The sequence below is a fragment of the Abramis brama genome, assembly GCF_963993115.1.
Source record: "Abramis brama genome assembly, chromosome: 1".
NCBI lineage: Eukaryota > Metazoa > Chordata > Actinopteri > Cypriniformes > Leuciscidae > Abramis > Abramis brama.
The window spans coordinates 44594955-44655902 of NC_139963.1; the positions used below are offsets into that span (position 1 = coordinate 44594955).

General features: G+C 39.5%; 3 protein-coding genes across 7 annotated transcripts in view; all 3 read left to right on the top strand.

The window, feature by feature from the left end:
• The window catches only part of LOC311088131 (extracellular superoxide dismutase [Cu-Zn]-like), a 1863-nt gene extending 683 nt beyond the window's left edge, over positions 1-1180 (top strand). The window contains exon 2 of the mRNA XM_084121799.1: positions 401-1180. Coding sequence (XP_083977925.1) covers positions 416-1069 — 654 coding nt within the window. The 5' untranslated portion in view covers positions 401-415 and the 3' untranslated portion in view covers positions 1070-1180. The remainder of the gene's footprint in view (positions 1-400) is intronic.
• A 12546-nt stretch (positions 1181-13726) lies between these two features.
• LOC311088075 (uncharacterized protein) lies at positions 13727-17368 on the top strand. Its single transcript, XM_084121732.1, has 2 exons — positions 13727-14027; positions 16005-17368. Exons 1-2 carry the CDS (start codon positions 13949-13951, stop codon positions 17000-17002), a joined length of 1077 nt encoding a protein of 358 aa, XP_083977858.1. The 5' UTR covers positions 13727-13948; the 3' UTR covers positions 17003-17368.
• Positions 17369-24130: 6762 nt separating this feature from the next.
• LOC311087980 (uncharacterized protein) lies at positions 24131-59227 on the top strand. Of its 5 annotated transcripts, none has more exons than XM_084121562.1 (5): positions 24159-24226; positions 24327-24478; positions 43955-44971; positions 48292-49134; positions 55924-59227. In XM_084121562.1, exons 2-5 carry the CDS (start codon positions 24400-24402, stop codon positions 56502-56504), a joined length of 2520 nt encoding a protein of 839 aa, XP_083977688.1. In that variant the 5' UTR covers positions 24159-24226; positions 24327-24399; the 3' UTR covers positions 56505-59227. The 5 variants fall into 5 exon arrangements, with proteins under 5 accessions (XP_083977690.1, XP_083977688.1, XP_083977689.1 ...); XM_084121563.1 differs by adding an exon at positions 36410-38120 and having other exon boundaries at positions 24163-24478; XM_084121561.1 differs by having other exon boundaries at positions 24163-24478.
• The last annotated feature ends 1721 nt before the right edge of the window (positions 59228-60948 follow it).

The following is a 60948-nucleotide window of genomic DNA, read 5'->3' on the forward strand; positions in this document are numbered from 1 at the left end:
TATTATAATAATAATAATAATAATAATAAAAATAAAAATAAAAATAAAAATAAAAATAAAAATAATACTTTCAAGATACTACAGGTACACATCCAATACCAATAAGCGCATTTCTTATTTTATTATTTTCACAAGGGTACATAGCAATTCAAAAATTATAGAGTTTTCTAGACAGCAACATGGTGTCGGCCCACATCTGGGTGTACCAGATGTGGGCCGGATCTGGTTGCTGTCTGGGTTCTTGTATGGTTTTCTGTTGCAGACTAATCTGATTGTGCTATTTTACCTAATGCAACTTCCATTCTCAAAGTTCCCTGCAACAAAGCTTTGACCTTTTATCAAAAATATTACATTCTTAAACCAAATGGCATGATTTCACTGAATCCACTCTTCATTGTAGGCTTTAAAGATCAACATGGAGAAAATCATCCTAATACTCCCTCTGATATTGCTGGTGCTGCATATACAAGGAGGAGAGTTCCACAAACTTCCAGTTTGTTTGCCTGAAGCTCCACAGCCAGAAGTCGTGGAGTTCGACAACACAATCTATGCCACTTGTGAAGTAACTCCCAACCCCAATATGCCACGTAACCAGCCAAAGATCTTTGGGCAAATCCTCTTCAAGCAGGTCTTCCCCGATGGAGATTTAGAAGTGAAAATCAACCTCCGTGGTTTGCCTGCCATTGATCGTCAAGAGCGTGCCATGCACATCCATCAGTATGGAGACCTCAGTCAAGGCTGCATCACTATTGGTCCTCATTATAATCCAAACGGCGTTGACCACCCTCATCATCCTGGAGACCTGGGCAACTTTGCTTCCGAGAAAGGAGTTATAAGGCAGTTCCTGACGCTTCCAGACGCCAAGCTCTTTGGGCCTTATTCCATTCTGGGACGTGCGGTGGTGGTTCATGAGAAGGAGGATGATCTGGGAATGGGTTCAGATGAGGAGAGTAAACTCAGTGGGAATGCTGGACCGATAATTGCTCTCGGTGTGATTGGTATTACTACTCCAAGCCTGTGGCAGAAGACTGAAGTGCCCCCCAAGAAAACATGTGGAGGAATGCACTGAGAGTCAAAGATGAGGGAGTCGGATATGGTGGAAGGGCAGATTCAAATAGGATAATCATGATTTTCCTTGTGTATTCTTTGTATGTGTCCTACATTAAAGTATATTTCATAACCTGAACATTCCCTTTTTTTTTTCTTGGTCTTTTCAGAGGCTTTTTGGCCATAGCTTCCAATAGTAAATGCACTCTTAAAAATAAATGTAGGGTGAATGCAGGCAAAGTGGGCCGTTTAGTTTGATTTACTGTGCTCAATGGGTTAACACTTTAAGAGCATGACAATGGTCTTTAATTAAAGATACACTATTTCTTTAAATGATACAATGGTTTTGGTTGATGCAATATGACACTGGAGGGTGTGGCTACATCTCAAGGGAGGACACCCTTATTGTTGAAGGTAGACATAACCTCTGACGTAAGATTTTTATTTTCTAAATTATAAGGTTTCTCGCTAAGGGACTGTTCGTTTTTTTTATTCAAGGGGCCACCGGAGGAGTTTTGAGATCTGTTGTCAAAAAAGACATGACCCTCTCTTCGCCAGCAATAAATTTTTCTATGACCCTCCAGAATGATTGTGAAAAAAGGCATGACCCTCCCTGATAATTTATTGATTAGCCTACTGTAGGGTTTGCGCTTGGCAAAGATGTTCAGATAGCCTTTTTTTTTTTTTTTTTTTTTTTAAACCATAAACTCTTGCTTTCTCATCTTACTAGGGCTGTAACGATAGACAACCTACGATTCGGTTCGTATCATGTTTTTGGTACTGATGCGGTGTGACTCGTTCAACATGTGGGTGGTGGCGCTGCCAACAAAGCATCTAAAAGCTGTCACAAAGAACCGGCAAAAGTAATGATTATTAATATGTCAAATATAGCAAGGAGACATTTTAATTGTGTATTAAAAAGTGTTTTCTGTGTCGACTGCAAAGATGAAGTTGACGATGCGTCGCGAACGCGCCAGAGAGAAATGCACATTTCATAAGCAGAAAGCAGTCTGTTTACCTTCGTTTTGAATTGTTCTGTTTAAAAGACATTTCAAGCTTTCTATATATTTCTCAGGTCTGTGAAGTAGCATACCTTACGCTGAGTTTCGGTTCATTTATGAGACAAGAGTCCAGTTCACTCGCCCGCACCTCCGTGTCATGATTAGGCTATCTATTTTCTACTATATTTACTTCTTATGTATTAAATCCAGAGGAAACATTGATTAAAATTAAGATACAATTAATAAAAAAACGAAATTCACTTTAAAGAAAGGTTGTGTGCTTTCTGTTTGAGGTCTCTGTGAAATTTTTAAAGTCGTTTTCAGAGCAGTCATGTCCGTAATGGAGAACGGTCATGCCCATAACATTGTTTTTTTTTTTTCTTCTTTTTTTTCACATAAATGCGAACACGAAAAATAAAATAAAAATAATATTTTATGTTCTGTGGAGGTCGATCTTTATTCATCCGGTGGGTATATATCTGTTGGTTTGCACAGTGTAATTTATAGAATTACTAAAAAATATTTTGCCACCTAAAAGTTAAAGATTTTTTCACGTCACATCATATTAAATATAAAACGCATGTGTAGACTGATATTTTTCTAATGTTTTACCTCCTTTCAGACGTTTCAAAATATTGGTATTGAATGCATTTTCTGAGAATTTATATTTCAAATTTTGACTGCAAATGTCACGTCCATAACACTGGAATCGCCCAATTTTAACGAATTTATCCTCAACTAGTTTTTGTGTAGGTCTACGTATTTTATTATGTTAACTTAAATAATACTAATAGTAATTTAAATATGTGGTAGCACTACATCTTACACATCGTGGAAACAAAATAAGAATGGAAACTAAAAAATGGTAGTATCGCGCTACAGCGCACATTCTATCAGCACGTGCTGATAGATTATTATCAATCGTGCTTGTGCACGATAGATAATTATTTGCTCGTGCTTTAAAGCTTTGCCGGGTAAACATTTCTTTGGCATTCTGTTCTGACATGATGCACTTTTTCTAAGCGCGAACTGAAGTGCGCGCGCACTGTCAAACAGCGCCAAACTGGATTTTTGTTGGGTCAGACCCATCTGATATCGAAGGGGGGCTGATAACGCGAGATCAACATTGAGCTAAATGGAAAAAAATAGCACCAAACAAGCCACTTTGAAATGTTGCTGTTTTCATGAATATAAAAGTTGGGTGACCCTCCCCCTAGACTAAAAAAAGTTGGATGACCCTCCCCTCAACAAAGAATAAAAAGACATGACCCTCCCCTATTTTCCTCCGGTGGCCCCTTCCATAAATACCGAACGGTCCCTAAACTGCCATATGTAGCTCTCTAACAGAGTTCATTGTAAAGTATTATCTATTGTGAAGGGTCATTTTATTATGGGTTGTTGTAGTGCTGGGCCAGAATTTATTTTCAAGTACCGTGTCTATTAATGGGTAATGCTACAGTAACGTCTTCAGCTAGTCAGCTTGAGATCCTTGCCATCTAAACTGGTTATATCTCTTAAAGGTGCCTTGTGTAATGTCCGCCAAAAAATAAATAAAAAAATTCATACTCCACATTCCATACCAGATGGGGGCAGTATACCTCCAGAAAGTGAGTTGGTCTACTCTTGAGTAACAACCGAGAAACGGCATAGTCTCTATGCTCCGCCCCTACCTTCACAGTGATTTTGAAATATTCAATTCAATACAATTCAATTCAAATTTATTTGCATAGCGCTTTTCACGATACATATTGTTTCAAAGCAGCTTTACAGAAAGTGCATTTCAGAAATGTACATAGAAAAATACAGTTAGTTAATCATGTATTAATTTAGGGCATAAACATATCGCCAGCATTGAGTCGTCTCTTCACAGGCTTCGAGTCGTCTCTGCACGGGTGTTGGGGCATCTGTAGTTTCCATGGGAGGCTGGATACAAACTGGAGCTGACGATCTGTATTTACCTTGGGACTAGCGTCCTGAGATAACAACAGAAAAGCAGATGGGAAATAATTAGCGTAGCTGCTGTTCATAATATTAATGCATTCAATCTGATTCAACTGTAGTAGGCTATAAAAGGTAAAATATGACATCTTCAAGCTACTCCCCTTCACCTTTACCAGTGAATATGTTCATATTCGTTTTGTTCATATTGCATTTTTATTGTTAGTTTGAATTACATTAATTTGACAGACAGCATTCGCTGATGTTGACCAAGCTAGCGCCAACATAACCAGAGCTGCCAACTCTCACGCATTCACCGTGAGACACACGCAATTGACAATTTTCAATCAATTTTCTCACGCACAGAAAAATCGCGAAGCAAAGAGGACACGGATACCGACAGAATAGACAGAGCAGGTTAGTTATGATATAAAACAATCTCAGCTCTCAGATTCTGTCAATTTTATTACGTTTTGGCGCTTGTAAATGTTACATGACAGATCACTAGCGCACGTGAACCGATCATCTCTACTAATAGTAAAAAAACACGAACACTGTTGAAAGATACAGTAGGCTACGACTTACCAAAATGTATTCCTCATACATAATATTGACCAATCAGCGTTTTTTATCAGCGTGAAGAGGTCAATAACATAGCTGGAGAACAATTATGTCAGATTTACCTCAGGAAAGCCATTTAATAAACATAATATAGGTCACGTAGTTGGCAAGAAAAAAAGAGCTATAGAGATTGTGCTATATATGTGTACTATATTACAATACTATATTTATGTACAGTATATATACGTTTATCGAACAGCCTTCGATACATTTCTATGTTATAACTTCCCGAAAAAACTACACAAACATATAAAACAAACTTCTAACGAAATACTAACAGCATCTTACTTACCAATCCAAAAGAAATGTTGCAAGTTCGGAGTCGAACCACATTTCTTTCATGTCCATTAGTTGTCTCCAGCGATGGAAAGCAGTGACAATATTTACTCTGGTTCTGTTCCTTTTTTTATCAGATTTTATTTGAATGTAGTAGTGGGCTGTAGGCTACTGTCCACACGATTGACATCAGGTTCAAGTACGCCCACAAGCCGTGCGAGTTATTCGTGTTTTGCATGTTTGGCTGGTGGTTATGTTGCCCGCATACCGCCTCCCATGGCCAAAACTGGTATTACGACACCTGTCGGCCGTGGCTAGTAATGCTAATGCTAATTCAGGTTGATATCTCTGCAGCACTATAACTTGTCATTTTTTTAATGACATCATCCCCCTTATTTCTTCTCATTCTTTTGATGCGTGTAGCTCATTTTTTGGATATTTTTACCTCAATTCTGACACATGGCACCTTTAAGCCTAGAAGTGAATAGTAAGTTAACCATATTCATCCGCACAGTCACGCAGAGCCAAAGCACAACCAAAACAATGTTCTTATGCAAAATGCATGCAGTTTTGTTTTTTACATTTGTTTTTTTAGTAAAGTTACATGGTGAAGGTAAATGCTAATTGAATGATTCCATGTCAAATTTTCTTCCATTGTCTTGTAACCTTGTTTTCAAACTTGTTATTTAAATATAAAATAATCATATATATTTATATATATATATATAGGATGTATTTTGTCTTTCAGATATGGAGCAAAACCCTTTTTTGTATATATGTGTATATATATATATATATATATATATATATATACACCATACCGTACCATCTTCTTCCGCTTACCCGGGGCCGGGTCGCGGGGGCAGCAGTCTAAGCAAAGATGCCCAGACTTCCCTCTCCCTAGACACTTCCTCTAGCTCTTCCAGGGGGACACCGAGGCGTTCCCAGGACAGCCGGGAGACATAGTCTCCTCCCAGTGGGACGCGCCCGGAACACCTTCCCGGGAAGGCGTCCAGGAGGCATCCGGAACAGATGACCGAGCCACCTCAGCTGACCCCTCTCGATGTGGAGGAGCAGCGGCTCTACTCTGAGCTCCTCCCGAGTGACCGAGCTTCTCACCCTATCTCTAAGGGATCGCCCAGCCACCCTGCGGAGAAAGCTCATTTCGGCCGCTTGTATCCGGGATCTTGTCCTTTCGGTCATGACCCAAAGCTCATGACCATAGGTGAGAGTAGGAACGTAGATTGACCGGTAAATCGAGAGCTTTGCCTTGCGGCTCAGCTCTTTCTTCACCATGACAGTCCAGTACATTGACTGTATTACTGCACAAGCTGCACCAATCCGTCTGTCAATCTCCAGTTCCATCCTTCCCTCACTCGTGAACAAAACCCCAAGATACTTAAACTCCTCCACTTGAGGCAGGAACTCTCCACCAACCTGAAGTGGGCAAGCCACCCTTTTCCGACTGAGGACTATGGCCTCGGATTTGGAGGTGCTGATTCTCATCCCAGCCGCTTCACACTCGGCTGCAAACTGTCCCAGTGCATGCTGAAGTTCCTGGCCTGAAGGGGCCAACACGACAACATCATCCGCAAAGAGCAGAGACGAAATCGTGTTGTTTCCAAACGTGAAACCCTCCGGCCCCTGGCTGCACCTTGAAATTCTGTCCATAAAAATTATGAACAGAACCGGCGACAAAGGGCAGCCCTGCTGGAGTCCAACATGCACCGGGAAGAAGTCTGACTTACTGCCGGCAATGCGAACCAAGCTCCTGCTTCGGTCGTACAGGGACCAGACAGCCCTCAGCAAAGGACCCCGGACCCCATACTCCCGGAGCACCCTCCACAGGCTGCCACGAGGGACACAGTCGCATGCCTTCTCCAAATCCACAAAGCACATGTGGACTGGTTGGGCAAACTCCCATGAACCCTCCAGCACCCTGTAGAAGGTATAGAGCTGGTCCAGTGTTCCACGGCCTGGACGAAAACCGCACTGTTCCTCCTGAATCCGAGGTTCTACTATTGGCGGTATTCTCCTCTCCAGTACCCTGGCATAGACATTCCCAGGGAGGCTGAGAAGTGTGAACCCCCTGTAGTTGGAACACACCCTCCGGTCCCCCTTCTTAAAAAGAGTGACCACCACCTTGGTCTGCCATCCCAGAGGCACTGTCCCCAGCCGCCACGCGATGCTGCAGAGGCGTGTCAGCCAAGACAGCCCCACAACATCCAGAGACTTGAGGTACTCAGGGCGGATCTCATCCACCCTCGGTGCCTTGCCACCGAGGAGTTTCTTGACTACCTCAGTCACTTCAGCTTGGGTGATAGACGAGTCTACCTCTGAGCCCTCAGCCTTTGCTTCCTCAATGGAAGACATGACGGCGGGATTGAGGAGATCCTCAAAGTATTCCTTCCACCGTCCAACGACATCCCCAGTTGAGGTCAACAGCTGCCCACCTCTACTTGGTAGGGCACTGCTTCCCTCTCCTGAGGCGACGGACGGTTTGCCAGAACTCTTCAAGGCCAGCCTTCTCCATGGCCTCACCAAACTCCTCCCAGGCCCGAGTTTTTGCCTCCACAACCACCCGGACTGCAGTTCACTTGGCCTGCCGGTACCCGTCAGCTGCCTCCACAAGCCAACCAGGCCCGATAGGACTCCTTCTTCAGCTTGACGGCATCCTTTACTTCCGGTGTCCACCACCGGGTTCGGGGATTGCCGCCTCGACAGGCACCGGAGATCTTACGGCCACAGCTCCAAGTGGCCGCTTCGACAATGGAGGTGGAGAACATGGTCCACTCTGACTCAATATCTCCAGCCTCCCTCGGGATCCGGTCGAAGCTCCGCCGGAGGTGGGAGTTGAAGATCTCTCTGACAGGAGACTCGGCCAAACGTTCCTAGCAGACCCTTACAGTATGCTTGGGTCTGCCAAGTCTGTCCAGCTTCCTCCCCCACCATCGGATCCAACTCACCACCAGGTGGTGATCAGTTGACAGCTCCGCCCCTCTCTTTAACCGAGTGTCCAAGACATACGGCCGCAGGTCAGATGAAACGACCACAAAGTCGGACACCCTTATGCTTGAACATGGTGTTCGTTATGGACAAACTGTAACTAGCACAGAAATCCAATAACTGAACACACCTCGGGTTCAGATCAGGGGGGCCGTTCCTCCCAATCACGCCCCTCCAGGTGTCACTGTTGTTGCCCACGTGGGCGTTGAAGTCCCCCAGTAGAATGACCGGGTACTCTGCACTGCCGTTTGGCCTGTAGGACACACAATCCCCGATCCCCGATCCGTAGGCGCAGGAAAACAACCCTCTCGTTCACCGGGGTGAACTCCAACACATGGCGGCTGAGCTGGGGGGCTATTAGCAAACCCACACCAGCCCGCCGCCTCAGAGTGGTGAAGAGTCCATCCTCTCTCAAGGAGTGTGGTTCTAGAGCCCAAGCTGTGCGTAGAGGTGATCCCGACTATCTCTAGTCGGAACCTCTCAACCACACGCACAATCTCAGGCTCCTTCCCCGCCAGCGAGGTGACGTTCCACGTCCCTAGAGCTAGTTTCCGTGTCCAGGGATCGGGTTGTCGAGGCCTCTGCCTTCGTCTGCCGCCCGATCCTCTCATATATATATATATATATATATATATATATATATACAGTATATCTAATTGTTATCTTATGCAATAGTACGTGTTGATTAATACACATCTTGTTTAGATTTCTAGATATTCATCAATGATTTCATGTGAATTCACCATTGCGTAAAGTTATCATGAATTCTCGAGAAATCATGTTGAAAAGTTCATCTTAGAACGATGGGAACTCAAAGTTTGTCCAATATGAAACCAGACGAGAGACAGCAATTGTTTCTCAAACACACATATATTTTCAACGATATAAAAAAGGCACCTTCCTCATCAGTTATTCTGAAAAGTCGTTGTCGTCTGTGAGCGAATGACTTTTCTGATCTTCTCTTCTTGTTGTTGCTCCTGAACTTCTGTAAAATAACAAAAAGAAAACACAGAATCTCAGAAAGAGACAACAGTATTTTCAGGTAAGTTTGGGGTTGAAGTACAAGGTCAATATTTGGCCAGGCTCTAACTATAAACAGGAGAGTATTCTCAAAACATCAAGATAATACGTCTCTCTCTCAAGGAGAGGACACTATGATATAACGCATTACACTGCCTTCTGTGCGTGAGAGAGCGTTGTCGAGAGACAACAGGAATCTATTGAAAGCATATGTTGAGTAAGGGAAATAAGATAAAAGTGGGAAAGGAAAGGGGAGAAGAAGATAATTAAGTGCCTTACAGGTGTCCTTGCATGGTGGAGTCGCACAGGTACTGCTATTCTGCGTCCCATTCTCTCATCCTCACACACACCTCTCTCTCTTTCTGTGGGTCTATGGAATTGTCAGTCAGCAGACCATAAAGCTGACTTTATTCCAGCCTTTGCATCTCAATCTACTCTTTATATCTTGGGCTTGACTGAGACCTGGATTTATCCAGAAGACTCAGCAACCCCTGCTGCTCTCTCTAACAACTTCTCTTTCTCTCACACCCCTCGCCAGTCTGGGAGGGGTGGGTGTACAGGTCTTCTCATTTCTTAAGATTGTAAATACTCAACTCTGTCTTCTCTATGCAATAATAACTCATTTGAATATCATGGTGTTACACTTACAACTCCCAGTATGATCCATATTGTAGTAATATATCGCCCCAAGGGCAACTGGGAAGCTTTGTAGAGGAGCTGGATGTGCTGCTGTCCTCTTTCCCTGAGGATGGCACCCCACTTGAAGTCTTTGGTGATTTCAACATTCATCTAGAGAAGCCGTATGCAACAGACTTCATCTCTCTCCTAGCCTCATTCGATCTCAAATGGCTCATCACCTCAGGTACTCACAAATCAGGCAACAGCTGGACCTGGTTTACACACGCAACTGCATCACAGACAACATTTTGGTGAAACCTCTACAAGTTTCCTCATTTACAACTCTCTACCCGTGCACCACCAACCCACCAAGTTCAAGTCAACATGGCAGAGCAGAGGCATGCAGGTGTATTCCAGGTATGTACAGGTGATTGTTTCCCTTTATTTCACTAACATTAAAATGTGAATTATTATTTATTTTTTTACTAAATGCGATTTATATTAACAGCGTTTGCCAAAGTTTAATTGCTGGTGACGGCCTTTTCATCACGAGTTCTGTGTCGATTGATGTGTGTACGTGTGCGTGAGTGTTGATGCACAGGTGTACAGGAATGGTGACTTGCTGTGGAGGCCTTATAGCTGGGTTTCAGTCACGTGATTATGATGACGCGCGAAGGCGGGGCGATTTCAGATAGAGGGCAGGAAGTAAACACGGAGAATACGTCTATGGAGGAAACCGTTGCGGAGTGTCCCTATTGTACCTTTATCCGATTTTTTTGACTGTCCGTTTACACGTTCTTTCAACTGTGACCCATATCCGATTCATGTGTTTACACTTGCCATACTATCTGAAACATTGCGCATGCTTAAAGTGTTAAATTATCTTGCACAGATGGTCAGACGCAAAATATGCTTGATCCTAGCTATGTATGCGAAGTTCGCCAAACATCACAATGATTTTGAGGTGAAGGAGGACGAAAGGTGCCATTATTGTACATATGCTTGTTATTGTGTGTGAGAGAGATCTCAGGACTGGTGGGAGCATATTGTGTTTAAATATTGGCTTTAACTGCGGAGACGTTGCCTAATGCCTCAGAAAATCCGATCTGCCTGTTTACATGACAGTCGCATTGGCACATATCCGATTTATTTCCACACATGAATGAGGCCTGAAACCGATCTCAAAATATCCAAATGCATGCGTTTTTCCCCTGTTTACACTGTCATAGAACACATCGGATCTGTCACATATGAGCAAAAAATCGGAATTGGGTCACATTTCCCTGACAGTGCAAGTTAAACGAGACCTAAGTAAATGAGCATTTAATGACAACCTAATGCTATATAAACACAGACAAAAAAAACACGTTGGCTAGCTAACATACCTCTGACGAAGTGGTCGCTGCAGACATGGGCATTAACAGACTCTGCTCCTCCCGACGGCAGACGTAACTTACGTTAAAAATCCACTTTTTTCGGTGTTGTTCTGTGAGCTTTTTACATTTCTCACCTTTATGAGTGACAATCTTCGGTACTCTATAAAAACCCTTTCCCTTTTCTCGATTAGAACAATTGGAGCAGCCATAAACTACACAAAACATTGGCATTATTTCAGACGGCAGATCCTCAGCTATTTCACTTCCTGCCCTCCATCTGAATTGCGCGCTCTCGCGATGCAGCAGTGTGACGTCACGTGAAACCAACCTATTTTGCCCTTTATTCCCTGCTGTCACACCTCGGCTCCTTTATCCTGAACTCAGATGCCGCTGACTGCTTAGGTAATGATGTAATTGCCTTGATAGGAAATTTAATTTAGTATTGTCCCTGGCAAAATTCCAGGGTGGCGTAGTCGCTAGCTGTCAATCTTCCATTCCTCTGTGTATCGCCACACATACATTTCATAACTAATTGAAGACACTGTTATTTTGTAGGTCAGTGATGTCACCAGGGTTGAATTGGGGCGAATGGTAATGGAGAGACTCTTCTCCAAACTCCAGTGTGCAGTGAGTCGCCAGCCGCTGGACTTAGATTACTTGAAATTTAGGCTATATGCAGTCATGAACTTTTCATTACATCCATCCATGATCAAATTACAATTCCAGGCGGATTCCTTAATGAACTATCCAACTTAAAAAAACAAAGTGGAGAGGCAAGTGGAAAACAACAGTGGTTACTAACTGCCCTTGAAGTAGCCTAGAAATCTAGATGCACCCTAGCGGCAGCAAAATTTATTTTTTATTTATAGCAACTCTCCATTGACTTTCGTGCTGGAAAAACCTAAATTGGGTCAGGCCAATCACGTCGTGTATAGAGTAGGTGGGGCGGGCTTAAAGGGATACTCCACTTTAAAATACAAATTCTGTCATCATACTCACCCTCATGTTGTTTCAATCCTTTATGAATTTCTTTCTTCTGCTGAACAGAAAGGAAGATATTTAGAAGAATATCAGTAACCAGACAGTTTCTGGTCTCATTGACTTCCATAGTATATTTTTTTTCCTACTATGGAAGTCAATGAGACCAGAAACTGTCTGGTTACTGATATTCTTCTAAATATCTTCCTTTCTGTTCAGCAGAAGAAAGAAATTCATACAGGTTTGAAACAACATGAGAGTGAGTATATGATGACAGAATTTTCATTTTAAAGTGGAGTATCCCTTTAATATAATGACGACAGAGTTGCGACAGTTCCCTGCTACTTGAAAACAAAGAATGGCTGCTGCTGCTGGAGAACAGTCTTTCGAATCGGCTTTGACCGCGACTCTGGAGGACTTGGAGTTAAGTTTTTCTTTGAGAAAAGAGCAAAGAACGGCACTTAAGTCATTCTTAAAACAGGAAGATGTGTTCGTAGTTTTGCCGGCCAGATTCAAAAGTTGAATCGATCAACTAACGGTAGGTCCCCTCGGCTCTGGCTCCGCTGTTGGGAAATTTGAAAAAAATTGATTTGAAAGACAGCCGTTTATTCCGCCCCTCGGGTTGAGCCGTGTCTGGTGAGTTGCCAGACCTAACATCTTGATGTAGTTCTGGCTTGCCAGGCTACCCTTGAAGTGCAATTTGGAGTGAAGGGACATTTCCAGAGAGCATCTTCAGAATCTTGTGAGTATGCAGCTGTCTGTTCCATGTATTGCCCAGCTTCTTGGTGTGTCAACAAGGACTATTAATCACCGCCTCAATGAGTTTGGCATTTCTGTAAGAGACACATATTCAAAGATCTCAGTTGAGGAGCTTGACAACCTTGTCAGTTCAGTTGCAAGCACTGGGTCACCATGTGCCATGGACAAGGGTGTGGGATTTCATGCTTAATTCTAGTTAATTTCAAACCCTGACTATAACATATATTTTGCATACTTTGTAGTGTAAGAATATCATAATTATAAAAGTAAACAAAATAATCCATCAACAGCATAAAAGCGTGCACATTGCGAAAACTGTCTAGCAGAGTCAAACTTTTTCCAACACGTTCACGACCACTTAACTGATCCCTAACTTCTTAAACTTTGGCAAACGCCGTTAATACTAATTGCATTTAGTTAAAAAAAAAAAACAAAAAAAAAAACAATGCACATTTTAATGTTAGTGAAATAAATGGAAACAATCAACTGTACATACCTGGAATACACCTGCATGCCTCTGCTCTGCCATGGTGACTTGAACTGTTGCGATCTGCGTCTCCTGCTGATGACGTGGCTTTGCGGGGTTTCTTGACTCCACCCCCACGTTGAAATAGCGGCATGAAGAGAAAAGCAGAGAAAAGTGAAGTGCAAAGGAAAAACGGTATTGCGAACACACACTTGACTGAAACGCAGAATAAAAGCAGCGTTGCAAATAACTTAGTAGGTATGAGTATGGAAAATATGTTGCAGAGAAAAATATGATTACAGCTGTCATTGATTTTTGCAATTAATTATATCTTTCTTTTTGCAGTAATTTATTTTATTTTGCAATTCTTTATTTTTGTTTGCAAAACTTATTTTTCTCTCTCAATACCCACCCCCCCCTTCCATTCTTTATTTTCATGAGCAAAAATTATTTAATTTTTTTGCTCAATACTTTTTTATTTTTTTGCAATACTTTATTCTTTTGCAAAACTATGTGGCATTAAATTGACTCCATAGTTTTCCCCCTCCTCTCGACGCTTCACACTCCAGTCCAGTGGGTGGCGGTAAGACATATACTTTTGTTTACCAACCACCATTAAACCTCAGAGGAAGAGGATTAGTTTTTAGCATGATCTCTGGTGTTATGTGGTACTGGCTTAATACAAACTGTTAGAAAGATAAAAAAAAAACAAATAAAAAAACATTTTGAATCAGGTCAATAAGTGCCTGTAATATTCCCATCCTTATATACGTTACAAAGTTTTGAAGCAAGCAGGAATATCTGGAGGAATATCAACTGAACTGAGATCTGCTGCTGTGAAGATGGTGTTTGTTAAAGAGGAGAGTGAGGAGGACATGATCGAACCAGAACCCTGGAGAATAAAACACGAGGAACAAGGAGGTTGGTGTCTATTCTTCATTCATCTTTTTGAATGTTGTGGTAGGCCTACATTAAGTCTCAAATTCCTTAATGTAAAAACAAGTCCTAAATTCCCATTAAAATGTCTTAAACCCACGTGTCAAAGGTCTTAAAAATGCAACTGAACTGGCGCAGCGATACGATTTTATTTTCACTCCTTGCTTCTTGGAATCTCAAAACTGTTGAACTCGAAGTGTGTGAGACTCATCATAATACATATTCACTTTTGTTTTTATGTTAACGTACTCCATTTGTGCGGGCAAAGGATTACCTGTTTTACAGAAGTCTTCCTGTTTTTAAAATAATTTGTCATTATTTTAATGACAAATGTCGCGAGCGCATTGTTATTGTATCGCGAGAGCACGCGGATATCGTTTGTTCTCGCATAAAACTGGTCGCGCGCTCTCTCATGAACTGCGCTTAAACCGTGACGTGTGCTCTCCGTGTTCTCGCACTAGAAATAAATTATCTTCACTTCTGGATTAAACGTTATATATGGAAGAAGGTAATGACAAATGTATTTGAAACAAAAAAGCTTGTTGAATTGCACTAATAAAAAAAAAATGCATTACATTAACTGTGCTTGCGTTATATTGCATTGTATTTTTTAGGGCTTGCATTTGTATGGGCTGAAATTCAACATGGTTTTATATTTAAGCTGTGTATAATTCAATTAAAAAAACATTTCCCACATTTTGTAATTATTAAAAATGCAATAATTCATATTCACCTTTTAGACTTCACTTCCAAAGTAGCCTATGTATTCTGTTTAAAAATATGACCTATAATACTTGACAGGCAATTTTCTGTCCATTTTATTTTGCTTTACAAATTCGCTTCCACAAATTAAGTGGTTCAAATTTGACAGAAAATTTAACATAGCACATCCGGGAATTGAAGGAATTTCAGTAGATTATGGATCATGATCTCCATCTGTTGTTAGTCTTAAAAAAAAAGAAAAAAAAGAAAAGTATTTCATTAACCATGCTTGCATTTTAATGTATTACTTTAAGCTCATACACAGGTTCTATCCTGTTAAGAAATTTATACAAAAATTCCGCGATATTAATGCAATATGGCTTAGCTTGTCAGTTAACTACGGCTCTTTGTAGTAAATGCCGCTCCATCTGAAATAAGGTGATGGCGATTTACTACTAATCAAGGAACCGGCTTTACTGACGAGATGTGCATAACAATATCGTGCGATATATCGCCCAGCCCTAGTTTCAGTATGATAAAGCTGTAAGGACTGTTAGCATTTGCTCGCAGAGCCGTGACTGTAGTCGATAGTTTTGTCGACAGCCGGAGGCGGCCGCCTCATAATTCTCTATGCAGGAAAAACACTGGTCAAAATAAAACACTGTATAGTCTTCACTGTGTGAATTGAATATACATTGGTTAATATTAAAGATATTCATTAAGCTAAGTTTTTTGTCTTATTAACATTAATGAAACAGTTTGAGGCTGCTGTCCCTTTAAGAATGAATGCGCAGATATAGTTATACATCTGATTCTCTCCCTTTTGTTTTTGTTTGCGTAGGACTTAAGACTCCGTTTACATTGAATCAGTGAAACAGTCCACACGATGTGCATTTTGATATAATTGTGTGTGTAGCTGTGAAAGAGAACTGATTTCAAGATCGCGAGGCGGCATCTGTACGCGTACCCTCGGCTGTGTGTCTGTCAGCGCGAGCACCGCATTTGAGTCCTTGTTCGCGGCTTATTGTGATTAACATCAGTAACCTTAAGTATCTCTTAGTACTGTGAAGTTAAAGTGTAACACTTTAGAAAATCAATTTGTGAAATCGAAATTTGTGAATCGATGCAAATTGGTAGAAGATAGAATCGTGATTCATACATGAATCGAACATTCTTTTTTTTTTCCTGCACCCCTACTAATTTTCTTTTATTTTCCAATTGCACCAATTGATTTTCATAATTTAAATGTTTTCATTTTAGGCCTGGTGAAAGTGAAAGAAGAAAGACCAGATCTGAATGAAGTGGAGGAGAAACATCAGCATCAGAAAGCTCATGATGTCACTGCTGGAGAAAAGCCATCGAGTTCCTGCAGAACTGAAAAAAGTTGCTCACAAAGCAGCATTCAAATGACAGAAGTCGAAAAGCCTTTCACCTGTTCTCAGTGTGGAAACACTTACGCGCATAAAAGAAGCCTTAGGAAGCACATGTTAATTCATACTGGAATAAAGCCTTTCACCTGCTCTCAGTGTGGAAAGAGTTTTACATATAAAGCACACCTTAATGAGCATGTGTTAATTCACACTTCAGAAAAGCGTTTCACCTGCTCTCAGTGTGGAAAACGTTTTACACAGAAACGAACACTTAATGATCATTTGTTAATTCACAGTTCAGAAAATCCTTTCACATGTCCTCAGTGTGGAAACACTTTCACAAGTAAACAAAACCTTAAGAAGCACATGTTAATTCATGCTGGAATAAAGCCTTTCGTCTGCTCTCAGTGTGGGAAAAGTTTTACACAGAAAGGAACACTTAATGATCATTTGTTAATTCACAGTTCAGAAAATCCTTTCACATGTTCTCAGTGTGGAAAGACTTTAACAAGTAAACACAACCTTAAGACTCACATGTTAATTCATGCTGGAATAAAGCCTTTCTCCTGCTCTCAGTGTGGAAAGAGTTTTACACAGAAAGCACACCTTGATGATCATTTGTTAATTCACACTTCAGAAAAGCCTTTTACATGTCCTCAGTGTGGAAAGACTTTCACACGTAAAGAAAACCTTAAGATTCACATGAGAATTCATTCTGGAATAAAGCCTTTTGTCTGCTCTCAATGTGGAAAGAGTTTTAGACAGAAAGGAGCCCTTGATGGTCATTTCTTAATTCACACTTCAGAAAAGCCTTTCACCTGTTCTCAGTGTGGAAACTCTTACAGACATAAAGCAAGCCTTAAGAATCACATGTTAATTCATGCTTGAAAACGGCCTTTTACCTGTTCTCAATGTGGAAAGACATGAGAAATCACACTGAAATCACACCTTACACATGTGTTAGAATAAATATGTTTGCATCTCCATTTCTGTCTATCTAATCATTTCTTGTACTGTTTTAGTCACATGCTCGTATGACATGCTAGTTATTATCCATAAGGATCAACGTTGCATATGATTTAATTATGAATGGAATTGTATGTCTCTCTATCTCTATGGACTCTTTCAGCAAAGCTAATAATCTCCTTTCTTTTCTATATGGACTTATTCTATTTGTATGTTTTAGCCAACACCCGAGACTTGCTATATAAACTATGGCAGGAGCACAATAAAGCTGACTTTGAGTGAACTGCACTTCTGTGCTTGTGTCATTATTGGTCCCCAGATCTGGTGTTCCACTCTGCTCTGCATTGATCATTGTCTTTGTTCTAATATCCAATTTTATCTGACAATTTGGGGTGCTCGTCCGCGATCGATTCAGAACCGAGGGATCGTGCAAATTGGACTGAGACGGTGTGAGGACAAAAACTGTTGTATTGCCTAGACTCTCGAAGTCTCACTCGACGTAATACTCGAGATGGAGAATGTTCTTGAATTTGTAGTATTAGGTGTCTGTTTTTGAGACACAGATTAAGAGGTTTTTATAACCTGCCATTTTGAGATAAGGAAGGAAGGATGGTCAACCATTGAATAAACTGCAGTTTTAATAATTCATGAAATCTGTACTAATTGGCATCTTAAGACAGAGTGGAACAACTTTGTGTTTTGTCTTTCTGTGTGTGAATTAAGGAAACTGCTTGGTTGTAATATGGGGCAAGATGTTTCTAGACCACTGAGCCGAGACACTTGTTGACTTTATGTACAGAAACAATAAAGGTTTCTGGGCAGAACCTTTTACATCAAATTTGGCAGGATGGTCAGAAGGCAAAATTCAATAAGACTAGAGAGGGATCATTAAAAGATGATGATAGAAAAAGCATGAAATCCATGGTAATAGGGGGATTGGGAGATTTAGAGTGGGACTATAGATATATGAAGGAGTCATATAGTGTGTGGAAAGAAATGAAGAAATTGTTGGATCAGTGGCCAGAAAAATCTAATAAGAAAAATTCAGAAATAAAAAGTACTGAATCGCCACCGCAACAAGCATTTCCACTCACAGCTCAAGAAAAAGGAACAGTGTACTGCACATTCATAATGACAGCATGTCCAGCTAGCACTTCATGATGTGGAAACCCATACAAAATGTCAGACATTGAGATGATATGCTAGAGCTTACCAAGTGCCACAAACCCTACTAATTCTAATAATGTAAGCAATTTATAAGTTTTTATTAGAAAGCAGAGTAGGTAGCAGGATTTATCACATGCTGCCAATACCAAACAGGGAAAGGAATCACCATCTGCTTTTGTCATAAAGTTTAGAGAAGCACAGGAGCAGGATTATTGACTGCCTGTAGATAACTCAATGAAAGTCCTATTTATAAACACATGCCTGAATAATGTAGCAAATCAGCTGTAATGAAATATTAATAAGCAGTAATAACTTGTTATAATTGATTATGAATATTTGGATCAGTTAATTTAATAAACTTAATGTTGTGAATTAATATTGCAATCAATTAACCTGTTTGTCCCGTGAAAACTCAGGATTAATTGTTTATTAATTCTAAGAAATTTACATTTCCGGGGCATTGGAAATGTCTTACAGTACTACTAAGTGCAAGTAGTCAAAATCTATGATTAGAGACTCCAGATATGAGCTTGAGACACGGACAACTGACCCTCCTGTTTTGTATTGTCTGTTTCATGTGCTTTCATGTCATGTTTTGTCTTGTGCTGTCTTGCATGCAGCTTTTGTTTATCACTTGCTGCGTGCTTTTATGTAGTCATGTTTTGTGTGAACACGTGGCTTATGAGTTCTCATTAGATGCATGTTCATATCTTGTTTTGTTTGTCATGTATGTTTCCTTGTGCCATGTGCTCTCCTGTCTATTTTCTAGCTCCTCCCATCTTGTTACCTGATTATTGATTAATTTGACAAGTCAAGTCAAGTCATCCCCCTCGGGGTAGTTTTTGTTGTCTATTTTATTTTATTATCATTAAAAGCCCATTAACTCTGCACCTGAGTCCTCGCTTCATCCCTCCCCATACACAAAAAGAAATATATTTGAAATATATATTCAGAATATATAATATATAATCATATCATATAACATGTATGTAGGCTAATATATATATATATATATATATATATATATATATATATATATATATATATTACAAACAAAAAAAAATTAGTAAATGGCTTTAAACTTCCAAAAACCTGTAGAGTAGTGGGTTCAAGCATTCCGACACGCAAAGTGAAGCGTTATGACTGGAAAGAAAGTGAGGCTTCGTTTTTCGTTGATTACGTGTTTCTCTGAAAACAATACACAATCCGCATGGAGCTTCATGAGAAATTGCGCTGCGTACTCGCTTTGAAGCTTCAGTGTCAAATGTAACATCACTAGCATTGGAACTTTTGACTCTTATTCGTCTTCTTCTGCCTGCATCACACCGTGACAGAAGATCGGACCGCCCCAAAATGGACGATAGGGTGAGAATTGTCATCATGGCTCAGGAGAGCCAAAACTTTTTTTCATTCACCAAGGACTTTTGCTGCCTTGCCGTCACCAGCGCCCTCAACGACAAGAGCCTGAGTACCTTGTTCCGGATCGGGGCTACATTCAATCATCCCATCGACCTCCCAGACAACACCGGAGACTGTCATCTGGTGTCTGGAGAGCATCGTGCCTCAATCCGGAACACAGCCAGACCCAAGGCTTTTTTACGTAATGCATGACCAGCCTGAGCCCTCAGCCAAGATGGCCGCCACCTCAACGCCTGAACCGATTCTGTTTCTAGACCTGTTCCTGCCTAAAGGACTGTCCATGTTCCCAGACCTGTTCCAGAGTCTCGTCCCGCCGAGAGCGCCCGTCACCTTCGTCGTCTTCTGCCTGCACCACACAGTGACAGTCAATTAAGATATGTACCAAAAACTTAGGCTGGCTATTATTAAATCGCTTGTTAAAAAAATGTAACTTGATTCTACAGAATTAGTCAATTACAGGCTGATCTCGAATCTACCTTTCTGCCAAAGATAATAGAAAAGTATGGAGCTTATAATAAGACAAAATAATTTGAATTTGAATTGTGTAAATTTGAATTATTGACAAGTGTAATCTACAAAATTTAATATTATGTGGAATTTTAAATAGTTCTGAATTTGATTTCTTTAAACGAATATTAAACGTGAAATTTAACAAATCGAAATGTTTTCATGGCTGAATTGTATAGACATGTATTTTCAAACAGCTGTTTTTTTTTATTTCTGATTTTTTAGACAAATATAGGCCTACAGTTTAAAAAAAATCTGAACTTCAAATTCAGTTTTCTAAGGATCTGAGAAAAGTCGAATATAGCTTTTGGCCGATTATAGAGCTGCACTGCAGTAGTTTTCTGCCACAAATGTGGTGGTGGTTCAAGGGAATCCGTGTATCTTTCATTCAGTCGTTTTTTTATTTAATATTAACAGTAGAAAAATGAGAAAACAGCTTGAATATTAGATTTCTAATATTCTAATAATACTCCTCTGCTGCTGCAGTTTTTTTTTCTTAACACGGATTCTTTTCACAACTACATTTCATCGTTTTCTTATCAAACAACCAGACTAACGATTGGCTCGACACAACCCGTACCGGGGAGGAGCGCGTAGACAGGGCTTTCTTTTGTGTAGACCAACAGTTCTCAAGTGCCAGGGGGTCCGTGAAAATAATTTGCTACAACCTACCGTATTTTCCGGACTGTGTAGTCACGTTTTTTTTTTTTTTTAAATCATGAAACACTGTGATTTATTCCAAAGTGAAGTCCGCCCATGTTCCATCATTCCACGCTGCATGTGGGCCAGATCCGCATTTCACAAGTGCCAGATGTGGGCCGGATTTGAGCCGAAACAATGTTGCAATCTGGGAAAGGTGTTAACTATAATCTTGCGCTGCAAAATGACAACTTACAAAGGATTAAATTCATCACAATTATTTAATGAACGAAGTACACAAAAAATGTATAAAAATGTATGACAAAGCCCTGAAATGGACAATTAATCGGCATAATCGTCAAAGCCCTAAAACTGACAATTAATCGTCGTAAACGCAATTTTTTTTAGACAATTAATTGTCAGCTAAATGTTATAATCATGACAGCCCTAGCTTTATTGCACATTATGAAATTTGGCTGATTGTGATTAATTGTCAGTTTTAGGGGTTTGACGATTATGCCGATTCATTTTCTGTTTTAGGGCTTTGTCATATTTTTTTTTTTTTTTTCACGTCCCACCACAGAAAAATTCTCATTCCTTCAAAAACCATAGTTGTAGATACAGACCTTGAGCATTTGTTTAAAACTTAACCCTCCTGCAAATCTACCAACATTTTTTTTTACCAATTTGCAATTTAAACCCCCATAATGTGATTTTTTTCCCCCAAAGGTTTAAGTCAGGTACCCTTTGTTTCTTTGTTGACTACTTAAATAGCCCTTTAAATAAAACACCACCAACCCCGCCCCTTATACATCCAGAATACCTATTGCACGACTATGGACAAATTAGCAAATCACTATTAAATATCACTGATATTTTTGGTGTTTTAATATATTATAATATTATACAATTTATTTTATCAAGGATAGGTTTGGGGTCAATTTGACTCTCCCATTGATAGTCTCAGGATGCCTCATTGTTGGCACGACACAGGACTCATGGTATAGCGTTCACCTTTTCTTCTCTGGACAATCGATTTTCTAGATGTTCAGAAAGTCAGAAAGATGCTTCATCAGATACAGTAACTTTGCACCAGTCTTCTGCTGTCTAATCCTTGTACTTCCTGCTGAATTTCAGTCAATCTTTGATGCTTTTATAGAGAAGTGGCTTCTTTGCTGCCCTCACATTCAAATATGAGGCCATTTTAATGCAAAGATGATGGCTTCACATTTTTTTTTTGGAGGAAACCATTGCTAACAGAAGAACACAATGATTGGAAGCACTTCTTCCTTCCTTTTATAGCAATCATGTGCTGATGATATGATTAGTAAAACGATGTTAGCTGGTTATTTGGTGCCCAGGACAAAAACAGTGAAATTTGGGGTTTTGTGATATAATTGTTTGCAAATATGTAAAATGCCTCTGATCACTCTGTACAATAATCTAGAAAAATATGAATCAACATCATAAAAACTGAAGCAGCACATTTTTCAAATGTGTCCAAATTTTGGACACTGTCATGTGGGAAGTGTAATAACGTTCCATTTTTGGAAGGTAATTTATCTGCTAGACAACACGAGGGTCACCACTAGGAGGCTCATCTGAGGAGGATGCCTCATAATCAGGGTCCTCCTCGACATTATCGTCTATCTCAGACACATTCTCCTCTGTCACTGTCACTTTCAAAGAACTATGACAAAATCTAAATACAGAAAACCTTTGTGTAGCGGTCATTTTCAATTGAGAGAGAGCATAAAGAGAGGGCTCAAAGAGCACAACGAGAAATGTTTTATCTGTGGAAGCTTTCATATATTTGCTCCTTCCCTATATTATGTTATCCCCTCCCCCATGGCACCAAATATCAAAGTTAATGCAAGAATTATGTTTTCCCTTCCTTGGAAATATCTAATTTCTTGTGAGAATTATGATCCCCCCCTCCACTATATCGTGTGAACTATCAGTGGTTCTCGCAATACTATGGTAATGTTAGGTTAGGTTAGTATGTTATGGTAATGTTAAGCAGAGGGAAGTTCACATAATCTCAAGTTATAAATATCATCCAAAACAAATGTGTGATTTGTGTCAAATCACCAATGTGTGAACAACAAAAAATGTAATATTTATTATATGTTTTAGGGAGCGCGGGGCACAACCTAACGCGGGGCTAGTTGTAACACGCTTGTTTTAAATACTTCCGCAAATGCTTGGATGACGAAACTTTGTGTATTTACTAGTTGCCATATCAACACTATAAAGAAAAAAAAAAATCCGCCAAAATTATTATTTTTTTGGAAGATATCCATAGACATTTATTAAACCATAGCAAAAGTAAATTTCTTACTTAAGTTAATTTTTCATCTCTATTTTTTGTGTTTATTTAAAATAAGACAAATCTGATATTATTTTAATCTCCAAGATGTTATTTAACAGTTGAGATAGTTATTTAATGCTTCGCTAACTAGCAGAAGACACTAGCCGGGTTTAAATCCCAGTTGTGCAGGCGGGACATGTTGTCACACTGCGTTACAATGTGCCCCTATTAGAAATATGCTATTATATTCTATACTTTTATTAATTTTATTGAGAAAACGTGAGAAAAAGGTGAATAAAGACTGAGAGTCAATGTTCAGAAATTACTAATTAGTTATTTGTTTTGAACTATGTTGTATAGCTGTGTTTTCATGTGTTCGTAGTCAAAACTCAAAAATGAGTTTATATTTAATTATTAAAAATTGCCATTATTTAATATGAAAAAGTTTTTTAATTGTATTTTATTTAGAAAATATTTTAGTTTTTTTTTTTTAGTTTTTTTTATTAGATCAGATAACATTTTAAGCTGTCATATGGTCATGTTACAATGTGCCCCACACATGTTACAATGTACCCCACCTATGGGGCATGTTGTCACATTTCACTTCCATTCTTTCGGGGTTTATCAAGAAAAAAGTATATACTGTATTGATAAAACAAAAACACATAATTGTACTAGACATGTGGGAAATTAATGTGGGAAAAAATAAATACTCTGAACCATAAGTAGATTTACACAAACTGAGAAAGTCAAAAAGCGTTACTTTGTGCCCCGCTCTCCCTATACAGCAAAATGAGCCTGGGGTCAAATTGACCCCAAAGAACACCGATGCTACAAAATGTGTACAGGAAATTTAAAACATATCGTCATGGTAATTTTATGTTTACCCAGTTGTGCCCATTAAATTAGGAAAAGTCTTTAAATATGTAGCTTTTTTTTTTCCTTCTGACTTCCTCTCGACGCTTCACACTCCAGTCCAGTGGGTGGCGGTAAAGCACATACATTTGTTTAAAACCACCATTAAACATCAGAGGACGAAGATTCGTTTTCAGCATGATCTCTGGTGTTATGCATGTCGTGGCAGAGTACGGCTTTGTGTTGTGGTAACGTTACTGGCTTAATACAAACTGTTACAAAGATAGATTTTTTTTTTTTTTTTTTTAAACAGGTCAATAAATGCCTGTAATATCTCCATCCTAATAGACGTGATTAAATTTTGAAGCATGCAGGAATATCTGGAGGAGTATCAACTGAACTGAGATCTGCTGCTGTGAAGATGGTGTTTGTTAAAGAGGAGAGTGAGGAGGACATGCGTGAACCAGAACCCTGGAGAATAAAACACGAGGAACAAGAAGGTTAGTGTCTCTTCATTCATCTTTAAAGGGGTCCCATAAACGTTACCCTTTTACAAAGTTTTTTGTTTTGTTTTGTTTTTGGGGTGTACGAATATGTTTTCAAGCCTTGATTCACGGACAATGCAAGCACGTCTTGTACAGGTTATTTCAGTTTTTTTACATTTACATTTATTCATCTAGCAGATTTAATTTAACTTATTCATTTTTTATTAAACACTTTAGATATATTTTTACACCATTTAATCGTGATTATATAAACTATGTTAATCCAAACAGTAATCGACACATGTTTTGCTTATTCCTGTGGTGATTATTTAAATGAGGAATATTATGACTCCATAAAGCCCAGAAAAATCGCATTGTAGTCCAAACGAGCCGTTCATTTTAGTTATTGAAAAGGTTGTTAAACTGTTAAATAAAATATCTCCATTTGCAGTGGACTTTTAACATTGCAGCTATCTGTTTTATGCTCAAACAGCAGCATTACAGACTGACTAAATTTGAAAAAGTGAAAAAGCATAAAAATACCCATTGTGGGTACAGAAGGTTTCCCGCGTTTTTCCACTTAAATAAATACCCAACGAATAAAAGTAAATTCTTATTATATTTGTACCCTCAAATAAAAACGTAGTATACATAGGGCTGTGTATCAACAACAAAGTCACAGTACCTATCCTGATACAGAGGCCACAATAAGATGTATCATGATACGGATCTGCACTAAATGCACTAAAACCTGCACCAAGACCAGGTTTTCTTATTGTTCTTTAAGATCATAGACATTAATGTACTCATTCTAATTAATTTGTTGCAATGTACTAATGTCTACTATATTAATAAAATCATATTTGCATTGCTGTTATCATTGCACAAATTAACACACACTCTAAGAAACTCTCATGAAAGAAAATGTATTAAAAAGTTAGAAGCTAAAGTAATGTACTTTCTTCACAGTAGCTCACTCACAGACATTGAGACAGTCACTCACACAGATCGCACTGTGCACACAGAATCATTCAAGCGAAACTGAAACAGAAACCAGCATTGGGCTCACCGCATGGGCGTAGATTTGGTTTGAACATTGGGGGGGTTGAAGTTTGGGTATGCCTCCTTTTCATGTGATCATGGTATAAATATTGGGGGGGTTGTAATGCATAGATTTAAATATTGGGGGGGTTATCTCCCCCCCAACCCCCCCACAAACTACGCCCCTGGGCTCACGTACCCTACCTCTCCAAAGGTAGGCTATCCTACCTCTACCAAATCCAAAAATGTCTATAGTCCTGATGTATTTGGAAGCAAAACTGTTATTTATTATGTAAACTGAGCTAGGGCTGGGCGATATGGCCAAAAAAAAAAAATACCACGATAATTTTTTTATATCCGTCGATACGATATTGATAATTATCACGATAAATGTCCAATCTTTATTTCTTTCAAGTTTAAAGGCAAATTTTTGCTTCTAAGTGAAAGTTGTAGAAACCAGAGCGTTAATTGTGATTTTAAACTACTCTTTAATGTCAGAACATATCATGACAAACACTTGCCAAACAGGAGAACATTTCACAAATCTGAGGTAGAACATTCAAACATTTGTCATTCTTCCTTAACAAAATAAATATCTTAATAGAAAAATTAATTTCTTAGTTTCTGCATGTGCTCATTTTTATTTGGTAAAATGTAATATTCTGACTGTTTGAGTTTTATTAAAATTAACCATTGGTCATCCAGGATCATGCATTTAGATCATGATAACAACAGATAAAACAAGACATCCTGTAGCAACTCAATATAACTAAAATATAACTTTATGGTTTCTCTGGTATTTGTATGAAAAACAGTAGCCTAAATACATTATTAAATACTGTAATTATATTCCATCAGTCCTTTAATACTTTGTCTACATTATAGTGCTGTAGCGGTGCGTCGATGACGTCGACGCCATATTTTTTGCGTCGACGCTTCTTTATTATTTTTTATTATTATTTTTTGTACCATTCCCGGAGGTACAGCTCGCCACACACACACCGCCCGCCGTGTTATTCTGTCATGTTTTCCCCCTTTCTTTCCAAACCGCGACAAACGCCAGTCTCCTTTCTCTGCAGAATGCAGAACTAGAAAGTAGAGTGCATGCAGTCTGGATGGTGTAAAAGTTACAGATGTCTGGTTAGGCTAGTGTGCACATGACCATGGACAGGAGTCGTCCCATATTCGATTTCAATTCAAGTCATTCAACTGTGCTCTCCTCTCAGAGTTATACTCACCATCGAGTCTTCTCCACATGTGTATGTTTCTTTGATCGCTTTCTGTATATTAATTACAGTTTAAGTAAGATTATTTTCATCCTACTAAGAGAAACGATGTGAAGTTGATCGCTACTTCCATATTAAATCACTACTTAACGCTTGCTGGAATATAGTTGAAATTGCCCCCTTCGTCAGTATGAAACGCTGAGAGAAGCCTGCTTGATATTATCCCAGGTTAGAAAAACAGTCCGTGGTGAAATGGACAGAGCAAACTAACTAATTAATATACAGAAAGCGATCAAAGAACAATCACTTTCCAATCGCCCAAGCTGTCAATCACACAGCGCGAGTTTATCTGGACACTTGCCAAAACTCGTTATGAAATCAATGACGCTGTTACACTGCACAACGAAGCTCTTACTGTATTTATATACCTCATGTTTGCATTGGTGAAATCATTAGTGAGAGTGCAGAAACTGCGTTGCAATGATAAGATCTTTTTTCACGCGATCAACGGACTGTCATCTGCTCAATGCTCATCACTGCAAACTTTTATGTGATTGAAATAGATCTAAATACTTAAACTTCTCACGATTCGTTAATCCCGATAGCTGTAATAGTAAAAACGTATAATAGCTGTAATAGTAAAAGTTTTCCAGATAGTTCTACATGTAATGCCAGATATTTCATATGCAAGGCAAGCATGTCAGCCAATCACAGTAGTGGGCGTTTACATTGAAGTCTCACAGCAGACACGCCCCTTCAAACAGAGCGTTCTATTCAGGGGATGAAATCAGGCTAGGAAATATGCCTTTTATTTCTAAATTATAACAATTTTTGATCTAAAAAACATACTAACATTATAAGGGCACCCCAGGAAACATTATAAAATAATAAAATAATCCATGGAATGGGACCTTTAAATATTTTGAATTATAAGTAAAGTACTGATAATCATATGCTGAAGAATCACAAAACTGCTGCTAACAAGTTAAACCAAACTATCTCAATAAGTTTAATTTTTCAGATCACAGCATGATTATGTCAAAACATAACCAACACTGTCAGATCACATTTTAATATGTTCATTTACCTGTTATAAATCAATAACAGCAGACAAACAACAGTAAAAATTAAAGTAAACATATAAGGGTCAAGAGCCCAACTAAAGCAAACACCCATCACCTTAATGGTGACTTACAATTTGTGATTTTCTCCTTCAGTGATTCTGCTTGTTAACATCAGGTGTCTTCAATAATGTTCAATAATCACTTAATTAATAACTTAAATATCTCATTAACTTGAACACTCTTGAGTATTAATTTAACACTCATATTTTAACACTTTACACTCTTGAGTGTGGACTCATATACACTCCCAGCCCCAGGAGTGTTAATTTAACACCGCTCCATCTGAAAGCAGGTGATGGCGATTTACTACTAATCAAGGAACCGGCTTTACTGACGAGATGCGCATAACAATATCGTGCGATATATCGCCAAGCCCTAATTTAATTTAATTCTAATTTAACATAATCTTGTCGTTTAACAGTTAATGATCACGTTGGTTCAGTCAGGAAAACCCCTAGAAAAGAACATCCTTATTTATTGCCAAGGCAACATTTCTAATTGTTCTTTGTTTACATTTTTTTAAACTATTTTATTTCAGCTTTATTGAACTGCACACTGTCAATTTTACTGCTGTTTCAAGCCAGAAATATTTACAAATATTCACAAATAATTGAATGCCACTCTGGGGCACAATTTCAGGCCGGCAGTCTCACAGCCATCCAGGTCACTCCAAACCTACAGCTATTATTAAAGGAACACTCCACTTTTTGGGATATAGGCTCATTTTCCAAATCACCTAGGGTTAAACAGTTGAGTTTTACCGTTTTCGAATCCTTTCAGGTCTGGCGGTAGCACTTTTAGCATAGCTTAGCATAGATCATTGAATCTGATTAGACGGTTAGTATCTCTCTCAAAACAATGACCAAAGAGTTTCGATATTTTTCCTATTTAAAACTGAACTTTAGTTCTTTAGTTACATTGTGTACTTATACCGACAAAAAATGAAAAGTTGTGATTTTCTAGGCTGATATGGCTAGGAACTATACTCTCATTCCTGTGTAATAATCCTAATGTAATAAGCATTAGGGGTGTCATAACCTCATTTATTACACAGTAGCCAGCACAAATCTCAAACGTGATTTATCATTTACACTATAAATTGCTAGCCTATATTAAGCACCGACACGAATTATATTTGAAACTAGACTTCTTAGTAATTCTAAAAATATTAGGCTACTATAAATTACAGCAACACCTCCCCCTTTGCCTTTCAGACGAGGCTCATGTTTATAACAGTAATCTTGCAGGGTGGTCTCATTTAAAGTAATGTAATCGTTTGGTTTTAGCCAGGTATCTGTCAAACACAGCACATCTATATTATAGTCTGTAATCATATCATTAACAATAAGTACCGAAGGTGCGGAGGCACCTATTGTATCTGTTCCCGTTCTTATTATTATTCTGCCGTTTCTTCCGACTGGGTGTCTATGGCAGCCCATAGAACTGCTTGGGGGAAAGTTATGAAATTTGGCAAACTGATTGAGGACAGTCCAATCTGTCAACGTAGCAATTTTGGTGTCTTAAAACCAATCCCTCTAGCGCCACCAACTGTCCAAAGTTGCACTCATGTTTATGCTAATAATTTTTGAACCACATGGGCTAGAAACAAAATTCTTTTTTCCTCTGACTCCCTAGCTTATTTTCCGTCATGGACATTTTTCCGCCATTTTGAATTTTCCGAAAAACCTAATTTTTCTAACTCCTCCTAGGCCGTTGCTCCGATTTTCACGAAAATTTTACCAGATCAGATCATCTCCAGACCATGCCGACAAAAAGTTATGGAATTCAAATTGATTCGCTTAACTGTTTTCGAAAAATCCACGAATAAATTTGACGTAGTGCTTGCGAAAACAGACGTAAGGCTGTATCTCCGGAAAGCTTTATCGGATTCAGACCAAACTTGGTATATGTCATCACAAGCATGACCTGAGGCTACATGCTGCGTTTCGGCTCAGCGCCACCTACTGGTCCGGAGATATGAAAAATGGCTATTTTTGCTTATAACTTCTGAACAGTTTGTCCAAAAACAGTTTGTCGCGTTCAGGGCAACATGCCGAGTCGACTGATATCCAATTTTACCATATCGGCCATTTTGACTGTCGGCAATTTTGAATTTTGTGCTAAAATGTTGTATTTTAAGAACGCATGAGCGGATTGTTACGAAACTTGGTATGGGTCATCAGCACGATGTCCTGAAGGGGCATGAGAAGTTTCAGTAGACCTCTCACGACTGTTGTAAACACAGCTAATTATTTCCATTCACTCCCACCCCCTCCCTTCTGAGCTCCTTCCAAAGCCACGCCCCCAAAACACATGAACGCGCGACACCAAACGCTCAGGCTCAGCTGGAAGACGCATTTATTTACCTGAGACGAGTGGAGAGGAAGGAGCGCAGTGCATGCAGTGACATGTCAGAATCACATGTAATAAAATACCTAACTTTATCACTATAAATATAAACAAATAAGATGGCTTTTAGAACTCACTATCAAGCTATCATATCGATACTGGTAAAGTTTAAAATATACTTTGTTTGATTCAGCAACAAGCTATACCGTAAAACTTCAAATAATAGCCCGGGCTTCTATTTACCCAAATCGCCGAACTGCACCGGCTTGTATTTGAGACAGGCGTCTATAAGAGACAGGCCTTTAATTTAGTGTTGAGATGTTCAAGCATGACAGTAGGAGGTTACCACATTATATTATGTTTTATTTATAATTAATTCGAATGTGTTTAACAAATCATTTAATGTAAGAAATGTCTTTGGCTATTGGCAGCATAAAAAAAAAAAAAACATAAAAAACGAAACGATGTGACAGCAATGGGCAGAACACAAGTTACCGCTAAAATCCATCGAGCATATGAACTTGTTGCCCGAAACACATCAACAAGAAAGAATGAAGGCTACCCTGTAAAACAACTGCAATCATGTGATAGAAAATTACTCTATTCATCACTATCATCATCCCCGCGATCCTCAATTACAAGTTCATTGGCGAATTCCTCCTCCACGTCGCTCTCCTCCACTTCTCCCTCTCCAGCCTCCGCTAACTCTGCCTGCCTTGCTTACACTAATAGCTCCCGCCCAGATGCGCACGGCTCTCCCTCTTTGAAACAATGGATAAGGTGATCCTCGCTTCCATCAGAAGCTACTGTCAGGCCACATACCTAAGGATAACATCCTGAAGTTAATGAAATATATTATCTCCTCTTTCTCCCTCACACACACACGCGCGCGCGAATAGTGATGAGTCGTTCATGAACGGTTGCGTCTGTCACGTGAAATCTAATCAAAACATAGAACAGACGATCTGACGGGTTTTAGAAGATCAAATACAACCCGATACTAAAAAACAGACCAGGCCTCTATTTGAGACCGACCTTTATTTACCCAAACCTGTCGTCACACCAGGCGTTTAAAAGAGACAGGCGTCTATTTGGGACTCGGCTATTATTTGAAGTTTTACGGTATTTATAGAACAAGCTATATTTATAAGGCAAAGCTAAAAACAGGTTGCATTGATGCACGTTTTTCCATTACCATCAGTTACACTGTGATGAAGGTGAATTTCGTGTAAGATTCATAACAGTGCCTATACGGTGTTTTGCATGTAAGAGTTTCCATGATGAAAACATTGTTGACTCTGATGAGGACTAACGTTACACTCCGGGGACAAGTACCACATCGTCGGTTCGAGGACAGGTCCGGGGTCGAGGGCGAAGCAGAGGAGGTCGTTCTAGAGTGCGGGCAACCAGGGTCCGAGGAAGTAGAGGCTGAGGACGGGGTGGTCGTAGCCACGGCGATATTTACTCACGTTTGATTTCTTTGTTTATCTAAATGCTTTTTGTTCATTGCCTTTTCTAGTACTGTCTTTCTTTTTTTGCCTTGTTTGCCTTCGCTGACTGCATGCAGGTGCTTTGAATTTTGAATGCTCTTTCTCTGCCATAATTTTACTCTTCGTAGGTTCCGCGCCTCTCTTGCACTCCTCAAATCAAACGGGTGCGCGCATATGGGCAGATCTTGTAGCAACAGGGGTGGTAGCCATGGTTGCAAGAGAGAGTGACAGTCGCCCAAACCAATCGTTTCGTTCCGGATGGAAATAATGAGCTGTTTATTGCAGATTAAAAGGTCTACAGTCACTCGATTTTTATACTCTCTTTTTCAGAGCACTTACATTTTAATTATGTATTGGTATAAAGACAGTTTAAACAAATTTGAAAAATAGTTTTTTAGATAAATCCTACCTTTAAATGTCTTTAATTGCTTACTGTTGCAGTTGGTCTGACACGTCTTGTCGTCTTATTCTGCTTGGTCCCGATAATTGCTGCTTGCAGCTATATTTTGTATTATATCTGTTGTTTATTTGTTGAACATCAATTCAATATTTACCCTTAGATGGGTTTGGAGGTTTTTTGTATGTCCTAATTCGGGGAACAGACACAGTCTCTATATGATGATATTTAGGTGAAAGAGGCTCTATGTGATGGGATTTATCTGACCTTGTTGAGGTTAGACAACTAGCAGATGGTCGGTTTAGCCAGTCTGTCTGCTTCCTGACCTGAGCCCCAGATTGTCATGTTCATCTCAGAGTTGCCTTGAGGTGATAAAATCTCTTCATCTCCTGCTTCGTTCCCCCTATGTCCAAAGGGCTGTCCGTCATAAGTTTGTTTACTCTCACAAAACTTTGTCTGTCCCAACTGTTTGGTGCCATGCCCCCATGCAAACCACGCCCATCACATTCAAATCTGCGATCCTTGGTCTGTGTGGACAACACTGTCACCCCTGACAATGCATTAACCAGGACATCATTCATGTTTCTTAACATTCATTCATTAAATAACAACGCCCTCCTTATCCATGACATAATTTTGGAAAAATCACTGGATTTTTTATGTCTTACTGAGACATGGCAGAACCAGCAAGAGCTCATAACTCTGAAACATGCCACTCCCCGAGGTTATGGCTATATCCAGAAGCCTTGCAGCCTCCGCTGATGATTTTAACATGTGGATTCCAGTAGTTGTTCTCATGCTGTTGATTTTCTATCACTGCTGGACTGCTTCAATTTTACCCCACACATGACAAAGGGCATACCCTGGACCTGGTGTGCTGTGCTGGCATAACCCCCTTCCACCTGCAGTGCACTGACCTGGCTGTCTCTGACCACTATGCCATCCTCGTTCAGGAACATGAAACGGTGTGTACTTACTTGCTATCTTACTCCCTAGCGACCCACCACCCCTACCAAAGAGTTGATGGCACGATGGAACACTACAATTGTGACCTCTCTCTCAGCCTCGACTTTGTAGCCCCTCTCACCATGCGTTACATATCTTTCTCTCGTCATGCCCCTTGATTCACCCCTTAGCTCTGCAGGATGAAGACCATAGGATGTAGGCTCGAGAGAGACGATGCAGAAGATCCGGACTCGCTGTCCATCGTGAAGCATTTAAAGAACGCGTCATAAACTACAAAGAAGCCCTTTCTCAGGCAAAAACTAGGTATTACTACACACTTATCAGTAACCACCTTCCCCGCCATTAACCGTCGTCTTCACCCTCCTGATGCCGCTAAACCCTCAGATGCAGCTGACCTCTGCTCCAGGTTCCTGGATTTTTTTACAGCAGAAAGTGGACACTATCCACCGGCAGATCCAGTCTCCTGGGCTCTCCCCCTGCCCCAACAGGATTCTCACCACTCAGCTGCCCGTTCACCTCAGTGCTGCTTATCGGCCTTTACTCCACTGGATGCCGACCAAGTAATTAACCTGGTCATCTCAGCCAACACTTCAACCAGCAGTCTTGACCCAATGCCCACCACCCTGGTCAAGGCCTGTCTTCCCATCCTCTGCCATCCAATGGAAAACATCATAAATGCATCTCTTGACTCAGGTGTGGTACCATCCAGCTTTAAAATGGCAGCAGTCATCCCCACTTTCAAAAAGCCAGGCTCAGACCCAGACGACCCCAACAACTATCATCCGATCTCCAACCTACCTTTTCCTCTGCAAAATCCTGGAAAGAGCAGTGGCTGATCAAAATCACTAATGATCTCCTGCTTGCTGCTGACAATGGCCTCATCACAATCCTCACCCTCCTTGACCTTTCTGTGGTTTTTGATACAGTTTCCCAAACCATCCTTCTCCACTCTGAGCTCATCAGCCTCAAGGGCACAGCACTGTCCTGGTTCCGGTCCTACCTCACAAACCAGAAACAATTCATCACCCTAAATGGCTCCAACTCTTATCCAGCACCCGCAAACCATTGCATGCCCCAGGGCTCTGTGCTTGGTCCTCTGCTGTTCACCGTTTACATACTACCCATAGGTCATATTATCCGTAAACATGGACTCAACTTCCACTGTTATGTCAATGACATTCAACTTTATATCAGTACAAATCCCTCCTCCCAGCTCCCACCCATACAACTTGTCAACTGCCTCCAGAAACTCAAATCATGGATGACCACAAACCTACTCAAACTCAACAGTATGAACCCATGGTGGTGGCCCCTGCACCACTGCTCAGGAAAGTTGGAGACCTGGCCCTGGTTGTGGATGGCTGTTCCACTTGCTCATCTCCTGAGGTGCACTACCTGGGCGTCATCCTGGACTCCACTCTCTCCTTCTGGTCCCACATCAACAACATCACAAAGTCTGCCTTCTACCACCTCAGAAACATCTCACGACTCCGGCCTTCACTCACACATTCAGCAGCTTAGACACTTATCCATGCCTTCATCACCTCCCATCTGGATTAATGCAATGGTGCCCTGTCTGGACTGCCTACCAAGGCACTTAGCAGACTCCAGTATGTCCAGAACTCTGCTGCCTGGGTTCTAACCCACACAAAGCCCTGGCAGCATATCACTCCCATCCTCCAATAGCTCCACTGGTTGCCAGTCAAGTCACGCATCACCTACAAGATCCTTCTGCTCACTTACAAATCTCTCCATGGACTCTCACCAAAATACCTCACCAATCTCCTCAACCCCTACACTGTCAAGTTCCCTGCGGTCCTTTGACAAGGACCTGCTGGACACCCCCCACTAGGGCTTGCATAGACTAGTCGAGTAGTCGATAGATCGACTACTTCAACCACTAGTTGACGCAGTCGGAAACAATTGACTACTCGAGCGTCCATTAACCATAAATTAATTAAAAATGATGAATGTCACCAACAGACACCACACGTCAGATGTGTGTAAGTATTTCATCAAGGATGACAAAAATATTGTAATTGGCCAACTCTGCCAGAGGCCGTTCACATATTGCGTGTGGAAAGCGCGGCCGTGCCGCTGTCTCCAAGCACTTGCGCTCCCATGGCGTCTGTCGTTGCTATGCAACTATGAACTGCGCTCTCCATGATGACAACGAAGAAGTATCAGCAAAGGATTAATTGATTTCTAGCCCTTGCATTAGCTTTACTACTAGATATATTTCTGGAGATGACAAGGAAAAACCCGCCTGGAAAAACTAGTGCACCACGTTGCTTCCATTATGAGCGTGCTCGCGCGGCCGCGCGCCTACATTTGAAATAACGACCTTGAGCGTGATGCGATATGTGAACAGCCCCTTGAAGCAGACGTCTGAAATGAAAGGCAAAAACGGCTATTTATTTGGCTTTAGACTGTTACATGAAAATTTAAAAATGAAATGTCATAATTATAATGTTTTGAGTTTATTTATGTAATTGTTGCATTAGGCTATGAATTAATACATGTTTATTGATAAGATCTAGCTATTTCATGTCTTTTCATTTACAGTAGCATGAACCACGAGTAGTCGAGTAACTCGAGTATTGTTTTGATAACAAATCGACTAGCAGAAATCAGTAGTCGTGCAACCCCTACCCCCCACACCAGGTTGCAGACTTTTGGGGACAGGGCTTTCTCTGCCGATGCTCCCACACTCACCACACTGGAACAGTCTACCCCTCCACTTCCGCTCTGCCCCATCCCTGCCCATGTTCAAAATGCACCTCAAAACATTTATTTTCCCTAAGTCCTTTGACCCCTATCCTCCCCCCTATTTATTAAGTTTAAATGAATTATATTTTGATCTAATAACAATTGTTTCAAAAGTGAATGCACTTTGAAAAAATGAATGTCATTTAATTTCGATGAAAGATGCAATGCTTGATTTAGTTGGTTATATTTGATTATTGCGCTCGCTTGCACACTCTTGTGAGCATAGGGGACAATACAGCACTATTAATAGTATTTTTTTTCCATCTGCCTGCCACAAATGCAGGTATTTTTTGTGATTTTACAGTTTATTTACACAACGTCATTTGAAAGTTTGACAACGGCATTTTAAGCATCTCTGTGTAAACAACGAAAACTGTGATGCATGCATATTAAGTATTTGCGAATCGCGTAAATGTGCATGCGTATTACGTGTTCAGTCTAAAGGTGTGTAGTGTTTCTTTGCATGAAACATTTCAAAAACACAAAGGACATTTTTTTTTTCAGTTTTTATTAGGCCCTATATTTTCATGTAAATTATTTTATTTTCCATTTGTCCAAATTGATTTTCATAATTTTCATTTTAGGCTTGATGAAAGTGAAAGAGGAAATACAAGATCTGAATGAAGTGGAGGAGGAGCATAACCATCAGAAAACTCATGTTGTCACCGCTGGAGAAAAATCATTGAGTTGCTTCAAACCTGAAAAAAGTTGCTCACAAAGCAGCGTTCAAATGACAGAAGTCAAAAGGCCTTTCACCTGTTCTCAGTGTGAAAAGACTTTCAAACAGAAAAGAAGCCTCATTAATCACATGTTTAGTCATGCTGGAAAAGGGCCTTTCACCTATTCTCAGTGTGGAATCACTTTTGCACGTAAAGCAATTCTTAAGAATCACATGTTAATTCATACTTGGAGAAAGCCTTTCACCTGCTCTCACTGTGGAACGACTTTTACGCAGAAAAGACAACTGAATAAGCACATGCTAATTCACACTTCAGAAAAGCCTTTCACGTGTCCTCAGTGTGGAAACTCTTTCACACGTAAAAGAAACCTTGAGAATCACATGTTAATTCATGCTGGCATAAAGCCTTTCTCCTGTTCTCAGTGTGGAAACTCTTTCACACGTAAAGATAGCCTTAATAATCACATGTTAATTCATGCTGGAATAAAGCCTTTCACCTGCTCCCAGTGTGGAAAGAGTTTTACATATAAATCGCACTTTAAGGATCATTTGGTAACTCACGCTTCAGAAAAGCCTTTCGCCTGCTCTCAGTGTGGAAAAACTTTTACATGTAAAGGAATCCTTAAGAATCATATGAAAATTCATTCTGAAATAAAGCCTTTTACCTGCTCTCAATGTGGAAAGAGTTTTAGATGTAAAGGACACCTCAAGAACCACTTGTTAATTCACACTTCAGGAAAGCCTTTCACCTGCTCTCAGTGTGGAAACACTTTCACACGTAAACATAACCTCAAGAATCACATGAGTATTCACACTGGAATAAAGCGTTTCACCCGTTCTCACTGTGGCATGAGTTTTAAATCTCAAGCACACCTTAATGATCATTTGGAAACTCATACGTCAGGAAAGCCTTTCACCTGCTCTCAGTGTGGAAACTGTTTCACACGTAAAAGAAACCTTGAGAATCACATGTTAATTCATGCTGGCATAATGCCTTTCACCTGCTCTCAGTGTGGAAACTCTTTCACACGTAAAAGAAACCTTGAGAATCACATGTTAATTCATGCTGGCATAAAGCCTTTCGTCTGCTCCTACTGTGGAAAGAGTTTTACATATAAATCACACCTTGATGATCATTTGGTAACTCACGCTTCAGAAAAGCCTTTCGCCTGCTCTCAGTGTGGAAAAACTTTTACACGTAAAGGAATCCTTAAGAATCATATGAAAATCCATTCTGAATTAAAGCCTTTCCTAAAGCTCTCAATGTAGAAAGAGTTTTAGATGTAAATGACACCTCAAGAACCACTTGTTAATTCACACTTCAGGAAAGCCTTTCACTTGCTCTCAGTGTGGAAACACTTTCACACGTAAAGACAACCTCAAGGATCACATGTTAATTCATACTGGAATAAAGCCTTTCACCTGCTCTCAATGTGGAAAGAGTTGTACACAGAAATCACACCTTTAAGGATCATTTGGCAACTCATCACGGGTTATGATCGTGCAAGAGCTTTAGGAGCCTCATTATTATTATTAGAAAAGCTTTCCAGCACTGAGAGACCGAAGCTGCAAGGCCTGAAAATGGACGCTGTTATTGCGTTGTTTTTACTCCACATGTGAGTAGCATTGGTTTAGTTATTTTTCACAGAACCAAGATATGCTTTTGTTGTAATGTTAACTCTAGGAACAGGACAGTTTTGAGTTTCATTGTTTGTCTGGATCTGCTGTGCTGTTGCTGGCGACTAACAAAATCTTGCTTGTAGATACTCTTGTGAGCTGAACATTAAATTTTTGTTCTTTGTTGTCGTTTGTTCATCTTCACTTTATTTTTCGCAAAGCATTATATTGCTTAGTTTCAGTTACAATAAAAAAGTAGCTTGTACTTGATGTTGTGGGAATACAAATTTAAGAATCTGTTTAACATCTGCTGATCTTATGTCCTTACATAACATGAAAAAACTAACATAACATGAAACATGAAAAACTAAGGTAGAGTAACTTGAATTTAGTATTTAAGGTTATGACGATGAAATCAGATGAATAATTATCTTAAAGTTTCCAGCAAGAAATCCCTGCAGTTATGTTCTCTTTATTGTAAATCAAATGAGTCAGATTACTGACACTCTCACCCTGTGTCTTCAATGGCTCTTGGAGCCCCTGTCTCAGTGTTTGAATAGTTATGCTGATTGGATTAGGATAGAGACAGAGGCATTTAGGCCACGCCCACACCGAGGGGGAAAACAATCCAACCGTCTCCATTGACTTTGCATTGCGAGAGGCTGCCTCCTTGTCATTTCTTGCTTCTAACAAAAGACAGAAAAATGCCTAAAAGCTGCTGTGTGACAAGGTGTACAGCAAACAAGCTAAAAAACCCAGAAATAAGTTTTTATCAGCTCTCGACCCCAAAAAACGATTGTTTAGGACATACAAGTGGATACAGGCAGTTGAGACAGAGCGTCACGTGTCTCATTACTCTGAGAACTAATGTACGCCCGCTGGAGGAGACCGTAATCGGCAACACAGGATAGTTTATCTTACAGAAATATAATATATAAAACTGACATTTGGATATTTGACTCGTCAGTGACCAAATGTTTAATTTACTGCAGACGTAGTGTATTTTTAGTGCATACTGAGTGTCAGGATCCCACAATTTACCCATTCGTTCCAGCCTGTATCCACTTTTATGTCCTCAAACGCTCGTTTTTTGGGGTCGACAGCTTATGAAAACTTATTTCTGGGTTTCTTAGCTTGTTTGCTGTACACCTTGTCACATAGCAGCTTTTAGGCATTATTCTGTCTTTTGTTAGAAGAAAGAAATGACAAGGAGACAGCCTCTCGCATCAGTATTTCTGATACTGATGTGAAGATGATGCTGAGCTAGAAGTCTTCTAAGGACCCCTAAGTTTGTGCTAGGCTGCAGCCTTGTCTTTCCATTCACCAAAGATCCTCTGACTCCAACTGGTCCTCTCTCATCAAGACAACATCCGCAAAGATCAACTGGAGCCTATACAAATGGCATCAGAACAGTTTTATTCAAATTTGCAGAGACATGCAAGTATCAAACTTAGTCTCATTATTTGATACATTAAAGGTGATCTAAGTAACTTTTTTATCTTAACCGAACAGATTCGGAGTCATTGGAATGGTTATATGACTGTTTTCGGGTTGAATGGTGGTCTTCTCGCACCCCTCGAGCGCCTGTGAGACGAAAAACCACCCTTGCAACTTTGGGCCGGTGGGCCGTCGTCCGCAGCATCAGGAGGTATCGCGTGATATCAGGTCTCGCGATGTAACAAACTGCTTCACGGCACTGCACACATATACTATCTAAACATTTATATGCTAGCCTTCTGTGTATTATACATACCTCAGTGGACATGGCTCCGTGCGTTCGCCGGGTTCTTTGAAAACAAATGCACATGACCAGCGGGAGAAGATGGGACGAGCCAACGAGTTTTAACGACAGTGTTGTCAAATATCTATTCCGAAGCTGTAGGGGGAGCTCTATAGAGAAACCCGCGAGCCAAAAGCGAGAAAACAGCGAAGAACTCGGCAAAGCTGCATAATGCAGCTTTAAGTATCCCTACCATTTTTAAAGGAGGGTGTATTAGAACTAAAGACTGATGGTTTGCTCAAGACTGTTGAATCTGCTGAATTTTAAACAACGCTATAACCTCTCACTTTCCTGTATTCTGCTTCAGCTCTCTTTTCCTTGATAAATTGTGCGCATAGGTGTATGCTAGAGTAGTTTAAGTGTTTCCCCTGAAAAACAACCCCACACCATAATCCCCCCCTCCACCAAACTTTACACTTGGCACAATGCAGTCAGGCAAGTACCATTCTCCTGACATCCGCCAAACCCAGACTCTTTCATTGGATTGCCAGAGAGAAGCGTGAGTCATCACTCCAGAGCAGTGTTAATTTCGTTAACGAAAACTATGACGAAAAATGTTCGTTGACGACCTTTTTTCCCCTGACTAAGACAAGACGATGAGAGACGACACCCACGTCACTAAACGATAACTGTGACTATATCAACACATGCAAATCGTTGACGAAAAAAGACGAGACTGAAATGTGTTTAATTTTTTTTTAAACTTAACCAAAACCACTTGTTTGTGTCAAATAAAGGAGACGACAGCACATTGACTGTTTTTTACGAGCGTTCATGCTTACGGTTGCCAGATTTTAATAATTAAACCCCCGGTCAGAGCTTTTCTGTTAAAAGAACACGTTTTCTACCCGGCCTTTTCAATAGTATCTGGCAACCATGCGCGCGCGCTCTCTACACTGCTGAAGAAGCGCGGATGATCTGAAAACACAGTAAGCTGGAGTTTAGCGATCTTCATTTGAGATTTTCTACTTAAATTAAAGTGTTGTTCAGTCGGTCTGTGTTCTGCCACGAGCCGTTTGTGCTATCTGTGCTACTAAATCTGCGATCAAACTGCAGGCTGATATCCAGCAGTGTTTTTAATGTTGATCATATTATACGAGCAAGAATGCAATGTTTCCTGAATATCCACACGATTTTAAATGTGACATTGATTTTATACAACAGTTTAACAAACAGAAGGGTAACATTATGTACTACATTTAAAACAGTATTTTCAGTAGGCGTATTGCTCTATTTTGCAACGAAAGCCACAGCAGAACTTCAGCACACAGCGGTGATTCGTGAACGATTCTGTGGCTTAGAATGAATCGTGAGATTCAATGACCCGTTCATAAAAATAGCAGCTTGCTTTCTTACTGAATTAATGTATGAATGACTCCATGACTCACTCATAAAGACAGTGACTTACTACTGGCTTTAATTTAATATTTTAAAAGTATCACTTCGTTTTTACCACCATTGCATATTTATTGAACATTGTTTAATTAAAAAAAATATGTAAAAAATATTGTCCCTTAATGGAAAAAGTGTGACTGCAGTCTAAGTGGAAGAGAGGGGGTACGGCACTCTAAAAACCACTGAACTAAGGAAAAGAGGTATGTAGAATTGCACAAGTGCTACTGCTAAAGAGTGCAATGTCAATACAGCCTGTTACCTTAATTTATATTTCTCATAAGCTTAACTGAATTGGCCTAGAGATAAAAAATGTAGGACATTTTTTGTCTAAAGACTACATATAAATAGCTACCAAAATTAATGTCGGTAATTGCAGTTTGACTAAAAGTTGACAATAAATGCAATGACTTTTCGTCAACTAAAACTAGACTAAAACTATGAAAGAAAAAATGACTAAAATGTGACTAAGACCAATAAGTATTTTCGTCTCAAGATGAAAACTAAGACTAAATCAAAAATGGCTGCCAAAATTAACACTGCTCCAGAGAACATGTCTCTGCTGTAGAGTCCAGTGGCTCTGTGCTTTACATCACTGCATCTGACGCTCTGCATTGCACTTGGTGATGTAAGGCTTGTATGCAGCTGCTCTGCCATTGAAAACACATTCCGTGAAGCTCTATGCACTGTTCTTGAGCTAATCTGAAGGCCACACAAAGTTTGTAGGTCTGTAGCTATTGACTCTGCTGCAGAAAGTTGGCGACTTCTGTGCACTGTGCACCTCAGCATGTGCTGACCCCGCTCAGTGATTTTACGTGGCCTTCCACTCCATGGCTGAGTTGCTGTTGTTCCCAATTGACCTATGGCTAAGCCACGCCCCCTCCACTCACTCGGACAAACAGTCAACATTCGGTGACATGCGCTATGGCAGCTGTTACAGTAGGAGACATTTCACAGGAGGCAATTGATGATATTTGGAGACAGAAAGATTATATATCATCTCGAAGTCACCAAAAGGGCCTTAACTATGCATTGGAGGGTTATATTAATAATTTACTTAATAATTAATAATTTATAAAATACTTTTTCTCACTCGATCCCCATGTATGCGGACGAGTGTGACGTTTGAGTCATTTTATTAAACACAGGGAAAATGCACCATCTCTCGTCTGTCGTGCATCTTTTCCTCTGACACCTGATGTTGTTGTTTTTTCTCTCTGGGCCACATCTCAACTTTGCATTACAACTGCAGGGTAAGAAGTGTGATTTACTTTTAATTTATTAATGTATTATTATTACTTTCAATTTATTAATCTAACTTGACGTGACTTGTAAAATATGCTATGGTAATTGCTACTAGCTTATTTTTTTATCTAAACATAGCTTAAAGCTTCGTATTAGCATAGCTAGGTTTTTATTCTGCTAAAGCATCCTTGTTTAATTTATCCATGTTTCGTTGGTGTTGTGGTCTACTGCATAACTTAATCCAGAGCAGACACTTATCTCGGTTGAGATGTGGCTTGGGAAAGGGTAAAAATACACACCGTCGCCCAGCCTCTCGGGATACCTAGTGTCGGAGTTGCATGTAGCCCATGCACACCGTTTGACCATTTTAAACTTAAAATGACATGAAAAAACATAAAAAACGAATGAAAATTGACTAACTGCAATGCATTTCAATGGACGTGGAAGCAGAGAATGTCCGAGTGTATTGGGTTAGCTATGCGCACTGTGATTGGCTCATCGCGTTTGGGGGCGTGGCTTAGCCATAGGTAAATTCCTTCCACATTGTTATAATACAGTGAGGAAATTTCACGAATGGACTTACTGCACAGGTGGAAACTTATCACGGTACCACACTTGCAGTCATTAAGCTCATGTGTGTGTATATATATATATATATATATATATATATATATATATATATATATATATATATATATATATATATTAGGGCTGGGGGAATTAACGTGTTAATCTTTGCGATTAATTTGAGATGTTCAGCGATCAGGTTTCATTCTTGCGCAGCTTGTTTAGTAACTTCACGAGCGTGTCTTTTCCGCTCCGTGTGTGTGCAGCGCTCTCCGTTCCGTGTGTGTGTGTGCACAAAGTTCCGCTTCGTGTTTGCGCTGCGTGTTCTGCTCTGTCGTTAACGGCCCAAACGCTCCAATCATGTACCGATCACGCAGTGGAAAAGCAAAGTTCGCTCAAATAACATAACATTTCTCAGTAGTAGACTTCTGTTTGCTGAGCTGGTATAGCCATGCTGGGCAACAATGGTAAAATTACCTGCTCTGATGATCACATGGTCTGGTAATAATAGCTTTGTATGACTATACTTTATTTTGTGGGTATAGGAGACAATACAGTACTTTTTATAGATTTTTTTCTCTTCTGCCTGCCACAAATGCAGATACCTTTTTATTTACATGACAACGTCATTTTAAAGTTTGACAACGGCATTGTGTAAACAACAAAAACGTGAATTTGTGAAAACTGTGATGCATGCATATTAAGTATTGCGTAAATGTGCATGCGTATTACGTGGTCAGTCTAAAGTTGTGTAGTGTTTCTTTGCATGAAACTTTTCAAAAACACAAAGGGCATTTTTTTTACATTTTTTAGTAGGCCCCCAATTGATTTTCATCATTTTCATTTTAGGCTTGATGAAAGTGAAAGAGGAAATTCAAGATCTGAATGAAGTGGAGGAGAAACATCAGCATCAGAAAGCTCATGATGTCACCGCTGGAGAAAAATCATTGAGTTGCTCCAAAACTGAAAACAGTTGCTCACAAAGCAGCATTCAAATGACAGAAGTCAAAAGGCCTTTCACCTGTTCTCACTGTGCAACGAGTTTTACGCAGAAAAGACAACTGGATGAGCATGTGTTAATTCACACTTCAGAAAAACCTTTCATCTGCCCTCAGTGTGGAAAGTATTTCACTCGTAAAAGATACCTTGAGAGTCACATGTTAATTCATGCTGGCATAAAGCCTTTCACCTGCTCTCACTGTGGAAAGAGTTTTACACAGAAGAGACAACTTAAGGATCATTTGGTAATTCACACTGAAGACAAACCTTTCACCTGCTCTCAGTGTGGAAAAACTTTCACACGTAAAGCAAGCCTTAAGAACCACATGTTAATTCATGCTGGAATAAAGTCTTTTTCCTGCTCTCAGTGTGGAAGGAGTTTTACACAGAAAGGACAACTTAAGGACCATTTGGTAATTCACACTTCAGAAAAGCCTTTTGCCTGCTCTCAGTGTGGAAACTCTTTCACACGTAAAGGAGGACTGAAGAATCACATGTTAATTCATGCTGGAATAAAGCCTTTCACCTGCTCTCAGTGTGGAAAGAGTTTTACACAGAAAGGACAACTTAAGGATCATTTGGCAACTCACACTTCAGAAAAGCCTTTTACCTGTTCTCAGTGTGGAAAGACTTTCAGACGTAGAGAAAGCCTTGAAACTCACATGAGAATGCATGTCGGAAAAAAGCCTTTCACCTGCTCTCAGTGTGGCAAGAGTTTCACCAGTAAACAAGGATTTAATGGTCATGTGAGAAATCACACTGAAGAGATGTCTTATGCATGTCATCTGTGTGAGAAGAGATTTAAATGGAACACGAGTCTAAAAACTCATCTTCGCAATTCTCACTCTGCAGTAAGGCAACTTAAAGGTACAGTAAGCAACAGAAAAGCTGCTGAAAGTGGATCAGATCGAGCAGCACAACACACTTGTAGCCAATCAGCTATAGCGGGCATGTCCACTCATGATGGGGGACAAGAGGGAGAGTGAGAAAGAGGGAGATTTGAAGAAAGATTAGAACATTTGAAGATAGAGATGGCTGAGAGACATTACAAAAGAGAAAATGTCATAGAAAAATCACCGGAAAAAGAAGGGTTATGATCGTGCAAGATCTTAGGAGCCGCAATATTATTAGCAATAACATAAATTAATAGGCTAAATACAATACAACAACAACAACAAAAAAAAAGAAATAATCTGTGCTTATAAGGTTTTTCAGGTAGGTTTAACAGTTGTTCTTAGGTACAGAAATTGTAATCAAATGCAAATTAACACTGAATATAATCTTTACTGTACAAATTAACTGTAGCCTATAAGTTACAAAAACATTATTCAGTGAAGAGCAGGGAGTGAGTTCTTTGTATTTTGTAGTTTAACATTAGATTAACATTAAGAACACAAACAACGGCAGGAATATTAGCACATGCGTTCTTTCTCTACCGTTTACTCTAGCCATAACTGACTGTTTAATTAGATACTCACAAAGGTGGTCATTTTGAGATAAATTTGTGTGAACTTGTCCGTTTAAGCACAAGGAGACGTGAAATAAGTAATTTTATTATTTTCTCACTGGCCGCGAGCACAGAGCGGAGAGCGGCATGCTCTCGCAATGAGAACAGCCGATTCTCGTGAGTGCAGATTCAGCGGGTTCAGCGCCGAGACAGGAAGCACACTCACTGTGCCAGTCAGTGACATGCAGGGAGACCCTGCATGAAACACAGGCACTTTGTGAAAAAGGCTTTTATTTTGAAAGGATAGTCTGCTGGATGGTCGCAGGGATATAGCGAACAGCGTTGACGGCGTCGAGTTCAGGAAGCTGAGCAGGAGGCCGCTGGTTGCTGAACTGCTACTGCTGATCACTGTGTTCCGCTGCTGGGCTGTTCAACAGCGAGAGAGGCTTCTTGCCCGGAGAAGTCAGCGAAGAGATGCGTCCTTCGCTGAAGGAGATTAAATCTGATTCCTATGGCGGGATGGGCTGCTTATATAGTCAGCAGCCACGCCCAAGACGGGAAATGCCCTGATAGGTTTGCGCGTCCTCGTTGCTTCGCCATAGGTTCGTGCAGCTGCCGCAGCCCAGCCAATCAGCGCACTTAGACAGCCTGCACTGGGCTTGCTGTGCAGATACACTGCGTTTTAAAATAAAGGCGTCAATATTCTCGAGAAAAGGAGTTTTCCTATAGCATATAGCTACCCAATACAAGTGAACCGTTCTCAAAAGGGAACCTATTCTGGTAGACCCCCAAAACGAAATCAAGTCTTTGAAAACACTTCCCCCTTTGGTTAAATGACTTTACTCGCTCTCTTAGACAAGAGTGCCGTAAGGCAGATCGAAAGTGGAAAAGAGATAAACTTCAAATTTCATATGAATGTTTAACTGCATGCTTAATCAGTTACCAAAAATCAGTGAAAGAGGCAAAATCAAATTCCTCTCAAAACTCATCACAGAAAATGCAAATCGGCCGAGAATGCTGTTTAAGACAATTGATTCTGTGCTAAAACCCTTACCAGCCCCTATTCTACTTCAAAATGAGGTAAATATGCACAGGCTTGTGTGGTGTTTGAAACAGGCGCAATAGAAAGCTGAGGAAGAGACATTTTAAATAAAATAGGAAAAAGATCAGAGATAGCAGAATCAACAACTTCAGTTACAGATAACCCATATGACAGAATCTGATCCATGTGTCCATGAATATGTGTGAAGCCGCGTTTCCACCGAAATTACCCGGAAACAATTTGTCCCAGGAACTTTTTTCCCAGGAACTTTTTTTGCCCCAGACCGGTTGCTTTCTGCGTTTACACCGCGGTCTAAAGTACCGGGAAGGTGAACTGCGCGCAACTGCTCCTCCCAGTCTGCGACGGACAGTAATCAGTTTTGAGCGCCACATTTATAATAAGTATGGAGGAGATTCAAACTGTGCTGCAGTTATGTATTGGTTTACTAACGAGGTAATTAACAAAACAAAATAGACGAGCACTGATACTAAAGCGTGTTCAGAAAACTCGTATGCGTATAAAATTAGACAACGTATGTTATCAGTAATTGTGAGATGCCTGGGACGAACGCGCAAAAATTTCCTCTTTCGCAAATACGCTTAAAAAAAGCCTGAACCCCGTCTATCAATCATAAATAGTGACTAACCTCAAAGCGCTATTTCAATCCTGTTATAGTAAATTTATAACATGGTTTGGAGTGCCTTGCAATAGATGACAATGTGTAAACATAATTACTTAATAATAAAAGCTGTGGCAGAAAAGAGACAAGCACTGATAAAGCGTGTTCAGTAAGCTCGTAATGCTAACGTTAGATATACAATTTGTATGTTATCAGCTATTGCGGACATTGACGGTGACATGGCTGGGACGAACGCGCAGAAAGTTTCCTCTTCCACAAAATAAAGCCTGAAACTTGTCGCCAGTCCACCAGTTTTTTTTATTAAATTCCATATTTGCAGACAGACAACTCTTACTGCATGAAGCCACGACACGAACCACAATAGATTTTTTTAAAAGGGAGGTTAAAAATAAATAAAATGGTGCGTGGAGTCATCCAACCAAAATGCAGCGTGAACACAACCAATCAGCTTGTGCAGCGCACAAGTCCCACCCCTGAAAGTTCCTGAACTTTGAAAAAGTACTACCTCGTGAGCAGGGACTATCAGAGGGGGAATATTTACCCGGAACTTCATTTAGACCCTGGTTCCTGCGGTGTAAACACATCGAGTACCAGCCCAAAGTTCCTAGTTCCTGGGGAAAGTTCCTGCGGTGGAAACGCGGCTTGAGATAATGAACCCACTGCCGAAGGTTAAAAGAGTCAATGATGTTTAAAAACTCAGAGGTTAGCCGCTTAGAAGGGCAACATATATGCACATTTAAGTCACCTAAAATCAGGATGCATTCATATTAAGTGATCAAGTCACCTACAAATTCCGAGAACTCCACTATGAATTCTTTGATTAAATGTGGTGACCGATAGATCAGAACTAATACCACGGGTACTGTGCATGTGCATGCATATTGTGTGTTCAGTTTAAAGTTGTGTAGTGTTTCTTTGCATGAAATTTTTCAAAAACACAAAGGATTTTTTTTTTTTTTTTTTTAGTTTTTTTTTTAGTTTTTAGTTGGCCCTACATTGTCATGTTAATTATTTTATTTTCCAATTGTCCCAATTGATTTTCATCATTTTCATTTTAGGCTTGATGAAAGTGAAAGAGGAAATACAAGATGAAGTGGAGGAGAAACATCAGCATCAGAAAGCTCATGATGTCACCGCTGGAGAAAAATCATTGAGTTGCTTCAAACCTGAAAAAAGTTGCACACAAAGCAGCATTCAAATGACCGAAGTCAAAAGGCCTTTCACCTGCTCTCAGTGTGGAAACTCTTTCACACGTAAAACAAGCCTTAAGTATCACATGTTAATTCATGCGGGAATAAAACCTTTCACCTGTTATGTGTGTGAAACGAGTTTTACAAAGAAATCACACCTTGATGATCATTTGGTAACTCACACTTCAGAAAAGCCTTTCACCTGCTCTCAATGTGGAAACACTTTTGCACGTAAAGGAAACCTCAAGAGTCACATGAGAATTCATTCTGGAATAAAACCTTTCACCTGCTCTCAATGTGGAAACACTTTCACACGTAAAGAAAACCTCAAGAATCACATGAGAATTCATACTGGAATAAAGCCTTTTGTCTGCTCTCACTGTGGAAAGAGTTTTACATATAAAACACATCTTAATGTTCATTTGGCAACTCACACTTCAGAAAAGCCGTTCACCTGCTCTCAGTGTGGAAAGTCTTTCACACGTAGAGAAAGCCTTGAAACTCACATGAGAATTCATGCTGGAAAAAAGCCTTTCACCTGCTCCCAATGTGGAAAGAGTTTCACCTTTAAACAAGGATTTAATAGTCACATGAGAAATCACACTGAAGAGATGTCTTACGCATGCCATCTGTGTGAGAAGAGATTTAAATGGAACACGAGTCTAAAAACTCATCTTTGCCATTCTCACTCTGCAGTAAGGCAACTTAAAGGTACAGTAAGCAACAGAAAAGCTGCTGAAAGTGGATCAGCTTGAGCAGCACAACACACTTGTAGCTAGGGCTGTCGCGATAACCGCAATATCGCCGTACCGCGCTACTGACAAGCCAACCGCACAGACTGATCTCATGAAATGGCGTATGTATGACACGCCAATTCGTATTTCCATTTTTGGCGTGTTATCAACACGCATAATCGATTTTCAGCGTGTTTATCAACGCCGGTGACTTAACGTTACATTACTGTATATATAAATATATATGACCTACCCCAACCGTGTCCCTAAACCTACCCGTCACTGGGGTTAATACCATTTATGAGTGTTCTCCTACCATCCTAGGAAAAAAAATATTGCTCCCCAGATGTAGATATACATTTTGCTCCGTTTCGCTCGGACATTTAACGGCGTAGACATACACGCGGAATCACTCTGACGTTTAACGGCGTAGACATACACGCAGAAGATGACGGTTCGTTTCGGCGTGGACATACACGCGGATAGCTCAAAATGCGTATAAATAACACGCCACTTGACTTGAAAGTGGCGTGTATGTTTACGCAAAGTCATGATGTCATGTTGAACCGCAGAGGAATTCAAGTAACCAAGTAATTCAAGTAATATTCGCGTGTTTTATTTATTCATAAGGCTATACCCTTCTTGTTTTGAACTTTGTGCATGTGTATTGAATGTTTGAATGTTAAATAAGTTAATAATGATAATAAGACGCGGTGATCATGGTTTTATCATGGTGATTTGTACAGGGGCTTCGTGGATTTGCACTTAAGCCTAAACAGACAGTGAATGAGAGCGCTCGACTGAGCGCGTGCGATTACCTGCGCCTGTCTTTGAGGTCAAGTCATATTCGTGAAAAGGTTGCCGTGTCCGAGGAAATTTAAATATTTGTCCTATCCTTTTAACGTTTAAAATAAAGGGTATTTACCATGAATGGCATCAGCGACAGCGCTGGTCAGCATCCACAGCGCGAGGAACTCGCAGTCGCGGGAAACAAAACTCAGTGAGTCATGCATTGAATCAATGCCATTTGTCTCTATTAAGAGAAGCTTCGCGTTACTCATGCGACGGCATTGCTGGTCAGCTGAGCCTTGAAAAGTGGAGCTCAAAGTTAAAAATAATTAACCTTGTTTCATTACTATCTTTTAATGAATCAATCAGCGTTTTTGAACGTGTTGTCGAGTGAACGGTTATAATGACTCACTCAAAGACAGTCCGTTGCCGTAACAACTGCGCGCTGAGTGACAGGCTTTCAATACGGAGAGACACTGTTTAGTTTCAGTTTATTGGTTACTGAAAATGTACTCGTTTTTGTGCATGCTGACCACATCGTGACACTTATTTATATAGCAACAAATAAATATAAATAAATCAAAATAAATTAATAAATGCGGTAATACCGCATATTGCGCTATTGAGCCACTCAAAATTACCGCAAGGGAAAATCCTTCACCGCGACAGCCCTACTTGTAGCCAATCAGCTGTAGGGGGCGTGTCCACTCATGATGGGGGACGAGAGGGAGAGGGAGAAAGAGGGAGATTTGAAGAAAGACTAGAACATTTAAAGATAGAGATGGCTGAGAGATATTACAAAAGATAAAATTTCATAGATAAATCACTGGAAAAAGAAGGGTTATGATCATGCAAGAGCTTAGGAGCCACATTATTATTAGAAAAGCTTTCCAGCACTGAGAGACCGAAGCTGGAAGGCCTGAAAATGGACGCTGTTATTGCGTTGTTTCTACTCCACATGTGAGTAGCATTGGTTTAGTTATTTTTCACAGAACCAAGATATGCTTTTGTTGTAATGTTAACTCTAGAAACAGGACAGTTTTGAGTTTCATTGTTTGTCTGGATCTGCTGTGCTGTTGCTGGCGACTAACAAACTCTTGCTTGTAGATACTCTCGTGAGCTGAATGTTAAACTTTTGTTCTTAGTTGTCATTTGTTCATCTTCACTTTATTTTTCGCAAAGCATTATTTTGCTTAGTTTCAGTTACAATAAAGAGTAACTTGCATTTGATGATTCAATCGTGCTCTTTCCACAAGTTTTCTTCCAGCTATATGCTCCATTTTTCAAAATTTAGAAATTATTTCCTTTAATAGCTGGTCGCTGAACTGCTGCTGCAGATCACTGCGTTCTGCTGCAATGGCGAGAGAGGCTTCTTGTCTGGAGAAGTCGGCGAAGAGATGCGTCCTTCGCTGAAGGAGATTAAATCTGATTCCTATGGCGGAATGGGCTGCTTATATAGTCAGAAGCCACGCCCAAGACGGGAAGTGCCCTGATAGGTTTGCGCCTCCTCGCTGCTTCGCCATAGGTTCGTGCAGTTGCCGCAGCCCAGCAAATCAGCGCACTTAGACAGCCTGCACTGGGCTTGCTGTGCAGATACACTGCGTTTAAAATAAAGGCTTCAATATTCTCGAGTTTTCCCATAGCGTATAGCTACCCAATACAAGTGAACCGTTCTCGAAAGGGAACCTATTCTGGTAGACCCCCAAAACGAAATCAAGTCTTTGAAAACACGTAATTTTGTATTTTTTCCTGATTTTGATAAAACACAACATGAGTGACTTATAGACCATGTTTTGGTCTGTACAGTATATAAAGCATAATTTGTTCACTATGCAGTGGAGCACATGCTAAAATGACACATTTAAACTGAAGGCTAAAGATATTAACAGAATAAAGTACCTGAAAACCATACTTGAATAAAAGTAGACATACCTTACAGCAAAAATGACTCCATTACAAGTTATATGCCACCAATTGTAATAACACTTCAGTAAAAATCTTAATGTAGGCCTATCTGATTTTAACAGTACTTAAAGGGATACTTCAGGATTTAGCATTAAGCTTTGTATTAGTAGAAAACCTGTAGTATTTTTGAATTACCATGCTTTCCACCCTCATATCCCCCTGAGACAAGAGATTTATGTATTTTTTGTCTGGAAAAAATCATCCGATGACGCAAAAATCGTCATTTTGCGTCATCGGAGGATTTTCTGGCCAGAGGCTAAAGACTACAGCCAGTAGATGGCGTTGTTCCGCATGTTTTCAACCCGCCCATAGAGGGTGGGATCTCACTCGCAGAATGTACACAGTGTCAGCCGTCTTTCTTTGGAAGCTAAGCTAGCAGGCTCTTGTTCTGTGGTCTGTGGAGAAAGCTGAATAGTAGGAGAAAGCTGAGTAAGTAGGGGTTACCATCTTCCTTTTCCCGGACTTGTCCGGCGGGCGAGATCGTTCAAAATGTCCGGGATTCAGCTTTTGTGTTCTGCGGTCGCCATTCATTGTTTACATGCACACCTTTTGTTTCAATCTAACTGAATTCATTCCGATTGGTGAATCTGAATGTAGTGTTTACATGAACGCTAAACAAGTGATCGGTTGATGTGCGTTTTACCCTTGCTAAGAAAATTGCCGCTCCTCCGTGAGAGATGGGAGACCCGGTGCGTCTCAGTAATGACGCCACCGGCCTCGCGCCGTTCTCCCGCGGCCGTCAGCCTCGTCCTGCTCGCCACAGTAAACATGATGAATGGCGACTGTAGAACGCAAAAGCCAAATCCTGGACATTTTGGGCGATCTCTAGAGATTCCTGGCAAATCCCTGGCAAACTCATCACATAGGCTAAGTTAGCCTTGTTGTTTTCAACTGCGCACTCTTACCGGTAGGCGTGGCCTCCTAAGGCAGCGAAGCAAGTGCATTCTGGGAGTTGTTGTCTTTCATCCACATAAGCCAAAAATACATTTTCTGGCTTTTCTCAGTCTAGAAAGCTCCAAATTCAAAAATGTCTTCACATTTCTTCTACTTAAATGACCTATTTTAAATACACATTCATCTTCCCAGAGGTGAAGTATCCCTTTAAGTGTTTTACTCGTACTGAATGAAGGATCAAAGATGTACTATTAGTCCTCAACACCTAAAGAGACATGCCAGTGAAAAACAAGTAACAGAAGATTTGTGAGGAAAGCATTCACGTTTATTTTCTAAAATCAAAATAAAATGGAACAACTCATTATTGCAATACATCAAGGTTGAATCAACAACCTCTTAAATGTCTACAAACATTCAAGCCTCAGTTAAATGCTCAAAAGGGCATAAGGAAAATAAATACGTTTTTAGACATGACTTGAACTCAGACAGAGAGGAAGTCGATCTAATATAAATTGGGAGCTTGTTCCACAGTGTGGGGCCAGCCACTTCAGAAGCTCGGTTTTCCCTTGATTTTAGCCAGGTTCTAGGTATCTGAAGGAGAAGTTTTGTTTCAGATCTAAGACTTCTAGTGAGAGAATATGAATGGAGTAAGTCAGACAGATAAGAAGGTGCTAAATCATTTAAATATTTATACATAAGTATTAAAATTTTATATTAAATTCTGGAATTTATCGGTAGCCAATGAAAGGAATTCCCTTCAGGAATCTCGCCGCAGTGTTTTGAACAACCTGTAAGCATGCCGTTTGGGACTTTGGTACACCAAAATAAAGGGAGTTGCAATAGTCCAGGCGTGAGGTAATAAGAGCATGGATCGCAGTCTCCAACGAGCACTTGAGAAGATACGATTTGATTTTCGCTAGAGAATGTAGTCCCGAGCTAGGAAGTAGGAACGCGCACGATATTAGTTTGTCCACGAGAGATATCATGGCTTTTGAGCGAGCGAAGCATAATAAGTGCTCAATAATTGTATGTACAAATGAACACCGAAGGGTCAATACAGAGCTGGGCTTGCTGAACGTCTGAAACTAAAGTCTGGATCAGTACCAACTCTCTTTGGCTCAGCTAAACACCTCGGACAAGTCAGTCAACTAACGTTAGCAGCTAATGATGTTAAGTGTGTTGCTTTACTGTTTATGGTTACCTAGCTTGTTACACGTAGAATGTGGCTGTAACATTAGCTATGCAGTTACTTGCGCTAATGTAAAGGTAGACAGCATCAAGTATGTGTGTGAATACACACACTGTAACGTGAGTGTTGTACACTTCTTTGTTATTTGGATAACCGTTTTCCTGTTGGTTATATCGCGCGCGATATCCGCATTTCAAGAACGCAGAGTTTGATGTAATTGTAATAAGATAAGTTACAGACGTTACAGATCTCTAATGAAAAGGCAACAGTAGGTTAGCGTTAGCTACATGATAATAACTGTAAACCATCCGAATAAAGTACCGTATCCAGACATAATATTTTAAACTAACCATTCGGAGACTTCCTGCTGGAGCCGCTGAGTTGCATTTTCTTCATATGTTGTTTCTCCATCTGGATCAGATTCTGGGTCAAACTGAAATGTTTGAAGTAGAACGACTGCGTGTCTTCGTGCCATTGCAATATATCCAATGTAAACATGCATGGTACCATTGCCGCAAGATGGTCAAGGCCACACCCACCATCCACCTTGCACTGCCTTTCTCCTCCTCATTAGCATTTAAACACCGAAACGGCCCGTCTGAAGGAAGCTCATTCTGGGACTGGCTTGTTGTGGCTATAATTCTGCACCGAGGCTGAATTTTTGGAAAGAGATTTCAGATACAGTACTAGGGACCACTAAGGCCTATATTAAAGCCTACAAAAAGTAGCATGTCATGGGACCTTTAAGTTTAAACATTTCTTCCTTTACAGAATGTAGAGAGACAGGATTGAAAGAGGTCCATAGAGAACTTATCTCTGTTGGTATTTCCTGATCGGAGACTTGAAATTGGACTCTCAAATTAGAAAATGTATTGCCAAAGTAGCTTGCAAAATCCTCACAGAGTGCCAAAGTCGGGCAGCGAAGAGAGTTTATAGGGGGATTTAAAACGGAGTTAATGACAGAAAAAAAGTGCTTTTGGGGTGTGGGGATGTTTCTTAATCAGTTTAGAAAAATAGGAAGCCTTAGCTTTCTTAACCACATTCTGATATAACAATAGGCAGTCCTTTAAGATCTCATACGGGACATGTAATTGTCTTTTTTACCACTTTCTTTCTGCTTTCCTGCACGACTGTCTCAAGGAGTGTATACTATGATCGACCCATGGCTCCGATTTCCATGTAGATTTTGACTTAAAAGACTTGTAGGGAGCAGTAAGACTTAAAATATCTTCCCAAACAGTATTTAAAAGGGAACAATAATGCTCCACATCAAGGTCAAGTAGTGGGAATTCTAAAAATAGAAGAAGATTAACCTCATTATAGAACTTAATAAAATCTACTTCAAAATGAGGTAAATATGCACAGGCTTGTGTGGTGTTTGAAACAGGCGCAATAGAAAGCTGAGGAAGAGACATTTTAAATAAAATAGGAAAATGATCAGAGATAGCAGAATCAACAACTTCAACTTCAGTTACAGATAACCCATATGACAGAATCTGATCCATGTGTCCATTATGTGTGAGATAATGAACCCACTGCCGAAGGTTAAAAGAGTCAATGATGTTTAAAAACTCAGAGGTTAGCCGCTTAGAAGGGCAACATATATGCACATTTAAGTCACCTAAAATCAGGATGCATTCATATTAAGTGATCAAGTCACCTACAAATTCCGAGAACTCCACTATGAAGTCTTTGATTAAATGTGGTGGCCGATAGATCAGAACTAATACCACGGGTACTATGTATGTGCATGCATATTGTGTGTTCAGTTTAAAGTTGTGTAGTGTTTCTTTGCATCAAACTTTTCAAAAACACAAAGGATTTTTGCTTTTTTTTTCTTTTTTCTCAGTTTTTAGTTGGCCCTACATTGTCATGTTAATTATTTTATTTTCCAATTGTCCCAATTGATTTTCATCATTTTCATTTTAGGCTTGATGAAAGTGAAAGAGGAAATTCAAGATCTGAATGAGGTGGAGGAGAAGCATCAGCATCAGAAAGCTCATGATGTCACGGCTGGAGAAAAATTATTGAGTTGCTTCAAACCTGAAAAAAGTTTCACACAAAGCAGCATTCAAATGACCGAAGTCGAAAGGCCTTTCACCTGCTCTCAGTGTGGAAACTCTTTCACACGTAAAACAAGCCTTAAGTATCACATGTTAATTCATGCAGGAATAAAACCTTTCACCTGTTATGTGTGTGAAACGAGTTTTACAAAGAAATCACACCTTGATGATCATTTGGTAACTCACACTTCAGAAAAGCCTTTCACCTGCTCTCAATGTGGAAACACTTTTGCACGTAAAGGAAACCTCAAGAGTCACATGAAAATTCATTCTGGAATAAAGCCTTTCACCTGCTCTCAATGTGGAAACACTTTCACACGTAAAGAAAACCTCAAGAATCACATGAGAATTCATACTGGACTAAAGCCTTTTGTCTGCTCTCAATGTGGAAAGAGTTTTAGATATAAAACACACCTTAATGTTCATTTGGCAACTCACACACTGTAAAAATGAATACACTATCTAATCAATAAAATTGTGGCAATTTGAATCTGAATCTCAACAATGGTGACAATTATAAAGCATGTTGCAGTGCATTCTGGGTGCCACCAATCAAAACTCATTCATGGCTCCCATCATACATTGCTGCATGAATAAATAATGATCTTATGATCAGAGGTGATCTGTTTGTCACCATTGCTGAGATTCATACGCAAATTATTGATGTCTGTGTGTGCCTACATAAAAATAAAAATTGAAGTTTTTTTTTTAGTTGATTTGATCATGGATTTCATTGAAAAGGCTAAAAATATTATGCTGTACAAGGACAGTGCTGCTATAATTAATAAAGGAAACCTAACTCAGATTTTGGGCTCTATATGAGATCAGTGATTCAGGTTAAATGATTGTGAAATAATGATTATGTTAAAACACAACCAACACCATCAGATCACCTTTTTTCTTTGTTGATCTGGCTGTTTTAACTCATGTACAGCAGCCAAACAAAATCTTAAGTAAATTATTTCAGGGGTCAAGAGACCAACTAAAACAAACACTGATCACCATAATGGTGACACACAATTACGGTTTTCTCCTTCAGTGATTCTTGTTAACATCAGGTGTCTTCAATGTTGGCAATAAAAAAAAATGGTTTAATTTTTTTTTACATTTTACTCATTTTAAATGGTTATCTTTTAAGGAATTAATTTGATTAATTATTACTCAATTCTAATTTGTTAAATTTAATTAATAATATTGCATGTAATCTGTTGCCACAATTTTATTGATTAGATATAGCGTATTCATTTTTACAGTGCACTTCAGAAAAGCCTTTCACCTGTTCTCAGTGTGGAAAGTCTTTCAGACGTAGAGAAAGCCTTGAAACTCACATGCGAATTCATGCTGGAAAAAAGCCTTTCACCTGCTCCCAATGTGGAAAGAGTTTCACCTTTAAACAAGGATTTAATGGTCACATGAGAAATCACACTGAAGAGATGTCTTATGCATGTCATCTGTGTGAGAAGAGATTTAAATGGAACACGAGTCTAAAACTCATCTTCGCCATTCTCACTCTGCAGTAAGGCAACTTAAAGGTACAGTAAGCAACAGAAAAGCTGCTGAAAGTGTTTCGGATCGAGTAGCACAACACACTTGTAGCCAATCAGCTATAGGGGGTGTGTCCACTCATGATGGGGGATGAGAGGGTGAGTGAGAAAGAGGGAGATTTGAAGAAAGACTAGAACATTTAAAGATAGAGATGGCTGAGAGACATTACAAAAGATAAAATTTCATAGATAAATCACTGGAAAAAGAAGGGTTATGATCATGCAAGAGCTTTAGGAGCCTCATTATTATTAGAAAAGCTTTCCAGCACTGAGAGACCGTAGCTGGAAGGCCTGAAAATGGCCGCTGTTATTGCGTTGTTTCTACTCCACATGTGAGTAGCATTGGTTTAGTTATTTTTCACAGAACCAAGATATGCTTTTTGTTGTAATGTTAACTCTAGGAACAGGACAGTTTTGAGTTTCATTGTTTGTCTGGATCTGCTGTGCTGTTGCTGGCGACTAACAAACTCTTGCTTGTAGATACTCTTGTGAGCTGAATGTTAAACTTTTGTTCTTAGTTGTCGTTTGTTCATCTTCACTTTATTTTTCCTTCACTTTTTTTTATTTTTTTTTTGGCTTCACTGTAAAAAAAATCCCGTAGTTTTTACGGAAAAAAACTGGCAGCTGGGGTTACCAGAACAATTCCGTAAAATATACAACAAAACAGTAATTGCTTTTACCGAATAACATGTACATTTTACAGTTTAAACCAGCATATAACACACTGGAGTTCTGTTATATTTACTGGTTTAAACTGTAAAATGTACGTGCTATTCTGAACAACATGTCAATTTTACAGTATAATCCAGTAAATATAACAGTAAATTTCAGTAATATGATATAAAGTTAATTTACCGTCCTATTGAAGTATTAATATCTGTTTTGTACACTGATAACCACCAATCACAGCAGTGATGAGAGTCACATGATCAATCAAAGCTCAACACAAGCAGTTCTTCCACAAGAAAGTTAATACTAATATATATAGAAGCTGCACAGTGTCATTCACACAAACATTAAACACCATCATGGTAACACATGAAATTTTAAAAATGCAATAAACATTAATTTAACAACATTAAATGTAACATAAACCCCTAATGTACATAACTGATTAGAAAAAACGAAGAAAACTATGAAGAAACAAACATAGTTATTTCAACAAAAATACATCAAATGTGAAGTGTCACAGGGAATTGTGGGAATGTCAATTTACGGTTTTTCACTGTAAATTATACAATGAGTTGTTTTTTCACTTTCAAAAACTGTAAATTTAACGGTATGTTACAGTAAAATTACATTAAATGTACCGTTAGATCTATCACAGTTATTTACCGTATATAGTACGGAAACTTTCTGTTAACCAATTAACAGTTTTTCACTGTAGCATTTTTACAGTCTTTTACCGTTAAAAATACGATCATTTTTTACAGTGTTGCCTAAAGTATTTGAGGAAATGTACTTACTTTGGCTACTTTGACTATCAAAGATGTTAGCTACTTTTAATCTCTACTTGACTGCATTTTTAAATATGTTCCATTTTATTTTTATTTTAGAAAATAAACTTGATTTCTCTCCTCACAAATCTTTTGTTACTTGTTTTTCACTGGCATGTATCTTAGGTGTTAAGGACTATAGTACATCTTTGATCCTTCATTCAGTACGAGTAAAACACTTAAGTACTATTAAAATCAGATTCTCTAAGATTTTTACTGAAGTGTAATTACAACTGGTGACATATAACTTGTAATGGAGTTATTTTGCTGTAAGGTATGTCTAGTTTTATTCAAGTACGGTTTTCAGGTACTTACTTTATTCTGTTAATATTTATTCTTTAGCCTTCAGGTAAATGTGTTATTTTAGCATGTGCTCCACTGCATAGTGAATAAATTATGCTTTATATACTCAACAAACCAAAACATTATTAATCTGTTGGTCTATAAGTCACTCATGTGCTGTTTTATCACATTCAGTAAAAAATACAAAATGAGTGTTAAAGGGGAAGTCTTTTCAAAGACTTGATTTTGTTTTAGGGGTCTACCAGAATAGGTTTTTGAATGTCCAAAAACACATATTTGTCATATTTGCACCACCTCTATTCCCAGTTTATCAGTAAAACGTTTCCCAAAGCCAACTATGGCGCCAAAGGCATCATGCAAGGGAAAAAGAATGAGAAAAAAAAAACTGCTTTGAATATGCTTATGAACCTTCTGAACTTTATGTAAATATACTAACAACAGTGTCAGTTTATTAAATGATTTTAATTGAAAAAAAATCATTAATTCACAAACAAGTTTTTGTTTGTTTGTACTTGCATCAGATTTGACATTATTATTGTTTAATGAATAAGTGTAATGTAATATGTGTCATGAATCATTGATTTTTTTATATGCAAAGTAATGTGGGATTTTTACAATATTTGACTTTGTTGCAGCACCCCTGTTCCCAGTCTGTCAGTCACACGTTTTCCAAAGTCAACTGGTCGCAAGTTCCAATAGAGTTCAATGGAACTTGTGACCATAGTAGGCTAACGTAGGGCTGGGCGATTTAAATCGCGATATTGTTATGCGCATCTCGTCAGTAAAGCCGGTTCCTTGATTAGTAGTAAATCACCATCACCTGCTTTCAGATGGAGCGGCATTTAGGGCTGAGGAGATAATTAAGTGATTAATTTAGTGATGATTGAGCATTATTGAAGACACCTGATGTTAACAAGCAGAATCACTGAAGAAGAAAATCACAAATTGTAAGTTACCATTAAGGTGATGGGTGTTTGCTTTAGTTGTGCTCTAGACCATTATATGTTTACTTTAATATTTACTGTTGTTTGTCTGCTGTTATTGATTTATAACAGTTAAATGAACAAAGTAAAATGTTATCTTATAGTGTTGGTTATGTTTTGACATAATCATGCTGTGATCTGAAAAATGAAACATATTAAGCTAGATTGGTTTAACTTGTTAGCAGCAGTTTTGTGATTCTTCAGCCTATGATTATCAGTACTTTACTTATAATTCAAAATATTTAATAATCATTGTTCTGATCAAAAAGACGTTCAAACATAATCATTTAAAACACAGACATCAATAATCAGCCTGTGAATCTCAACAATGGTGACAATAATAAAGCATGTTGCAGTGGCTGCCACCAATCACAACTCATTAATGGCTCCCATCATTGCGGTATGAATAAATTATGATCTGAATTGTCTATGTAATTTACTTTTCCTAATTGAATATTCTGCTCCTCACCATTGTTGAGATGCATAGACTGAATCTTGACATCTGTGTGTGCCTAAAAGAATGATTTTTTTTTAAACAACTTTTAAGAAATCTTTAATATTATAT

Bases quoted from the DNA above. Each gene is read 5' to 3' on its own strand.
- LOC311087980 (XM_084121562.1), top strand. From the start codon at position 24,400: ATGGTGTTTGTTAAAGAGGAGAGTGAGGAGGACATGCGTGAACCAGAA. The intron at 24,479-43,954 runs GTTAGTGTCTCT...TTTTCATTTTAG, and splicing joins AAAACACGAGGAACAAGAAG to GCTTGATGAAAGTGAAAGAG. The intron at 49,135-55,923 runs GTACAGTAAGCA...TTTTCATTTTAG, and splicing joins TGCAGTAAGGCAACTTAAAG to GCTTGATGAAAGTGAAAGAG.
- LOC311088075 (XM_084121732.1), top strand. From the start codon at position 13,949: ATGGTGTTTGTTAAAGAGGAGAGTGAGGAGGACATGATCGAACCAGAA. The intron at 14,028-16,004 runs GTTGGTGTCTAT...TTTTCATTTTAG, and splicing joins AAAACACGAGGAACAAGGAG to GCCTGGTGAAAGTGAAAGAA.